This window comes from Cygnus atratus, chromosome 4, assembly GCF_013377495.2.
Source record: "Cygnus atratus isolate AKBS03 ecotype Queensland, Australia chromosome 4, CAtr_DNAZoo_HiC_assembly, whole genome shotgun sequence".
NCBI lineage: Eukaryota > Metazoa > Chordata > Aves > Anseriformes > Anatidae > Cygnus > Cygnus atratus.
The window spans coordinates 23,596,849-23,668,937 of NC_066365.1; the positions used below are offsets into that span (position 1 = coordinate 23,596,849).

Below are 72,089 nucleotides of genomic sequence, written 5' to 3' on the forward strand. Positions count from 1 at the left end.
CATATCCTATGATTTAATCAGTACAGAAGGTCAATTTCTGGCACAAAAGTGAACTTAAAAATGTAGTGCTAGCTCATAACTTTGTATTTCTGTGCTTTGTATCTCAGCCATTTCATCTTAAAATATAGTTGGTAAAATGCTATCTAGAGGGTTTTTGTTAGAGATTCTAGTTTGTCAGTCTGAAGCCAAAAGAGATGTATTTCCCACTTAATAACCCCTGTGGTTAGTATCAGAGTCCAGAGGAACTTCCAAAGGACAGTAATTGAATGGTTGGTACATTGCTGAAATAGATTCTCAAAATGACTTTGACCTGATTTGTACACTTCTTCAGTGGTTTAGAAGCACTGCAGAGCCACAGATACATTCAGTTCAGACATCACGAAGTAGGAACTAGCTCTTTACCACTACTCAACCCCATTCTTAAAATGTCTTTAAGGTTTTTTAACCATGTTTACACTGAACATTACAAGGCTGTGATACCTCAACAAGCTTTATGCGGATGAACTTAAATATGACACACAGAAGCCAGTGTAAAACCAGGGTAATATGTCAATATGCACAGACTAACAAAGGAATACATGGAAAAGCACAGACCAGCATTAGTGTGTCCAAACAAACAGCTACTACAGAGAAACTAACTTGGGTAGAGCACTCTGCATAGACATCACACATTTTTTCTTCTTGAAATCGGGGTTCACACATTGTAAATCACATCCCAAAGCTTATTATTTTGGGGTGTTCTAACCCTGAAAACACCACAGTGCCATGTATATTGGTATGCTCTCTAGTCTTAAATAATCGTAACTCAGTGAGGATCCTGTTTAAAAGTCTTGGTAAACATACTCTAATCACTTGAAATAGATGTAGATGCTGTAAGTTGCTATATTTCTAAAATAATGTTTGTATATATAATACAAGGTTCTAGTTACCTTCCTTTCACCATTGAAAACTTAAAGTATGTTCATTTAAAAATGCCAAGACAACTTTCAGAGTTGGGAGAAGCAAACACTAACTTGCTGTATTTGTCCAACATCTTTATTATTGCCATGGATCACATTTATGAAGACATCATAAAGTTACAAACAGTTGCAATAAAAAAAGCAGTTCCAACAATGTAAAGTGGTCCATTACATGTTCCATATGACAACTTTATTACTGCAGTGGACCAGTACAGCAATTACAAATAGGGAATATATTACACATAACTTGTTTTGAGACAGAACACTACAACAGGCCAAAATAATACTGAGAACATATTATTCTGTAAGACATAATAATTATTTTGTGACTACAAAGTAAGAAAGTAAGCCACTGCAATTTAGCAATCTGATTAAAAACATCGGTAACAAAAGCAGATTTGTCAATGGAGACATGAGTATTTATTGTTGTTTAGTTATCATTAATAGCTGCTCGGTTATTTTAATTAGAATCTGTATTTTTTCTCTTATATATATTAATGCTTATTAACATATTGCCAGGGAGTGCTAAGCTAGGACACACCAGTGCTATATGCGGTACAAACTTAAAATGACAATCCATACCCAAAAGAGCTTAAAGTGCAAGTAAAAGACAACACATAAAACATGGGAAAAGATTGTTGAGAAAGACATGAAAACATGAAAAGAGTATGGGAAGCAGAGATCTTAACAATCCTGCGACTTCAACATTGCACATTTTGACAGACCTCACACTGATGCTGAGTTTTAAGGAGGATTCAGAGGAGGATAACTAAGTAGCTTTGAAACTATTTACAGATAGCTCTTCTCATGCTATGCTTGAGAGAGAGAGCATAAAGGTCTTTCCTAGAAGATTTAATAGGTAGGTGATGGAGATATCCACAATAAATCTTGTCATCCCTTCCAATGTCATTTAGGGAATGAGAGAACATATGTAACATGAGATGAAGCCATGAAAAGCATCAAAAGAAAAACAGAGAAAAAAAATCTCAAAAACTGAGAACATAATGCTTCCATGAACCTACTCAAAACAAAAAACTACAGCTTAGGGTCATTTAAGAATATATTTTAATTGCAAGAAAGATGGATTCAAAATTCTAGGTGTCAAAAAAAAATCACAAGTAAGCTTATCAAACAATTATTTTTATTAAGAAAATCATTTTCATGCTCATTTTTATGTGTTTATGTTAATATTCAAATATGTAAATAAAAATAAGATAAAAATGTAAACAAATTATGAATATAACTACAATGCTTAATTAGATTTCAAAGCACACTTATGGAAAATTTGAGACAGCAAAAAGGAGCTAGGCATGCATTTTTGAACAGATGGTGCTAGGTAAGGTCACACAGATATAATTGAGGTCAGATTTTGGCCACTGTAGGAATAGACACTCTGAGTGAGAGAGGTGAATTTCCTCCTGTGTTTTTCATTAATTACTCAGTGCCATTCAATCACAGTATTGTCTGTGGTAGATCCTCTCAGTAATCCCTTGTCCATATAAGCCTTTCTCTAGAATATTCTTTCAATATTATACATTTGAAGAAAGATTCTGTTCGTGGAATTGTTGATTTGCTTTCCTACTGCAGAAACACTTAAAAGCCTACTGGTCTCACCATTTATCTTAGCTACAGGCTCTAAGATATCAGTAAGTATCAGGAGACAAACAGATTAAGGTGCTTTTTTCGGCTGATGAAAGAAGAGCGAACAGAAAAGACCAGCTAATTTTTATGAAAATACAAATGAGTTTTAAATTCAAAGACCAATTTTGAAATACTTTGTATCAGAGACAGAAGGCAAATCAAGAGCCTGGATAGATGCAGCAGAACTGACTTGTAGAGCTTGACACATACTGATTAAATCCTCCTCACCATTTTGCTGTTGATTTTACACAGGATATCTCAGAGCAAAATTTGCTTTTTGAGTCTTTTTCACACCATACATTAAAGATATATGCTATTAAATAGCATTGCACATATTAAATATATACATTAGACTATGAATTCATTATTGTATTTATTTCTAGCAAGAAATCATTCAGTTTTGAATGCCAGTTAGAAATAAAATCAACTGAGTTCCTACATTGGCCTCAAAGCATATTTATATGCTCTTTCAAGTCTTACAAAATATTCCCTCCACTGATTTGCAGCTTCAGCCTGCAAATGCATCCACCACAAGCAATACTTTTATTTGAATGACACCCATATCAGTCTTATTACTTCATAATAGTCTATTTTAGATGGTTAAAAGAAAACAATATTTGAAAAATGTTATTAATGTATCAATTTTAAGAATCAGTTTGATTATATTTTCCTTTTCACTTATTACTAGAATTACTTTCCTGAAAATCTTTTCCTCTGTTTTCTTTTAGTAACATTAAATCGGATTTTTGTTTTGGTTCCTTTCTCTTCCCTAAAAGCTTTATAAAGAAATACGTGACAGAAAGAAGAACAGTAATATCAGAAATAAATCAGCTAACAGTATTTACCTGAGTCAAGGTTTCTCTAGACTACCTGTAGTTTTACTTTGGGGAACCAGCTCAAACCAAGGCCGTATTATTACTGAACTCAAACCCAATAGTGTAAGTGTATTTTATTATATTCTGACTTCTGTAGTAAAGGATAATACATTTGTTTTGTGACTACCATTTAATTCCAATGCCTGTGGATCATTTTGGTATAACAAAAATAATATTGCTTCAGGCTTTTTAAACCAGCTTGGGCACACTTAAAGTTTACGTGTCATGCACGAGGTCCAAGTATCTTCTTACTACAAATACAAGACCAGATACATTGCTGGTAAAGTGTAAATGAGTTTGGCCTATCAGATGTTGCAAAGGACTAATGGCACTGACCTGAAAAATTAAAAAGCAGTAAAGTAGTCTATTTTATATCTACTTCTTCTGGTAGAAACAGAAACTACCTTTTTTTTTCTTCTTCTTTTTTTTTTTTTTTTTTTTTTAGCATTGCTCAGAAATAACAGCTTGCTGGTGATAAGCAACTGCCTGAATGTCATCAGCCCTTGCACACAAACCGGTGCATCCCACCAACAGCAGGTGGGCCTGCAGAGCTGAGGTCTGTCAGACCACTACGGCAACATGACTGATTTAGGGTGTCTGTAATGCAAGACTTTCTGTAAAGCTGCCCTTGTGAGTATACTTGTAGTACTCCATCCAGGTCTGGAGCCCCCAGCACAAGAAGGATGTTGAACTGGGTCCAGAGGAGTGCCACAAAGATGATCAAGGGGCTGGAGCACCTCTCCTACATAGAAAGGCTGAGAAAGCTGGCGCTGTTCAGTCTACAGAAGGTATGTCTCCAGAATGACCTCATTGCAACCTTTCAGTACTTGAAGGGGACTTATAAAAATGGAGAGCAACTCTTTGCTCAATCAGATAATGACAGGATGAGGGGGAATGGTTTTAAACTAAAAGAAGGGAGATTTAGATTAGAGGTTAGGAGGAAATTCTTCACACAGAGAGCAGTGAGGCAGTGGAACAGATTGCCCAGAGAGTTTGTGGATGCCCCATCTCTGGAGGTGTTCAAGGCCAGGCTGGATGGGGCCCTGGACAACCTGATCTAGTGGGTGGCGTCCCTGCCTATGGCAGGGGAGTTAAAAGTAGTTAATCTTTGAGGTCCCTTCCAACCCAAGCCATTCTATGATTCTATGATTATAAACTATTCCATGAACTATTTGCCACAGTAGATCCACAGAAAATTCTCTGTGCCACAAGATGCTTTTGACAAAAAGTATACAAGTTAACAAGAAGGCATGTAAAAGAGATGCATGTGGACCTCTGAGCACACACAGATATTGCATTTTATTCAAATGCTGGATGAGGAACACGCTTTATCTCAATCTCTTGAGCCCACCAGCACACCGCCCCACAGCCCGGCCGCCGCCGGGCCAGCCGCGGTCCCTTCTGGATGATACCTGCGGCTCTTCCTTGCCGCAAACACACTCCCGAGGTGCCGATGGCATACCCAGCCATTTCAGGGAACCTCCATCAAGCCGGCAGCCACCTCCCCCCACTGCGGCAGGGCGGTAGGCGCATGCACCGCCTCATCTCCCTCCTCCGTAGCGTCCCTGCAGCGCCCATGGGGCGGAGCGAAGCCATGGCGGCGGCGGCAGCGGGAGGCGACGGGGGCGGGCGGCGGGCGATGGTGACGGAGCTACTGCTCGTTGTGCTGCAGCTGGCGGGCCCGTGTGGGGCGGGCACCACCGCCGCCCTGCCTGTAGTCATCAACACCTGGGCGTTTAGGAAGGCCACAGAGACAGGTGCCCCGGCGGGGGGCAGCGCTGCGCCGGGCGGAGTAGTAGCGGCTGCTGGGTGCTTCCCCTGCTGCTCCCTCCACGCTGAGGGGCTGGCGGGGCTCCAGGGGGACTTCGGGTGCTTTAAATCAAAAAAACGCGGGGTGAGCTGTAAGCATGCGGCCATTAAGTGGCTGAGGGGCCCGGTTCCTTCCCTCTCCCGTCAGGGGTGAGAGCGATCCGGAAGGGAAGCTGTAAAATGTCACCCTCTCGGGGGGGCTCGGCCCTGGGCCTGGCGTCGCGGGGCCCGGGGGAAGGGGCAGAGTAGCGGGGCTTTGAGTGCCTCCGCCGCTGAGCCCTGAGACCCTGCCAGCGAGCGGTGTTTCGGTCAAGGTTGGGAAAAAGTGTAATAAAAAAATCAAAAAAACAGAAAGGGAGAGCAAGCTGTGGAAAAGCTAGATTAAAAACGTCGCTGATATGGTGATTTATGCACCTGTGGTGGTTAGCAATAGTGATTTGTTGTTAATGGTGTCCTTCTGAGATTTGTTCCCCCCCCCGGCCCCAAGATTTAGGTGGTTCTGAATATTATATTTTTCCGAGCTCGTTGTTGTTTTGTGATGTGTTATTAACGGTCAAAGCGGGTTTACCTATGGCAATGCTGCCAGTGTAAATTAGTTGTGGATAGTGATTTAAAAAGGCTTATAGGTTATTTTAGCATAGTTGGGTTGTAAATAACTCATTAGGAAATCTTGCTAGTGAAGTGGGTTACCTGTAGAGGCGTGTATAGGTCACAGCTGAAATACTGTCTTGAAAACTGCAAGGCCTTTGTGCTGCAGGTTTTGAAAGAACATGTTAAGACTGCTTATGGTAATAATTGTAATAGGAATTGCGTGCAGTGTTGGTGAAGATGGGGCTTCTTGAGATGGCTGAGACAGGGTAATAGTCCACCTCTGCCAAAAGGAGTGGATCTGCGTCCCTCTGCTGGGTCTGGCAGATGGCAGAGCACCAGTGCCAGCACAAGGAGGAGGAGGCAGGATTGCAGCTGTCAATGGCAGCAAGCTCAGACATCTAGGAAAATCTTGCCTCGGGTCCAACCTTGTGAAATATTTCACGTGTGTAAAGCCTTCAGGCCCGGTTTGGTTAAGTCATGTACATTTGGCACATCTGTAATGTCTCACAAAACTACACAATGAGCTAGATGGTAAGGAACAGAAGACTAAGGACTGAGCAGAATATTTCTTACGTACTTTTTTCAGTTTCTTTTTGTTCTTATGAAGTTACGGATGTAGGTTTAGATCTTTAAGATCTCTCAGTTTTAGATCTTTCTATTCTGCAGCTGGACACTTAGTACTCTTACAGGAATCTTTTGAGGGCTGCTTGTTACAACTTTTTTTTTTTTCTTTTTTCTTTTGAGAGAAAAGTTTTACTTAGCCTGCTTTACCTTCTTACGCCCACAAAAGGCTTTTAATAGACAGTGTTAAAGTACCTGTTGGTTCTGGGAGGAGGAGGTTATTTAATATATAAATGTTGTTTTCTTTGTAAGTAAATAATACTTTCCTAGTCAGGAAAAAAAAAACAAACTTAATTTCTCATGCAGAAACACTGATTAAGTATGCAAGGAAAACAGTATTTAGAAAAGTAATTCTTTACGTTCTTTTGAATATGCTCATGTTTTGACTTTATTTCACCTATAAATAACGTGGTTTTTTTTTTTTTAATCCACTTATAGTGCATCATCAATGTTCTTAAAGTGGTAATGGAGTCTGTTTTCACTGGTGACTTTTAATTATTTGTGTTGATTACAGCGTGGCGAGTATTACAGTTGGGTGGTTCTGAGCTGGATGCAGTTGAGAAAGGTTGTGGTCAGTGTGAGATTGACCAATGTGATGGGAGTGTGGGATATGGAGGAAGCCCAGATGAAAGTGGAGAAACAACACTGGACGCGATGATTATGGATGGGTAAGAAGACTGTGTGGAGAAAAGAATGATCCCTGTAATTTTTAGCATACTTTAATGTCAAATTTGTTACAGAGATCTTGTTGGCTTAAGGCTGACTATGGACAAGTTATTTGTTAATACTTGTGGAACTAGGAACCATGCTTACTTAAGTGGTGGAAGAGTAACCAAGTATGTTTATTATTGACTTTTCACGTGTAGTGCAGTAATTCAGCTCTAGATATAGCAGCTGCAGAGCACAGTATTTGTAGCATTGTAAGCTTTCCCTTTAGATGTGTTCCATAAAATATTTCATTTCTGTAGCAATTGTCTTCTGTACTTTATTTGCTATTTAAAGCTGTCTGCTTAAAAATAATTGCAAGTAGTTCATGTTAAGAGCTTATGTAGCAAGGTAATTGCTCAAAAATATCATTCTGGATAGAGTTATTGTTACTTGAGCAACATGCCCAACCTGTGCCAGGAAACAATATATGTATAACATTTTTCCCTACTAGTGTGATGGCACCTGCCTATGGCATAAACAATTAAAGCAGTACATTAAAGCAGCAGACTTTCAAACTTAGATGAGAACAGATTTTGTCTAATAAATGTTGTGCAAATATTCTTGTATTTTCTAATAAGTTCTAAATATTTCTTGTTTCCAGGAACACTATGGAAGTTGGGGCAGTTGCAGATCTCAGACGAGTCAAAAATGCAATTGGTGTAGCGCGAAAGGTCATTGAGCACACTAAGCATACATTATTAGTGGGAGAGTCAGGTAATTGTATTCTTTTTACTATTTCCAAGTCTTAGACTCTTTTGCTTTAACTAAATCTGTCATTCATTAACGGTGGTAATATGGGTGGAGGGATTCCCTGACAATCAAGTGAATCTAGTCAAATAACTCAGAAGTGTTTACTATATTATTATATGTGTATGAATTAGGTTTTATTCCATTATTTCCACATGAAAAGATAAATATAGTCTTGCGGTCTTTCCACCAATTTAACTGCAAATATAAACTTGTAATTCCAAGGCTTTGATAATAACACTGGTAACAGATCTTAAAAATTATTTGATGCAAGATACTATAGAAGCTGAAGCTGTTAAATGCAAATATTTCATTTAAAAGCATGGAGTAACTTTGTCTAAAGAATGACAGAATTAAGATGCTACAATTATGTATTACTGTTTTAGTATATATTAAGCACAATTACTGTATTTCACAGTTTTTAAAATATTAATGAAGACTTTGATGTGAAAAATCACATTGGAGCTGTTCTCGTAGGTGCCATAAAAAAGCAATAGCAAACTTGAGGAATGATTGAGCTTTTACAATGTAATCTGTTGCTGTTAGAATAATACTAATTTCAAAAGAGATGTACATTTCAGGGAGGTGTACAAGTTAGGTTAGTTGACTCACCATTAATAATTTTTGAAATGTATACTGACATAAAACCAAGTCTGGTGAGTTGCATTCAGTGCAGAATAATTACGGAGCGGGAGGGATATTTTGATTTTCATCTGCTGAGAAGTTTGCAGGTCTGTCCCCAGTAGATGAGAAAGTTTCATAATCACATTGTGTCTGACCTTTTCCCTTTTTGTCCTAGCAATATTTAGACCAATATCCAAGTGAAAAAAGTTCAGAGAGTAAAAACGAACAGCTCTGCTTCCTGGAATATAAACAAGGCTTCCAAAGTTGTGGTTGCGCATGTTTGCCAGTAATCCTTTCACAATTTTATCTCAAAAAAATCTGCTTTTTCAGAAATGGGAACATTAGTATGCTTCATTGAAGATGTCAGTTTACCTTCACTCTGAGTGCAGCGACTTTAATTGTGTCTGTTTTTAGGAAAAACACAAAAAAGCTGTCCAGAAATAATTGAAGGCTTTTCTTAATGTTTGGACTGGAGAAGCCTGTTCAGATCTGTGTTGAAGTGATGTTATTTGTCTATCAAGGATTGGTAATATAAATTGTTGAAGTATCTGAATCTAGCAACCGTATCTGTTACTAAGTGACATCAAAGGTATCTACAAATGAAAGATGAGAGAACAGTTGATCTTTTGTTTCCATATCCTTTCCCTAATTGTAACAGCTTTTTTTTTTTTTCTTAAAAAAGAATTGCAACATTGTTCCATTACCTGCCTTGGTATTTGTTTTGCTCCCTTGTTACTCCTTGTATTAATTTTCAAAACAAGAGAGCAGTCAATTTTAAAGCTGCAAGGAAGAAGTGTAATACATTTTAAGCTGCTCAGTGGATTTCTGCACATATCAGTGTTTTAGTAGCAAATATTGTGCCACTGTCTATTGCTCATATTTCATAAAAGACTAGCTTTTTAAGTAAATACAGTATCTGTTTTCATTTGAGTATTTCTTTCACACACAGCTCAGGCTACTCATGTTCCAGATTATTTGGGTCCAGTTGATTTTTTTTTTTTTCCAAAGTTGAATTTTTCTCTCTTTCAGTGCTGAAACTTATACCTGTTAACATAGCTGTAGTGAATTGAGGAAATTTGATCTTCACCATTGAAGGGAGAATTTGTTATTGCATTAATACCTCACTATAATGGTTGGTATCGTTCTCCAAAGAAATACTTCTCATTCCCAAAGAGGATGTAGAATTTCTTGAATTGTAGATAACATTACATGGATGCATTATCATAAAATATATAAAAACACGAATAAAATAATGGTTTTGTTTTCACTGTTGTTTTTAAAGCCTCCCTGTTTGCTGTACGCATGGGGTTTCCATATGAAGATTTAACTACCCCAAAATCTCTTATGATGTATTCAAAGTGGCTTAATCGAAGCTGTCAGCCAAACTACTGGAAGGTACAGTGCAATTGTTGTGGTGAAGGGGGGAGGTTTAGAAAGCCATTGATGCAATGCTGTGTCTTTTTCAGCTTATATTGAAGTTTTGCTTTGCAAGTGAGGAAGTGTTTCAATTGTTCTGCCTAATGTGCAGAACAAACGTGGTAGACTCGGGAAGAGTATGTGACTAGCTCTTGCTTCTTAAATCTTACTGTTTTTGAACATTCTGCAATAGTGTTTTGGTACGGGATTTTTTTTAGGTCTAAATTTGGGCAGAATTTCTCAGATTAAACAAAGCAGTGAGTGTATTTTTTGATGAAGTATAAATTTCTGAAATGGATTTTTACAGTAGTAATTAATGTCCTTAAATAGTTAGAGTGGCTTTAAGTAGAACTGTGAACACATAGGATTAGTTCAGTTATCCGTGTAAACTTGCCTGTTGTGGTGGGTTTGGTTTTGGTATAAGTGTTGCGGGTTTACATGTTTGTACATTGTCTCCGTTGTTTCTTGCATCTAAAATGCTGTATTGCTGAGCCACTTTAATTCAATATATATTCTCCTTTTCAGCTGGGGAAAGTATGTTGACGTATGTTGACAGCAGTGTGCTCTGGTGGCCAAGAAGGCCAACAGCATCCTGGCTTGTATAAGCAGCAGTGTGGCCAGCAGGTCTAGGGAGGTGATTGTCCCCCTGTACTCGGCTCTGGTGAGGCCGCACCTTGAGTACTGTGTTCAGTTTTGGGCCCCTCGCTACAAGAAGGACATGGAGGTGCTCGAGAGAGTCCAGAGAAGGGCAACGAAGCTGGTGTGGGGTCTGGAGAACAAGTCTTACGAGGAGTGGCTGAGGGAGCTGGGGTTGTTTAGCCTGGAGAAGAGGAGGCTCAGGGGCGACCTCATCGCTCTCTATAGGTACCTTAAAGGAGGCTGTAGAGGGGTGGGGGTTGGTCTGTTCTCCCACATGCCTGGTGACAGGACGAGGGGAAATGGGCTAAAGTTGCACCAGGGGAGGTTTAGGTTGGATATTAGAAAGAACTTCTTTACTGAAAGGGTTGTTAGGCATTGGAATGGGCTGCCCAGGGAAGTGGTTGAGTCGCCATCCCTGGAGGTCTTTAAAAGATATTTAGATGTAGTCCTTAGTGGTATGGTTTAGTGGAGGTCTTGTTAGTGTTAGGACAGAGGTTGGACTAGATGATCTTGGAGGTCTCTTCCAACCTAGACGATTCTGTGATTCTGTGATTATCTTGACTTGACATTATTAAAGCAGACTCAATTCATCCTTTTTTAAGCTTGAAAATTTTCTCCATTTTGCTGAAGAATGAACACTTCTGATCAGTCTGTTAAGCAAAAGAGAATCTTTAATTTGATGAACATAACTGTGCATTAGGAAAACCTTCTCACCATGTAATGCCAGAAGTCAATCTATGTTCTTTAAACAAAATATTTGTAGGATATTGGTATTATAATTTAAGTATTGGGCATGTGATACTTATGTAGTAGTTCATAGGTATTGAGTGTAACACTTACAGGTTTATCTGTAATGAAGCAAAACATATTATTCATCCATATAATTACAGAATGTGGTACCAGATTCTTCAAAATCATGTGGACCATATAAACGACTTGAAAAGGTTACTTGCGAAAAATGGACCATCTCACAAAGAAGCGTTCATAATCATGATACTATTGGTAACAACTTTTGGTAATTCTAAACCTATCTTTTTCTCATTCCTCTATCAAGTCATTTTGAGTTGAAAACAGTATTTGATATCAAAAACTTATTTAATAATATTTTGTTCTTGTTTATAGTAATTTCGAGATTATGTAACTTATGTGTTAGGATCAAGTGCCTAAACGTAGGAGTTTTTTCCCACTGCACTTGCTGCATGGTCACTTGCTTCATCTTTTGACCTCAGCTACTTGTTTGTTGCCTTACTACTACTCCCTCAGCTACCTTGGCACAATTGGCTGGGCAGATATAGATGCTTAGAAAACTGATCGAGGTTAAAAATAACTATTTTTATTCTGATTATAGTTAACTTAGGTCAAGTCTCCTATGTAGCTGTCAGACCAATTTAAAAGGCTTTGCCGGAGGTGGAAGAAGTGAGTAAATAGTCCTGTTGCCAAAAGCAGTGTTTGTCAAATTGTCCTTAAACTTACAAAATAAGGCTTACTTTCATTTTTGTTCTATTCTGGCTTTTGGCTAAATCAATGCATTTCTACAGGAACTGCTATTGTTAAAACAGGTTATCAGTAGTAGTCCCAAAGACTTCTAAGAGCTTACTGACTGAGGACTTTTAATTGCTAAGCTGATTAACAAGCAGACCTGTCAAAGACGGCAACTGTTAAGGGAGTAGAATGGAGACTGGAACAGTTATATGTTCATATCTTTCAAAGCTTTATACTTTGCAGTCTTGAAACTTAGACTTTTTGTTTTAAGCTGGATTTTCCTCAGCAATTCAGAACTCTCTGCCTGACAGTATTTGCAACACCAAGAGTTAACAAGTCACTTCATGGGGGAATCTTTGTTGTTTACTTCCAGTCCACCCTACTCACAACAAATCAATGTTCTCTGAAAGTCAGGCAACCTACCAAATTCTGAAGCTGGTAGGTAGCTTTGTTTACTGGTATAGTCTTTAACATGTTGTCAAAAGCTCTAAAATTGTGGAGTGTCAGGTTGAGAGGGGAGTCTGATAAATACAGTTCAGGACATGATATATCATTAAGTAGTCCTAAGCTGTTTTGTAGTAAATGTTGGCGCTTATATTTGTACTTCAAGCTCTCTCACCCCATTGTTTGCTTTCTATATGAAATGTCTCCTTGACATTTTGAGAAGAGTCTTCATTCAGGATGCGTTTATGAAGTTGTTAGGAACTGATGCCCTTCCAGTCTTCTTGTAGATGATAATGGTGGCCATAGACTCAGTGCCTCTATACTTTCCCATTTCACTGATCGGAGAACTTTTCTGTGAGAAAGAGATAGTGGCCTTGTGAAAACAGAACCAGAATTCAACTGTTAGAATTCTGCTTCTTGGCTCTCGCTTTGTACTGAAGCTGATGCCAACAACAATTTTTGCCCTCTCTTAAAGAGGTGAAGTCTCACCTCATGGAAAAGCAGTGGACCTGAAATCATGTTCGAAGTGTCAATGTAAGCTACTGTAATATGAGGCAATGACTTCCACATCAGTACAAAATTAGCAAGGAATAGGCTAGTCCACACGTTTGACTACCTGTTGTGTAATTCTGGTTTCTTTGGTAGGCTGTATTTCACTTCTGCCAAACAAACAAACTGCCAAACTCTTCATTTTCTGACTTGATTTCTACTCCCCCCTCCCCACCCCCCGCCCCAAATCAAATACTATTTATAGAATTCCCAAACTTTGTTCTGATGGTACTGGTGCACAATATGGTGACACTACATCCTGGTTCTCTACTAAGTAACCTAGGTGTATATTAAGAGGCAGTGGCTGCTTGGACAGCACTAATGTGCAGGTCTGAATGGTGTGTCAGTCACTGATTTAGATTCCTTTTGGCCTCCTGTAGTACATCCAAAAAGATTCCAAATTTGTTTTTACAAAGAACTTCTTTAAGAGTATGATTTTTCTGTTTTTCAGCATATCAGCAATTTAAATAGTCTGGATATCATGGTTCTGTTTAATGAAAACCATAGTGCCAATTTAACAATTTTGTCAGAAGTGTTTCTGAGCATGTTTCATCCCTGTTGAAAATTTTAGGTATGGTTGTAATTGGTGGGAACGGAACCGTTGCTTCTGGGACATCTACTAATGGTGGAGTCCACAAAATTCCAGGGTTAGTATCTGGTTTTACAAAAAAAAGGCTTTTTTTCTGTTTCATTTCCTATGTTAAGCTTATGTAAATGTTAAACAGTGTATCTTAGAGGGTGAGGATCACAAAATGGCCTTGGTTATTTCTGGGCTGCCATAAATCTGATACTAAGAAACTGATGTAGTTGTAGGATGATTTGGGTTTATTTGCGAGAATGGTTGCTTTTCAGCTGGCTTAATTCAATGTACAGACAGACAAAAAAAAATGGCACATTTGTGAAGTAAATTATAAGGCGAGGCACCAGAGACAAGTGAGCATTTTGGAAAGGTGCACAGTCTCCAAAGAAGTGTACATAGAATCAGAGCCCCAGGCCTATATTTTGTCGTTGATTTTTTTGTTTGTTTGTTTTTCTCTGCAGTTAGGAATCTTGTCTGTCAACTAATTCAGACAATTTCTGGATTTAGCAAGAGTTACTGAACACAATAATGTCCCCATCTGCTTACTGTTGCCCACTGGCTAAACCTTACTGCCCTAGCTATAGCCAGTATAATAACAAAGAGATGCACAATGAAGGTGGGATTAAGCCTTACATCAGTCAGGTTATCACAGACCACTTCTGATTACTGTAGAGTGACCTTTTTACCTGTTCTGTTCTTCTGTGGGTTTAGCACTAACCCAGCTGGAGGTGGTAAGGCTGACAAAGTTAGAAGTGTGCCCAAGTTGTAAAAACTTGCTGATATTGGGCCAAGAGCTATTATATTAATGCAATCTCACTGGCGTTAGTAAATAAAGTTTTCTATAGTTTTCAGTTTTCTTCCATAGAATTACTTTTTTCTTCATTGTTCACTACAGCCGTGTAGGAGACTCTCCAATACCAGGAGCAGGATCCTATGCTGATAGTACAGCTGGAGGAGCTGCAGCCACTGGGGATGGTGACATCATGATGCGCTTCTTACCCAGGTTTGTCCTTAGTGCAGACTTTGCTATCTTTCTCTAGCAAAATTGAATTCAGCAAATGAAGTAATTGATTGAAAGACGATCTGACTTCCTGGTGGTTGAAGTGGGAGAGGAAGGAATAGAAGGGAAAAGAACAGTAGCAAAATCAAGTCATCATTACAACCTGTCTTAAAAGAAGTGACTGCTTAAATACCTTAATGAGAGATCCCATTAATACTGCTAAGCTGAGAGCAAACAGACAGCAATAATGAGTATATTACCAATGTGCACGCTCTTTAACAGAAGAGTCACTGTAACAATCTTAATGTAATTGGTATCTAATTTGAAACTGAAAGAGATGTTTTAGTGCTGTCATTGGGGTTGCATAAACTGTAAAATGTCTGTTTTCATCACTGAGTCTTGACTGTCATTCTTGTAGGTCAGTCTCAAAAGAAATGCTTTATGGAAGTCTGTGCTGTACATAATGAGCACTGATGCTTGAAGGAATCTAAAGTAGTGGTCTTCACATTACTCAAGTACTTCTTCTAAAATTCTGGTAGTTATGAATGCCTGCTAGCAGATGTGTATATATAAAAGTTACAATCCTTAATGAGTGTGAAGCTATTGCAGACCAGTCCTGAAATAAAAGGCAACTGACAACTTCGTGAATTATTCTGAGGAATTGGGTACTGGCAATAGTAGTGAGTTGGGTTCCACTATGAAGTTAATTGGTAGAAACTTACATTGCTGTTTAGCAGCCTGAAGGATTTGGTTGTAATGCGTTTTGTTTGCACCAGCTGGTTCTACAAAGCAATTTAGACTAGATGGTTGATCACAGGTTACTTGTAGATCAGACATTCTTAATTCTATACTATTTAGATATTCTCAAGTGGAAAAAAAAAAGAGCATTCTCAAAAAAATAAATTGACCTGCCAGAAGTCTGGGAACTGTCAATTAAAGGGCAAAATTGCTAATGTTTTCTGACCACCTTTTTTGTAATAGTAACATCTTAGCTCAGTTTTCGGTTACTGGAGAAGATGACCCTATGAAATACAGCTTTATATTCAGATAGAAAGGTTCAAATTATCTACATATAACTGATCAGTATGAAAAATCAAGGGTATTAGGGTGTCAGAAAATGCAAGGAAAGTTCTCTTCTGAGTCACTTTGATAACATTGTAGTTAATGCTATCTGTAGATGAGTGTTAGTGTAACAAGTTGAGGTCTTTATGTATCTTTCATCAAAACAAAACATTGTTTGCTTTTAACTAAATTATGCATTGTCTTTTAATCTTTTGTTTCTGAAAGTAAACGACAACAAAAGGTTGCTTGTTTTTGTTTTTCCTTCCAAGGATATTTTGGAAATGCAAGTGATCTATCTCAAACATTGCACATGTTGTTTTTGTAATGATACTGTAATGTCATTTTGGTTCTTTTGCATTTAGAGTAAGATTTTTTTAAAAAACATCTTGCAAAATTTTTTAAAGTGGCTTAAAGTCATGATCAAAACATATGTTCATATTTATGAAACAAATTTTGTTAACTTTGAGTTTTTCTGAAACTTGTATTTTTTTCTGAAATATATATATTTTTAATGCTTACTAGAATCAATAGTAGGAGTGTAATTTTGGAGGTCAATTTCCTTAAAATATAATAAGTTAAAAAAGTACTTTGATATATGTCTTCATGAAAACTAGTAACAAATTCTAATGTCAAACTTAGTCATTCAGTGACAAAGCCAGTGACTCTCCAGCTGCTTCTTTGCTGTTGTTTAACTGATGTGTGGTTTAGCCTCTTCTGCAAATGATCAGAGTTACTCTATTGCCTTAGAATTGTTGATGACATAGGTGACATCTTGCAGTCCCTTTTAGTGCTGCTTCTAATTACATTTTAGGTAGAATTGAATAATAATTTCCAAAATGAAGTTTGGCTAAAGGTTGTGTATTGTGTTTCCATTACTCAAAGAAATCTTGATCTCAATGCAATATGTAACCTAAGTATGGCTGACTGGGTGTGGGAATGTGTCTGTTTTCATTTGTTTGCTTTTAGCTATCAAGCTGTAGAGTATATGAGGATGGGAATGGACCCAACAGTAGCCTGTCAGAAAGTTATTTCCAGAATCCAGAAGTATGCTCCAGAGTTCTTTGGTGCTGTTATATGTGCCAATACAACCGGAAGTTATGGTATGTATTTTGCTCAACAGGCCAATTTTGTTGACCCTAGCTAGCTAGGTCACAGAAATAAAACATGAAGGTCGACTTCAAAGCACCAGTCTTTAATTATTTATTCAGTACAACAGTATGGCAATTCATAATATCAAATGGTGGTTATCAGGGCAACTGTCATAGTGTGGAATTAAGATATTTTAATTTTTCCTCTGCATTTGAATGTCTTAGACTTCCACAAAATTTATGTAAACCTTTGTAAATACTTTTGTTTTTTACTACCTTTACGTGTTCTCCTGGATTGTGTATGATTAACGTGGAAGTTTTTTTTAAGTACAAATGCTTATGCTTCCCTGAGATACGGCATAAGGCAGGGAGAATGTGTCTGGTAAGTATAGCTTCAAAGCAGCTCATGATCAGTCATTGTGCCAGGCATCTCATTTGCAAACTCTCAGATCACTAGCAAATACAATTTGCTAATCAACATAGCTTATTTAGTTAGACTGCTTATTGCCGTTCTTTGATCTTTTATTTTGCATAGTTCTGTGTTTTAAGAGATTAGAGTTGGAGAAACTCATTAAGTTTATCAGGATTGAAATAGAGAGATTTTCCTAATTTATGGTACTGTTTAGAGTTATACAGTAGTCAGTAGCACTGTATTTTTACTTTAAAAATAAATGCTTTCAAGATGTCTTGGGTTAAACAGATTCTAAAATAATTACAACATGGTAGCAATAGTAACTGCATCTTTAGGTGATAAAGCGCACTAATCCTAAATGTAGCAAGTTACACTTTTTTTTTCTTTCCTTCCTAGGTGCTGCATGTAATAAAACTCCAGGATTCACTCAGTTTCACTTCATGGTTTATAGCCCTTTGCTAAGTCAGGCAGCTGAGCAAGTAGTAGATTGCATTTAATTTCTTTTGCCTTATTGACATCTAAACTTAGAGGGGGAGAGTGCTAAGGTTCTGCAGGTGTTACTTTTAAAATTTGTTTCTTTTCACTGTTCCATAATAATATGAACAAGTACAAAGATATGTTGATGTTGAAGATATTACTTCACTGTTTTTATTGTGTTCTGCTTTATTATAGCTCTGTGTAGTGCTGCTAAGCTTAATCTGTAGCTTTCTATCCTAATTACTTCGTAAATTGATTCTAAATTATTGTAAACAGGTACTTTAATCTAGGGCAAGGTTTTTGAAAATGGACTCTGCAGTGTATCAGGAAAGTGGATATAGTTGCAAAATTAGTGCTGATACTTTCACAGTTAACATAAGGGATTTGTCTTTGTTTAAAAATTGATGCCTAAGTGAAATGGATGAAAAGTGGCCTCTGTAGTGAGGCATATCAATAAGTCAGGAATGTAGTGCACATTACCTAACATCCCAACTCAATTCTTAAACTTTTGCAAGCTCAACAAACTGGGGATCTGAATACCACTAAAAGTTATCAAGTAATACTTCGGAGTAATGCCAAGTTTCACCTGCTCTTTTGGGGTAGTAGAACTTTGTCTAACAGCTCTTCTAGTCTGTCTGTTTTCTTAAGAGCTAAATAATCAAGGGGTATGGATAATAGCTGTTGAACTGGACCTTCACTTTGCCATTTAAAAGCAAGTATTTGGCAGAAATCTGTAATAAAGGGCAGGAGGGAGGAAGGACTCTGCCTCTACAAGTCTGGGTGCAAGGTGCTGCAGCTGGGTCAGGGCAATCCCAGACATAAGTACAGATTGGGAGAAGATCTCGCTGAGAGCAGCCCTGCAGAGAAGGACTTGGGGGTTCTGGTGGATGAAAAGCTCAACATGAGCCAGCAGTGCGCACTTGCAGCCCAGAAGGCCAACTGCATCCTGGGCTACATCAACAGAGGAGTGGCCAGCAGGGTGAGGAAGGTGACTGTCCCCCTCTGCTCTGTCCTGGTGAGGCCCCACCTGGAGTGCTGCATCCAGGTCTGGGGCCCCCAGCACAAGAAGGATGTGGGGCTGTTAGAGTGGATCCAGAGAAGGGTCGTAAAGTTTATCAGAGGGCTGGAGCACTCCTCCTACGAAGAAGGGCTGAGAGCTGTGGCTGTTCAGCCTGCAGAAGAGAAGGTTCTGGGGTGACGTAATTCCAGATTTTCAATATTTAAATGGGACATAAAAAATGATGGAGAGCAACTTTTTCCTGTCAGACAATGACAGGACAAAGGGGAATGGTTTAAAACTAAGAGGGAAGATTTAGATTAGAGGTTAGGAGGAAATTCTTCACTCAGAGCGCAGTGAAGCACTGGAATAGGTTGCCCAGAGAAGTTGGGGATGGCCCATCCCTGGAGGTGTTCAAGACCGTGTTGGATGAGGCGCTGGGCAACCTGATCTGGTGGGTGGCGTCACTGCCTATGGCAGGGGGTTGAAACTGGGTGATCTCTAAGGTCCCTTCCAACCCAAGCTATTCTGTGATTCTGCAAGGGAAACTTATTTTGAGAATGTATGTCTTTTTAAGATTTAGTCCTGGTTTTCTTTTCTCTTGAAAAGAAAATTACATGCAAATGCTAGCATGTAAGGAAATGGTATTGAAGAGTAGCAGAAAACATTTCAAACTCTTAATTAAGAGATTGACAAGCAAGAGAGAACTTCTGTCACAATAGCTGAGAATGCCTTTGGATGGAGTCACATCCCCACATACATCCCTGTTATTTTAGTACAAGCTTTCAAGGAGTATTATGTTTACTGTAATGGGAAGTTAGATTTCCTGTAGTGTAAAATAAATTACAAATCTTAATCACGGTGATTTGCTTGTCATGGATGTGCCGTGTGCTTGCCCTTTCCTATAGTATATTATCACTGAAAAGGTGCAGTTGCTTACTTAAAGCGTGACAGTTATCCATAGCTAACAAAGCTGCATTTGTCACTTTCCTTCTATGTCTGGAGATAACAGGCTTCATTTATTATAGTACTTCAGCATCTTGAGGATTGTTTTATAGATGTTTAATGGTCTGTCTGAACTTTTCTTAACGTGGTGGCTTGCTGATCAGTTGTCTGAATCTTTACTAAACTTGACATTGGTAGGAAAAATTAAAGAGGGGGAAAAAAGGAAAAATGTTTACACCTTGTCATAAACACTTTAATTATTCTTTGTCTACTTGAATAAAATCTTTGGGTAATAAAAGCACGCTTTACTGTATCTTATACGAGTAAGATTGTTTGGATGCTTGTGTACCGTGTCTTAGAATGATTGTTGCCTTATGTTCCAAGTTGGTCTGTGTAAGAGCTAGAAAAAAAACACACAACATTCAAATGACAATAGTAATCTTCAACGGCCTGCTGTTGAACTTCATCAACAAGGTCATTTATTTGGAGGATTCACTTTTGTTACTGGATTTTTGGCTCCTCTCTCTCCTAGCATAGTGTTTGCTGTAGGTAGGCCACACCAAGCTTTTCTCAAAGGAGCTCTTACAGTGTATATCTGAAGTGTTATGGTGTTTTCTACCTGTCATACCTACAACCCTTCTGCTATGGCTGCTGTATCTTCAGATGGATTGAATGGAACAGCATCTGTACTTGTAAATTGAGGCAGTCAAATACAAACAGATCAATAAAATTTCAGTGATTGCTACTTTGAAGATAGTGTTGTAGATTGTGAACACAGGAGGTTAAGTCCTGGCAGCTGAGTGATAATGTCTCGGACTACTGCAGTTGAATCCAGAAGGATTCATTTGCAAGTGTGCTTTGGAACATCCTTCTAGTGTGCTTATGCCACTGTATGCTAGCTAGCATATACAGCTAAAGGTTATGGCTGCACATGCTGAAAGATGAGTGCTCTATAAAAATGTATTTGAAGTCACTAAGTTAGAATTCTAACCTACTGTAGAGTCAGGTCATCTACAGCTGAGAATAAAATTATTTGTCAGGTCATCTACAGCTGAGAATAAAATTATTCGTCTCCATGAGATGTACATATTAACTCACATGGTTTAATAATGTAGGTTGTTTTTGTCATGCTGAATTTGTTCTAAATGAAGCAGTTTGTGTGAATTATTTAAATATGTTGTTAATTTGACAATATATTTAAATTATCAATGTACTGTTCTGATGTTAATGGACAATCCCTTCCAACTTGGATATTCTATGATTATTTTTTTTAAAGTTTTTAATAGTAGTGCTGTTCTCTTACACTTATTAGGTGCATGATTTTTCCTTTTTTAAGAAAGGTTTTATATATGCAAACACTTGACAAAAGTAGGCAAAAACTCTGACAGTTTCTGCTGTGGTAGCAAAAAATAAAATCTTAAATAAAAACACATGAAATCAGAGGGTTTTTTTTTTTTACACTTCTGACTTACTACAAAATACAGGAAAAAAATACACAGAATATGAGATTTGCAGGTTGGTACAGTTGAATGCATCCTCTCTGTAAAGGTTTTTGTTTTTGTTTTTTTGAATCCTGCTAAGTACCTTTGCCTCTTACTAATTTCTGTTTCTAAAATTTCTTACGGAATTATTTAATGTAGACAAATAAAGAATTTCTTAGCTATACGGTCTGGCTCGTAAATCTAACTGTGACATGTTTTTCCATGGCACTGAATTTTTCATTAATAAAAAACTCTATATGAACTCTGACAATGTTTTGTATGCCTTTATTGAAGAAAACTTGTCATTTCACTGTAGATTGCCATTGAAATGCTTCCTTTCATCTGGAACTGCCTCAATAGGGAGTTACACAGATTTTCAAAGACATCAAGGTTGGACTTTGAAATAAAAACTACAAATAATATTATATAAATTGGAGTGAATCTTTTATCCCTTCAAGGGGAAGAAACTACAGTGGTGCTGATTGCTTTTTAACTGAGAAATTTTCCTATTAGCAGTTGTTTGGCTTTTGCTACTGAATGACTGCGGTGACTGTTTAGCAACCTTGTTTATCCTCCTTTTGAAACAATAGGTGCAGGATTTCACTACAAATAACTGTAGTCTGTGGCAGGGGGGAACATCAGTGAAAAAGTTAAATTTACTCTAGCTGTAGTGTAGAAGCGATGCGTTATACAGTAAGCAATGAACTACAAATGTTCTCACTAGGGGGCCTGTTCATTCCTCCACATAAATTCCGTTAAGTTTGCAGGGAAACAACATTACTGAAATGACCACGGAGATGTGGCAGAATCTCCAGATTTTATGTATGACTTGTTGTGTTGTTATTCTTTGAGCTGCTGAGTCAAGCAGCAAACATTTATAGATGTTTGTGCATTTAACAATATTTGCTGTGTTTTTGTGTTCTTTTGTTTTCCCTAGACAGTTGGAATCAGCAGAGGTAAATACACATGCTGGTACAATACAATCTTTTGTTGTGATTAACTGATATATTTACAGTGACAGGTAGTGGTATATGAAATAAAAACGATAGCAACTTCAAAGTGTGCCAGTAGTTGAGGGTTTTTCTCTTGCTAGTGTTCTTATTCATTTATGTTTTCCTAATAGGATAGGGAAAATATCTTTGAAAGGTAAGTTTTTGATTATGCTTCTTCACAAGTAAAGTTTTGCAAAAACAGTTGTGTTGTAAATATCAGGGCTTTTTATTGTTCAGAAGTGATGATCTCTTTTGTAACACTGCTGTATACATTCCAGGCAGACTCCAAAGTACACTTCAGCTGGAATGTTATTTGTTGCTAAATTATTGAGGGAGGAGCTCTTAAAATTGAGAAGCAGTATCGCAATAGATTGCACTATCACAATACTACAGATTTCAGGTTATACTTTAGCTAGGTCATGAATACTTATTTTTCACAAGTTGATGCTTTATGGTATATGTGGTTATTTACTGAGTACAATGTGACAGGCTATTTGAAAATAAAAATGGTTGTGTTGCTAGTTTAAAACTGTTCCTGGATGCTCATCATTATGAGGAAAAATTCCAAGGCAAGTTGTAGTAGATCATCAGTGAGGATGGAGGTTCGGTTGGCAGACTGATACACAGAAAAGTGTAAAGCACCTGAAACTTTGCATAAATTAATATTTTGTTCTACATCACTCTTTCTGAGCATTAAGGAGCAACATGGAATAGTTTTCTACTTTTGTTGTGTAATCAATCTTTATGTAAGATTTTTTCTGAAGTTTTTACAGTAATAGATTAAAGCATTGTAGATTAAAAGGGTGAATGTAAAAAGTATTATAAACAGTCTAATTCATATACAGTCAAGTGTGTTTTGTTAATTTGGTTGTTACTGAAGGCTTAATTTGTATGGTATGAAGTAGAAAATATATTGGAGTAGCTGCAGTATTAATAAACTGCTTAAATTCAATCTTTTGCCATTATGAACCTGTCAACATGAGAAGTCCTATGATCTTGCTTCTTGGCAAAAATTTTGAGAACTTCAGTTGCTGTTTAGTGAAAGTGACAGCTCCACAAAATGGGACTTCAGGCTGGTGATATCACAGCTGCATGGGTTTCAGGATGTTAACAAACAGCCTTCTGTGGGGTTATCCTCCTACCTGTCCTCTGTATCTCTTTTCTGAAGATTACTGTTCCTGTACCAGGACTGGCAGACTAGAGTGCATGCACACCCTAATGTCTTCATGCCAGATCCAGCAGTCTAACTTCTCTGACCTCTCTCTGCACTTTGTGCTGACAATAGCAGATGCCTGCATCCTGTTCCGTTGGTTCTGCTGTAAGGTTTGTAACTTCAGATCAAAGTGCAGTAGCAAACAGCTCCAGGGCAATTTGACTGTAGCTGTTTGCTGGAGGAGTATGTATCAAAGCCCTCAGGTATGTACAGAATACCATCCTCATTTCTTCCTGTGCTTCTAGGCACGTAGCCACAGTGGCGGTAATAAAATCCATCAAAAGACACTGAACAGAGAATGATTAGCTAATAAAGTGCTGAAGAGAAGGTTATGTTTTTAGCTTTGTCCATCTCTGGAGTGTGGTTTCAGTTGGGTAAAGATTTTGCTGCACCTGGAGGGATGGTACTACCTGCATCCTCCAAAGTGCATTCTCTTGTCCAGTTATGCAGTTGGTTTTGGTGATTATGCAGGTCCACAAAAGGGATCAGCCTTCTGGTCTGGCTGAAAACTAACCTTTTTTTTTTTTTTTCCTTTTTTCTTTTTCTCAGGGTGTGGGTAAGCAAACTGTTTTACCAGACCACCACCCAGCTGCTAATATCAACACAAGGTAGACTGCAGGAGTACACAGCAGGGGACTGAGGAATGCAGGAAGGTACCCAGCTGGTGACAGCACATACTTAAATTGGCAAAAGCAGACTTCAAAACTTTCCTGCGGACTGAAGTAAGGTGCCTATCTCACAGTAGATTTCATACATCAGCCCTCAAGCTAGATGCCCATCCTAACCATTTCTACACAGTAAAATTCAGCAGGAGAAGTGAGAAATCAGGGGATTTGTGTTCAGGATTTCCACTACTTCTGGGAGAATATCATTAACAGGCTATTGTCATGTTTCTCATGTTCTCTTCTGTCTTGTAAATAGTTAATTCTTTAACATAAGTTTCCCATCTTCAGGATGGTAAATCGCAGTCTCCAATATTTATTTTCTGAGGGCCTTCTCTTGGTTAAAATAGGAATTTGAATTTCCCATGAGGAGGTTGTACAACTACAGATGTCATACTTCAGAGCAGCTGAGGTTACTACAGTGCTTTTGTGAAAATGAGAGCACCATGAATTCTTGACTGACTAATTGAAAGTCACTGTGAGATGTGCTTTGTGTTAAGCTACTGTGTTTTGGGTTGACTGCTGTATTGGTCTCTCAGGATTCTGTCACAGGGATGTCTGGTTAGTGAATCACAAAGAGGTTTAGGCAGGAGGCAAGTGCCAATGTGCTTAGCTGAGCTAAGATACAATCTCCAATTGTGCTCAGCAATAGATTTACAACTCTAACTTAATTTGAAAAATCAAGTCTCTCAGAGTTAAGAAATTTGATCTTGCATAAAGTCGTACAACAACAATGTAATGTGTCACTGTAAGTACGAATGTCAGATAAATATTCCAACTGTAGTTTCTACTTGCCATTGATGTACCTTTGATCAGTCTTAAATATTTATAGTATGTCAATCAATGTCCTACTTAAGCATTATGCTCTACTTTGTAGCTATGATTTTTCCAGACTTAACATGTGCAAGAACTTCAAATGCACACTAGAAGTTGAGGCAATGTGGTCAAATATTAGACAATCTTACATAAGTGGCAGTGAGTAAAGAAATCACTGAACAATACAAAACCACAAAAGCCTTTAGTCTCAGTATGCAAAGATTTGAATGCTCCATCCTTTGAAAAAGAAAAGTTGTCCTTTCTTTGGTAGGTTCAAAAGGGATTTAAGCACCTGGGTGCAACACTTCAAGCTCTATGAGGATGTCAGTACTTCATCTCAGGTGCTGCTTTCTAACTTTGTAGGCCTCTGACATCTGTATGTGTTTCTCTTGCTGGAGTGCATAAACCAAGTAACTCCTAGTCCTAGGAATTCATTAGGCCCTCAAGCTCTGTTCATTCTCTTACCCTTTTGACCTGAGGGCCGGATCCAACAGTTGTTCTAAGAGCATTCAAGTATAATAAATGCTGCTCAGCATATGGCTAGAGTGAGTTTGTTGCACTTGCTTGTTCTAATCATAATGCCGTTGTATGTGAAACATGAAAATCTATCTTCAAGTAGTAACTTGCCTGATTCTTTGGCCTCAGTGCTCTACAATAACATTTTCCTCCTTATTCTTGTATAAAAAGCAGCAATTCATTTATACAAGGTGGAACAGTTTCAGCAAGAAACTTGAAGTGCTGAGGAAGATCTCAGATGAAGATCTGCTTCTCTGGAAAGGCAGAAGTAAGATTTCATGAAGATATACATCTTGGAATATACGTCCATTCCTATGCCAGTAATAGGCAGTACATGGTACCAAGCTTTTGGCAAGCTTTCTTTGAATATCAGCTGAGCTCAGAAAATAGGCTCAGTTCCTGAGCAGTTCACCAACACCAGGATATTAAAGGCAACTTTTTGGTGAGTAAAGAACATAGATTTCTAACATCAAGAATCTTTTTATCACTGGGATTCCTTAAGTTTCCATCTATTAAATTTCCCAAGTGTCTGTTTCCAAGGATGTTATAAAGACTTGTGAAGCACCACTGAATGATCAAGTAGGTGTTCCTTGCTCATAACTATGAAATGCAATTGAGTAGACACTACTCTCAAAGCATATGTGAGACTGACTGTCACACTAGGCAGAACTGTTACCTCTATGCAGTCATGCAGTTTTAGGGCTGCTATCACCTGTTGTGTGGAGAACACCACAAATCTCATCCTTTTACACTGTTGACAAATGTGAATGCTTTTAATGAAGTTCTGCTAATGCTAGCAGCCTATTCATGGGAGAACAATTTAACCCCATTGTAATCTGAATAGTTAATCTTTCGTAGATCCAAGAATGTTTAGGGTACCTCAGAGGGTTACTGGGACCTGCATTCAGAGCTACCAGGTAGCTTATATCTTTCTCAGGTAAGCTTCAGTGTAAGCTGCCTGTAAAATCAGTGTCACAGCCTGAAGAGAAAAGTACAGTGTGATTTTTAAGGTGGCAGTCTGTAATTGCTGTGTATGCTAATCGTATGGCATAGCACATGAGATGTGTTTCATGATAGTTTCTTTGTAACTGTAAGAAGAGCTGGATTCATTAATTCTTACTACAGGGGATAAGTGGGAGCTGTTTTATTCAGACTGCAAAAGAAAATATATATATTTTTAATCTTGATAGTCTTAGGCATTATTTTAGGAGCCTTCAAAAATTCTGGAAAAAGTGTATTTTTTGCCTCTTATCAGTTCAAAAAGAAACTGTTATATATATATATACATATATATATATATATATATATATATATATATATTGAATTGTTCCTGTGCCAGAGAAGATAATTAGGAGCGGTTGGCAGGCCCGTAAAGAAATTATCATAAAACAGTTATGGCAAAAAATAGTTGTGAATGGGCATAAAGGACATTTGCAGGTCATTCCCATTTATCTCACAGTCTACTTCCAGTGCACAAGGTTTTTAGTATTTGCAACAGCTAGGAAACAGTATTTTCAGACAGTATTCTCTAACTTAGGCACTCTCAATAAAGAAAGCTAAAGTAATAAAGCAAGATAAAATTTCCTGTTAAGAACAGCTGCTTTTAAAAAATAAAAATAAAAAATCTGCAGGTCTTGTGGGTTTTGAGTAGAAGAGTGAGAACAAATCTGATATTTAATGCTGAATTTTCTGCACATTGAACATCAAATAGACTATAATGGTAGTCTATTTATTTGGACTGTAAATGTGGAATGAGGCAGAAAGAATGTAGATTCCTCAATCCTCAATGTATTTTTCTGAAAAGGAAATGGATGGAGAGCGAATGGGAACCCCAGAGAGAGTTTCCAAGAAATTCTAAGTACAGTTGATTTTAAATACTTCAGGAGTAAGTTGGATGTAACTTTCACTTTCAAAGTTGATGTAGGCATGCTCTTTTGACACTTAACAGCTAGCATGAATGGGCTGTGCATCAATCATCAGTCATGAGCAGGTGTGTGGTCTGCTGCAGGTTGGTAGCTGAGCCTGCAGTACTGCCATAGGAGCGGAAGCTGAGAGACTGGGGTGTGTGTTTTGTTTGCTGCCCAGTATCATTCTTGTTCCTAGGAAACAATGCCAACCTCAGTGAATTTTTCATCAGTAATTTCTTCAATCAAGCAGCCTAAGCAATCTGTAAATATAGATTGAAGATAATCACCTAAGCTATCATTAAAAGATTCATCTCAATCAGCAGAGCCTGCTAGCTGATTGTCACCTGAAGCCTTGCAATTAACATGACTAGTATTTTTGACAGAATGGCTGAGTGTGGCTTGATTAATGGTGCTATCTCAGGAATTGCCTTTTCCAGTATTTATCACCATCAGAGCTGTCACTCCTGCATACTGCATTATTTTGAAGAGACTTTACAATAGATACAGGTGAAAAGAAATATATAAGACGGGCTTTAGCTGGCCTCTGGAGATTTAAGTAACAATTCAAGTGTTTGAATTTCTTCATGCGCTTCATATATTGATTATAATAATAAATCAAAAATAAAGTTAATCCCCCTTGTGCAATCAGAGGCTTTAAACTGAATTTGAAATAAATTTACATTAGGTAAAACCCCAAACTACATTGTGTAGAACAATGAGGAAAAAAAACAGTTATTCATTTTGAGTTGCAGTGGTACCTAATATGTTACATTTGAACTAGCATCACATAGAGCTGGGATTTGCTAAATAAAGTTTTGAGTTTACAGTTAGTAATCTAACTGCTCCTTTTCAATGTCTCCTTTTGTGTCTGCACTACGGTTTCAGGGATTTTTGTTTTATTTTTTCCCCTGCCTGAATTCCACCTTCTGTTTCATCCCATAATTACTTAGAGTTGTGTAAATGCTAATATATTATCCCAATGCTGTGTTTGTGTCATTTATAATTACTGTCCTAGTTTATTAAAACAAGTAATAATTAACAAAATATAAATAGCTGTAGTATTTGTATACCTGAATGGTTTTGTGGCAAGAGTATACGATTTTTTTATGCTTATGGTTCTTTCTGCTTTGCTGTGTAGGAACATGCAAAAAATTAGTAGACATAAAACTGCTTAAGCTGTTTAAAAGAGCATAATAGATCTACCTGGTTTCTGCAGAAGGGTAGGCTGGATGGTCACTGTAATTCCTTCTAGGTCTAAAGACCTGTGAATATATTCCTTTAAGGGGAATTGGATTTTGTTAAAAATGCAATATATAGAAATGGATTTTGTTGTTGTTTGCAGGGAAAAATTACTATTCCTCCAAACTGACTGTGTTCCTGGATCCTATGGTTGCAATATGGGCATGGCTTCTACCCAAGTTGTGGCCTAGTGCAGGATGTATATGTAGTTTTCTTCAAAAATCTGCATTTGCTCTGCATAAAATACAAACTGATGGAATACAAATGAGTTCTTACCTTAAGGTGAGGCTCAAGCTGCTGTGGTAAGGTCCACTTTGAGTATTTTTGGAGGTGACTAGAGTCAGACAGGAGCATAGATCTGTCAGCAAAATTTATGTAAAGGCCAATTTTTAATCCAGTGAAGTGTGGAGTTGGATTTACCTCATAAACTGAGGTTAAACCTAGTTTAATCTGAGCTCAATATAAAGTATGGCATATTTCCAGCCTTTTCTAAATGGATTTTGTATGTATGTTTTGAATATTTAAGTGAAAATTGGACATAATAAACAACCGTTCAAAAATTAAAGGAGTAAAAAGAAATACATGCAGGATGTTAACATAGTAGATGCTGAATTTAGGCTGTCATCAGCAAACATCAATACAAATGTAGCTGACAGCAAATAAAATCGCATAGTGCTTTTATAGGAAAGAGTTTAATGGTTTTAAATCTAGCAATGGGATTCTCTTTAGAGAGAAAGAGAGCCTGCAGTTGCTGTGAAGTCCATGAAAGACTCTGTGAAACCTTTTGATTCCATGTGAAAGATACTTAGCCACTAATGATGAACATTCATACTCATATTCAGCAGATAAAAGGATGGCATCTTCCACTTCTTTGAATATTCCCTTCCCCCACCAAGCTAAACCACTTATTTGTTTTCCATTCCAGAAAAATAAGTGAGAACCAGCACTGCATTTGCCAGAGTAAGGTGGATGCAGAAATAAATCTGTACATGAATAATAGTAAAGCTCTGTAGTTACAACTGTGACGTAGTCATGTCTCAAAATTTGAGTGCATGTTTTGGGTGTAAACTTTCTTCTTAGTGAATTAGTAAGATAAGGCCTTTGGTCCAGCCTTCAGTCTATTTGCTGAATTCATATTACCATCAAATGGTAGTTGTGCATGAACAGATTAAGAAAAATGCATGCCTTTAACAAATAGCTGGTAATAAAAGTAGTTTAAATAAGGATATAAAGGACTGAAAATGGGCATAATATCTCTTGATTCTAACCAGAATGTCACAATTGGAAAATAAATATTACTTTGAAAGTGAAAGACCTACTCTTCCTAAATTTAAACAGTAATAGTAACTAACGTGCTACCATAAAGCAGAAACTGGGTATGACATTAGCGCTTTCTAGGTTTAAAATTTTTACTTCACATCTTGCGTGACCTTGATGTGATCCTTTAAAAACTGTTTTACATAGCATCTCAGCTGTGTTCAAAAAGCTTTATGAGGATGGCATTGTTGTATACAAAACCAGAAAAAGTGTTTTCTGCACAGGGTTAAACACTGGTTTCAGTTACAAGTCATGCTATCACACTTTGTAATGCTAATGTCTAAGAAAGCTCTCTAAAAACTGTAAGAGTATTTAGAAGCTAGCTTTACTAGAAGACTTCTTTTCACTGTAGAGTGTTTCACTATAGAGGTCTTTTCACTAAACCCTTCTTTTTCAGAATGCATCAAGCCAAAGAATCTTATGTGAGCCAGTCGGTCCTGATGGAGCCACTTGTAACAGAGCCCATTTCCTGGCTGTGTACAGATACAGGAGGTTAAAGTAACAACACTCTCAGAACCCCAAGGCATCTAAGAATGACATTTTAAAACCATTTATAGTGAATTTCATGAGGAAAGAAATAATAAAAAAACATTTAGGATAGACAGTTCCTTCTAACTAAGGTTTTGTTATTTTTTTTCCCTTCACAGCTTCTCGTATGCAACACAAGCCATTAAAATGAGTAAGCAATATAAGAATCTGAAATAACTGTGTTCCATCATTTGCACTGTAATAGATAAATCGGAGGTGAGGGGGACACCCCACATATTTGTAAACTACTAGGACAAACAGCAAAATCAAGACTTTTATCTTGAGCAAACACAAAGAGATCCTTTCAAGACCTGCTTACTGGTTTGACCCCTTGGTTGCAGATCCTGTATAGGAGGTTGAGGGGGTGTCTATTCTGATATAAGTTTTCTTATTTATAGGAGAGATATGAGATTATAATTAAATAATTTGTAGTCTTCATGTTGTTTAATGAAAAGCATGTTAGCATTATCTATGTAAAAGAACAGTTAAGCTCCCATTGACACTAGTATACCCTACCTTCATGAGGTTTAGGGAAGACATAGTCCAAAAATTGTTTGTATATTAATTTCTAAATTTAAAATTTTAAATGTTTATATAATAAACATAAAGGTAAAGATACTCAGTGCAATCCAAATATTGACAACCTTACACAGGTCTGGATCTTTCACTCTTCTATTTACTCTGTAAACAAAACTTTCATTATGCACTTAATAGCCCTGTCTTTCTGTATGGCTCCTGCCTTATTTCCTGTTTAAACTTCTTAAGTTTATTTTTTTAAGTTTCAGAATTCTTCTCAAACATTTTGCACTTTATCTGCTAGATTATGTCTCAAGGTCTTTTTCTGAGCTAAATATCCATTTTGTGAGACTACTCTTTGGCCAGAAGTGGTATCATCAATCAGAGAGAATGCAGAAAGTCAGTTATTTTAAATAAAATTCAAGTTGAAATTTTTACTGTTTTAATAACGTAGATTATTTCTCATACATTTAAATTATTCAAATGTCAGGACAAATGACTTGTTAAGTAGATGAGCCAATGATCAGGACAAAATATTTTGTTTTAAACACTTTTCCTTAGTTTAGTCCTTAGTTTAATCAGGACAAACTATCATTTCATTAAAGGATTCAGATTTTACATCTTTAAAGGGTAAATGCAATTTATATATCACTGCTCCATTGTCCAAGTTAAATTTTCATATTGCTTATGCGTTCATTTATTTTCACATATATTCTAGAAATATAATAACATAGAAAAGTAACTGCATTAGCTAATAAAAGTAGTTAATCCTTTAAAGCTTGTATGTGCTATATGTAAACAGTTACTCATTCACTTCTTGTCTGGCTGGTAAGATAACAGTCGGGCTTTAAGGGTTTTTGTTTTTGTTTTTAATCTTTGAAGTGTCAAAGTCAGAAAAAGCCGTTTTAAATCTCTGTTTCAGTGAGATCTTAACATTTGTTAAAGGCAACTGATCAAAAAGGGTTGTATTTCGTTTTGATTTTTCATGTTTAGCTGAACAACTAAAGACATCCAAATGCATGTAAAAATTACCAGACATTATCATAGTAATGATTTGTACAAATGAGCAACTGGTTAGATAACAATTTTAAAGATTTAGATGTATAAGCTAAGCTAATAGTGACATACCATTGTAAAAACAAGTATCATATAAAAAGACAGCAATAATTCAGTCTTCACCATGTGAAGTAGCTTGTTTTGTTCTCAGGTAGAGTTCTGTACCCCACTTTAAATAACAGGCTTCATGAAAGACATGCAAATAATGCATCAAACAACACAAGGATTATACTTTCTACTGTCTGATTAGAAAGATTACCTTCACATAAGATTTAAGATTTGAAATGTGTAACAGGCTACCTAAGAGGGGAAGAAGAAAGCTGCCTCGGAATTTGTTGGCTAAGACACAAATTAACTGGTTTCACTTGCAGCGTGGCACTGAAGATTTAAATTGGACTGAAGTTCCACAACTTTCTTAAGAAAACTGAATACTCTTTAAGGTGCTTCTAAGTCAGTACCTTCTTCCCTTATGCTCTCCTTCCCCCTCCCCAAAAAAAGGAAAAAAAGCAATCAGTTGTCAAATTATGCAATGAATTCTGAAGTATTTACATAGACTGGTGGACCATTTACAAGAAATTTTTAGATTTGTTCCATCTCAGACTACTTTCCAGAAAATGACAACTGTTTTTCAAAGGAAACAATAATGGATGAGGCTATAGCTATATCTTCATTATAGTTTTATTTTCCTTGCTATCTACAGCCACGCTCCAAAGAACTGAAGAATTGTTTCCACTTTATTTCACAATTTAGTATATTGTTTACTGTTCCCCTTACTTCATCAAGGAGTGGTAAGATAAGCAACTGTAAAATGAGTTTTAATCACCTAAGGGATATGGCTTTATTACACATTTTATATGGATTAGGGAAAAAAAAAATAATAGTAGCCAGAATCAAATGTTATGGCAAAATGTGTAAGTAAGAAATCTGTGGAGTCATATTACTAATTGTGGGGCAGTTTTTGTCTGTTTTCCACATCCAACAAGGTCAAATTCAACTACAGTAAAATTTGAAGTATACAGTCAGTTGCTGTTTCATTTTGAGCTCTGAGGAAGTGAAGCATGAAACTGTATTAAAGTAGTAAATTTTATTGACTTATTAAATACACGTTTACATTTATAAAAAAGTTACCAATTTAAAATATGAATTTATTTTAAGTTACCCATTCCATACACTTGAAAGTTCGCAGTGCTGACAATGAAGCGACATTTATATGAAAGAATAGAACAGTTCAATTATTTGACTGGAAATATAACACAGTATATCACAATATATTGCAAGATATTTATTCCAAAATAGTATGTAACATACAAGCAGTGTTTAATTTTATTTAAATTTTAAAATTAACTGTTTACAACTGCTCTTTCCCAATCTGTTTTTTTTTTTAAACTGTTACATTCTGTTATGGGAGCTGTTTTTAGTAATTAACCCATGAACAAGGAAAACCAAACAAAACTAACAACAAAACAGAAATGGTTAGGAAAGCTGTACACACTTAAGACATCCTGAGGAACTGGTAACTAAAACATCAGCATTAAGGAATAACCTGCATACCTGACTCATTTTTTGCCCACTGGAAAAAGCTGCACTGTTTTTCCTTCCCAAAAGGGCAAACAAAAAAGTTCTTTCCATTATTGGGACCAATCTTCAGCACTGTCTTCATAACACAGCGCTTGCCATGGTTACAAAGGGGAAAATGCAGGTCTGCCCACTGCAAAAAGAAACAGTTTTTAGACACAGTTATAGTGTATGGAATGGCTGTGAGTTTTGTATTTTAAAATTAGCAATGGAGATAGATCTACAGGGGAGGCCTTAGCAAAAACTCCTGGTACTTAATATGGTTTGATCTCTTCTGTGATCAGTGACTTTAGTTTTTTTGTGTTTTTTTTTTCAACATTAAGTGTAACTGCATGCATTTTAACTGCTGTTAAATATTGTAACAAGCTTTCTAAGTTTACTTGATGTTAATGCAGAGTTTTCTTCAAATTAAGGCATGATAGTCATTACTGCCTTGAATTCATCTGTTATCTACCTGTTGGCAGGTCTCTTGTGAGACCCCATGTGGAGTACTGCATTCAGCTCTGGGGCCCCCAGCACAAGGACATGGAAGTATTAGAACAAGTCCAGAGGAGGAACACGAGGATGATCAAGGGGCTGGAGCACCTCTCCTATGAAGACAGGCTGAGGGAGTTGGTGTTGTTCAGCCTGGAGAAGAGAAGGCTTGGGGGAGACTTAATAGCATCCTTCCAGTACCTAAAGGGGGCCTACAGAAAAGCTGGGGAAGGGACTCCTTGTCAGGGAGTATAGTGACAGGACAAGGGGCAATGGCTTTAAACCAAAAGAGGGTAGTTTTAATTTAGATATAAGGAGAACATTCTTTACTTTGAGGGTAGTGAGGCACTGGAAAAAGTTGCCCAGAGAAGCTGTGGATGCCCCATCCCTGGAAGTGTTCAAGGCCAGGCTGGATGGGGCTTTGAGCAACCTGCTCTAATGGGAGGCATCTCTGCCCATGGCAGGGGGGTCAGAACTGGGTGATCTTTAAGGTCCCTTCCAACCCAAACGGTTCTATGATTCTACCATCCAGTTACACACATTCACAGCAAGGAGCTGTGGCTACCACTTGAAGCTATGACTGTGCAATGGTGGAAACAGTTGTCCAGACAGAATATAGCATGTGTATCTATAGAGGCTTTCAAGATTTTGGCTAGACAGAGACATGGCTGATGTCCAGATCTAGAGTTTGCATCAGTCTTACTTCAAGCAAGATACTGAACTAAATGAGTTTTACAAGTACCACCATTTCTACTATGAATCTGTCTCACATCACATTGAAGCAGATTAAGAATATTTGCACAAACAGGTACCTCCACAGCTGTAAGAGGAGTAATTGAAATAAAACTATGATTATGCTCTTAGTTTCAATTCAGTGTGCAGAACTATTTACAACGACCTCAGGCTTTCAATGGATCATATCTGTTCGCAAGTATTAGGTTGAGCTGGCTGCATGAACAAGTGTTTGAATTAAGCAAAAAACAGTGAGCAAGCTTACTTAATAGAATACAGGTCCTGAAGTCTTATACTTACTTGAAAATAGTCACACCGAGTTTCCATGGGTAGAGGACAGGTGTAAAACTGCCTGCCTTTGTTTTCTCCATCCTTTCTCACAACTCTGAGGCTGCAGAGGCGGCTGTGTTTACTGCAATGAGGATGGCCCATCCTTATCATACAATTATTATCTGTTGTATTAACTTGAGGTTTGCTGTAATGACAGATTACAATATAACTTGTGAATAATGCAGAATTTTCCTACCCTCTTTACTAAAAAGTTACTTCAGTGCTCCAAATCATATTCTGACAGGAAGTAATCCAGCTGAGGAGGTGCAATATTGTTCTCTGAATGGGATCAAGTTTCTTCCTCCATCACGATTGAGATAGAGATTATCTGAATGCAATATACAAGGCTTTATTTAAAAATGGTAACATGAAAAAGAAGATTATACTCCATAAATGTGTCTAATATATTTATGGAGCAGAAAAACAGTGATGAAATCACAGGGAAAACAAACAACTAATTAATTCTTTTCATTCTTGTTAAGCTTCAACTTAGAAATTGTATGTTCGCTATGTCTGGAAGACTACAGTCCTGTGAACATCAAAGTTTTTGTCTAATACCTCATTAAAACATGGATCCCCACCCCTTAAAAAACCATTCTCCAGTATAATTTTTTTTTTTTAATGTTTAAGTTGGTGACTGGTAGGAACTAGTTAGCACCTGTTATTGTGATTGATGATGTCTAATTTCTTCTTTGCACTCCCTCTTATTCTCATTTATCCCACCTACATCCTCTCTAGTCCTCTACTGAGGCAGCAAGGAGAACATATATTCATACACCCTGACTTTGCTAGCTAGCAGGATCCTGTTTCAAAACTGGTGCCTCAACAATGCAAGAAATAACTTCTGTATTTCAGAACAGACACATGACCAATAATTTTGTAGCATAACATGAATATCTTTCACATTCACCCTGCATTATTTACAACCACAAGTGACATCTACCTTTTACTCCCATTGCAGCTGTGTATGTCTGCCCAAGTTTTCCTTGACAATCCTAATGGGTTCCCTAGTTAAGAGAAATGTGAGAATGTGCCTGAATAGGGCTGTGTAGCTAAAATTTTGGGATGGGTGAAGCGTTGAAGTAATTATATATATAGGATGGGGAGGAACATTAAAAAAAGAGATGGGAGGTTCATCAAGCTACCTTGAACAGAAGCTTGTATCATGGAAAAACGTTGAAAATTGCTAGCTGACAAATAGCTTTAGTTAGAATATATCATTCACTTACTTTCCTTATGGTATGACAATTCACACATTTTAAATGAGATAGCAAATTCATCTTCAGTGCCTCTAACTTAACTTTTAGATAGCTTACACATTTTAGTAGTCTTCCTTTCCATCACAGACCCGTTTCATTTTAGGTTGCAATTAACAAACATACTGGGTATAATTGTTTTTGCAAATAATGAAAGCAAAAAGATTCTTGTCTTTAGACAGGGGAAACAAGTTAACAATCAAGATGGAAAGGATAATCAGCTGTCTAATAAAGTACTTTAGAAAGGGACATCAGTTTACATATTTGTCATCTTTCACAAGGACTTCAAGACCTCTCCAAGCAAACAGCAACTACAGTGCTAAGGCAAGCAGCGACTGCACAACTCCTTGGGTAGAACTGTACTAGTTTACCTATTAGAGCTAAACTATTTTGTTCCATGGGAATATCTGAACTATGAACTCAGTAATTAACAGCAGTACTGGCCAGATGCCAAAACCAGGACTTCAACAACAGCCTAGGTCTTTCAGTGCTTTTGAAATCATAGTAGTTTTAGTTACTCACGAGTAAGTTACCTCTGGCAGAAATCCAAAGACCACAGTGTGTGAACCTTACAACACAATGTTCCATTCATCTTCAGGGATAGAGATAGTTTATGGGATTATAAAAAGACTTGTTCACATTTTAGAATACCTACCCGCTTGCTACGTCATATTGGTGAACAGAAGGTACATGATGAGTTTTCTGCTTTTTCTTTATGGGTTTCAGAGAGAATGGTTCCTGATAGGAAGGTGAAGCCACAGCAGTTACATTTGTTGAGCTGTGTTTGTCCATGCTTCTTCCTGACTGGTAGACATTATTGTGGATCTGATCACAATTGCTTTTTGGACCAGCACACTCAGAGCATCCATCAGATATTTGGTTATCATTTTTCAAAACTACTTTGTTACCAAGATCTGTTAAGACAAGAGTTGTAGTTCCAAATGCAGCTCTCCTATTGATCTTTATTTCTGTGCTTCGTTTTCCAAATTCATTACAAGGGTACTTCATGAGGTTTATGTTAAAGGCTGTAGAATCTCCAGCGTTCTGTGTCTTTAGGACTAGAGAAAAATAAGTTACTAGTTATAAGCCATCTGTGTAGAATAATAAATTGTATTTATTACCTGTACTTATAACTCATATGGGGAATGAAAGAGTAAATTTACTATGCCATCTTGAAAGATCTCAAAACCTGTCATAGATTAGCTGTAGAACCAAATTTCTTTCAATACAAAAGCTCATTTACTTTTGGAGTCATGTACAACATACGCTTCAAGATAACATTACTATTGTCTGAATAGGATCAGAAGTGAAGAGTAATCTGTACATGAAAGCTATGAGACAATTAACTATACAAAGTGGAATTTAGCACAGAAACTGCAATTAAAATATTTAGATTTTTCAAAATAAACCCTTATAATTCCAGTGGGAGATTGCAGAGTATGGTAGCTCTAACATCAATACATCATCCCTTTTTAAGTGTTGTTTTACAATTGACATAAAAGGAATATTAATTTGTTTGGTTTTCTACTGCTTTCACAGTTCCTATCCTTTCCAAACACAATGCAGATTCAAACTTCTTGATCCCTCATTGTAAGAGGCTTCAGAAGCAAGAAGTTCAGACATATATTTTGCATTTGTTTCCTGACCTGAACAGTAAGTTTCTTCATTGAATCAGAAGCCTGCACCATGGGCAATCATCATCAAACAAACTAGGATTAATATATTACTGTAATCTTTCCTCAAAATGGGTGAAAAGAAAAACATGGAGTTCCTGTGTGGAATCTTTTTTAGGTAACTGTGAAGCCACAGTGTTCAAGAATAGACTACTTTCTTTTCTACCGTCTCCAGGGAGCATCTCTGTACGTCTTCCCTCCATCCATGCAAACGAGGGAATTAACCAGAAGAAAAATGGGTAGATAAGGTATACACGGTGGCACACTCTCTAGTACCAAAGGCATTCTCATTCAGAAACAAAGTAATAATCCCTAGAATTTACTGTGAATACTACCTGTCCCCAGATGTTTTTTATTTTGCCGCTGCTGCACACAATGAAACATATTGGTTTCAGTGAATCAGACTGTTTAAGAAAGGAGTTTGGCCTTGTACTTAGAAAAGGATCAAAGAAATTGAGATGTAATGGTAAATAGTTATCTTTGTCAACAGAATGAATTATTTTGGCTGGACAGCCAACAGCAAACTTTACATATGACAAATTCTGTCCTCAAATTCAGGCATTTCTACTGACAATAACTAATTTTAGAAACAACAGAAAAGCCAAAAAAATCAAAGGTAGAGAAATCTCAACGTCTGAAAAGAGAGGTAAGAAAAACTATGTTAAAAAGTCTCAAATACCACTCCTGCAATGCAAAAATAAGTTACTAAATAAATAATAAAAAAGGAATTGTTGTAACTGTATTACACTAAATCCAACGGATCTTCAAAATTCAGACCTACTTGCAGTAATAGCACATACTTGAAGTGAAAGAATACAGAGCTCCTCTTCAGACAGAAAACAGGTGGAAAGTCTGTCCGTTACCCCTCTTATCCCTTCTTAGCACCTAAATTCCCATATAGAAATCTGGACAGAAGTTGGCATGTTACTCATTCCATCCTCATGTCCCTTTCTAGGTCTCATTCACAGCTGCTTCTGCTCACCCACAGGTCTAGAGAGTAGCACTAAAGCTCCAGGGTATAAACAATAAATGCAGTTAAGTCCAGAATCATCTTTATTCTGTACTCAGAGGAAAAAAAAATAGCCCCTGAGAACCCAAACATTCCTTTGGAAAGGGTACCAACATATATAGTCCCCTACTGTTTTTGTTCTCATGGAAGAATGATAATTACTTTTCTGCCCCCTGATGATTTCTCTGTCAGACATCTACTGCCAACTTCTAATGATTTTAATAAGAGTTTAAAGCGTGGTATTTTGTCTCACTCCTTGCCCCAGCAATAACAAAGGATTACCCTGGAGGCTTGTCTATAGAATCGCCACCTGCATACAAAGCTGGAAGGCAAGACGCTTTCAGGGTTGAAGACAAGACAGTTTCCATGATTTTCTGTGTAAGATTTTCACCAAATCTGACTTTAAGTTAGCTCAAGTTACATAAATACAATTCACACCAAGGCACTTCTACTGTTCTGTAGTTCGAAAATCTGCACCAAACCCACAACCCTCCTTTCTCCCCACTCCCCAGTACAGGCTCTAGACAACCTTTCAATACCTTCAGGCCTTGAAGTCAAACAGGCATCACAAACTTCAGCAGAAGGCTTGTTTATTAGGGTACAGCACATACACGTCCACTCTTCTTCACATTTCTGAGCTACGTGTTCATTAGAACATGACCCCCTGCCATATGCCCAGCCAATTAGGCTATTTCTAGCTGGCAGTTTGCTGTGAAACAGAAGAATGATGTTAGTCCTTTGTGACGTTTCCTCTACAAATTACCTTACACCACTATGCGCAGGAAAGCATGGGGCTAGAGAATGAGTAGTACAGTGTTATACCTGCCTATCATAGCTTGGACAGCATGTCATGATAAGTGTTTGATTTTTTCTTTACCTAAAGGGCAAATCTTTCCAATGCTGTAGAAGTAATACAAATAAAAATATTCAATCTGATACGGACAGAAGGTTAGTAATGAACTGATACACTACAGCACAATGTCCAGCCTCTCTCAAATTCCTTACCATTTTCAAGTAGGGCAGCAAGAATTTGGCAAAAAAGGACAACTGTTTCAGTACACTCCCACCATCCCTTGTACAGAATGCTTACTAACAAATACGTTACTGAATGAGAACTGTTCAGAAGCTGAACTACAGACAGCCACACTATCTAACAAACATTTTGGCTCTTGCTTAAATGGCACCCGTTAGGGCACTTTGTTATTGTTAACAGTCAACAAAATTGAAAACCTTAAAAGTTAGAAAGTCTTTCTTTTGTGACACCATTTTGTGATTTACTTTTTTAAACACTTAGGAGCCTGTTCAAATTTAAGAATTTTCTGTCTTTTTTGTGCTCTTTTCTTCTCATCAGAGTTCACAAACATCCTTGCTTTAATTGATGAGCTAAAGTTGTACTGCAAATACTTCTATAAACTTGATCTGTAGTTATTTTCCTGTAAATTTCCTGTAAACCCCTCTGTTGGTACATTTATTTAGAGTCATAGTTACTCTTTCACAGTCACTGCATGCTACCAAGGACTAATTTTGTCATACTATTCAAACATTGTTAGCATGTTAAATATAACATGAGCTTATCAGTTCAGTAACATTTATGTGAATTGTGACATTCCTTGGTCTTACCATTTATTCTGTAATCATCACTTTCCTTAACAGGCCAGATTTCTATGGTATGTTTTGCTCAACAGTATAGATATCTGCTATCTAACACAGTTCTTCCACAACAGGAAAGATATGGAGGCTAATAAGAACTGTTAACATACCAGAGATACTATGCTGTCGAGTTAGAATAGACACAGTACCATTCAGCAAAATACTGGGGGGCTAGATAACAAAACAGCTGAACTGGAAGTATTAAAACTGGATGTTTTTACATAATTAAATCATTTCTACTACTCAGCTATCAAAAATGCATCACCAGACTGAATATATTCAGTATGTCTTTTTTTGCAGTATAATTCTCATTCCTCCTTTTTGGGTTTGATGAAATATAGGAAAACAGTGTATTTTAAATATTCAAGGTACATTTGAATTTGATGAAGTAGCTTATAATGGGTGCTTTCTTCATTTTTCTCAGTTGAGCAAAATCATAAAGCTACTGGACTTGACCCAGGAACAACTGAGTTAAATTCTACTGTTTATGAACTGTAGCAAGTCAGTTTGATCTCAGGGCCTCCTTTTAGCCTTCAAAGGTGAAAAGCTTGAAATGACAGATAAGCCACCTGAAAGCTAAATGTACTTTTATGTGGTAATAGTTACTGCATAATAGAAAACAGAGCAGTAGAACAGTGATCTGACCATTAGGATGAGGACAGCATTAGAAACATCTTTCATTTTGCAGCTACCATTACCACATCTATGATTGAAGTACACCATGGTTTGTTTGTTTTCAGAAAACCCCTACTTGTTCTAATACGGAGAGAAAAAGATATTTTTTCCCCTGCATCATTTTCTAGTTATCTGAGTCAATGGAACATTGCCACCTTCCTACCATTCTGCAAAAAGATTTCTCATTAAAACTTTCAGAAAAGACAGCAGATTGGGGTTATCAGCATGTGAAATATTTATCTTCCAAGCTGGAATTTTGAATGTTTGATCTGTACTGAGAGATGATTTTTAAGCTCTAAGCAAAATCCCATCAACCATCTGAATCTTGAAAGAAGACAGAGTGGGGGTGGCAGAGAGAGTTTTGTGTGTTCTGTAAATCTTATCTAAATATATACATATACACACACACACACACACACACTAATGAAGACAGTTTTTAAACTGAAGTAGTGCCTCTCATCAGAGATCAGTGCCTCTCATCAGAGATCAGGCAAGATTCTGAGGCCTCAGATGAACATTTTCAAGAACAACTTAGGTGTGGAAGAGTCTTCAATCAAGGTGCTTTTGAAACTTTTACCTTTTGCCCCTCCGTGACATCAAATACATTTTGTGCTTTTCTAAAATAAAAGGAAGAAGGCTGCTGCTAGCACAATTTGTGTGGAATTGAAAGTCTCTGTGGCAAACCTGTAGTAAAAGCTTTCCAAAACTGATAAGGAGGAAGAAAAGTCCTAAGCTCTACAGTATTTGCTGCACTCTGAATTTACTTTTTTAGTTTTCCTCAGTGTAACTCTACAGCCAGAAAAAAAACTGCATTGATGCACAGTTGTCTAGATATTCCTGGACTGAAGAGGCCTTCCTATGAAAAGGAAGGGACACAAAAATTCCTACCTTCCTTAAGCCATTCAACTCTTTTATGTGTAAATATCCAAGCCTATTATAACAGCAACAACAGGGGGCAATTTCTCCAGAAGCAGTGAGTAATTCTGAGTACTCTGAGTTGTTTTTATGATCTCCATATTTGATTAGAGCACCAGCTAGTTCATAAGAGAAGGGGCTTTTGAAAGAAGTATTCTAATCAAGGATTTAACCATTTAAAAATAACAGTGGCCAAAACATTTTTCTTTCATAAACACAAGTGAATTTAGATATAAAATGGACATTGGTTTGCATGCATCCATTTTATTTGCTATCCACTGTTACCATAACAGCACTTTGAGGCATCAATGCTTAAGTGTTATAAAGTTACCTCATACCTAACATTGACAAGCTGGGGATCAGCCTTTTGACATCGAGAGCAGAAGTAAGTCATCCTGTTGTTCTCTCCTAAACTACACACAGTGATTTTCCCATTGCACTGACTGCAACTTCGGCACCTGTATACTTTGTAGTGTTTGTAGAGTGGAGATCCAGTTTTGCGGCACTGAAAATGGAACATTTAAAACCCAAGTTACAGACCCAACATAAATTATGTCAGCCTTTCTACAGTTCATCTGAAACTAAAATAATAATAAAAAAGCACCTATGTAAACCAATCGCTTAATGACTGAACAAAAATATTGAAGGCAAGCTCATAACAGCGATTGCCTGTATCTCATCTTTTATGGAAATAATTGACATTAAATCTGGCATAACAGGATCTGGAATTTTCCACATGTTGGAATAATAGACAGAAAAAAAAAATCACAAAACATATAGTAGCATGGCATAGGCAGTTATATGCTAGGGTTCCCTTGAATTCAGATGGATCAGCTAAATCTGATTCAGCATCAGTCTTCTTTGACCAGGCACCTGCGGGAGTGTTTTTGGAGAGCTCATGAGCTCCAATCAATGCAGCACAGAAAAACAAAAACAAAAGAAACAAAAATATCCCTACCACAGAGCCAACTCAGTCCTGTTGATACTACAATCTAGATTTTGGGAAGGCAGATTGACCTGAAGAACTGTGCAACGCAGAAGTATTCCAGAGATTCTGTAGGAATCGGCTTGAGCCCAGTAAAGGTGCCCAGCTTCATCTTGGCGCTGGTCACACTGGTGACCAAAACCGCTGGTGAAAAGCTGCTTGGCACTATGGCAAGCGCCTCTGGGTCTGGCAGAAAGTCATATTAAAGTCAGTATAGTACAAGACCAAAGGGCAATGACCTAATGAGCTCCCAGAGGGCTGACGAGCAGGCACATTTTTAGGAGACAATTCATGTGGAGTAAGCATAGACATATTCCTGCTAAAACTGGCAGAAAAACAAACAACAACAAAAAAAAACAGCAGCCCAGCAGAGCTGCAGCCGGCTCTGCAGAGCCACATGAGTTTCTGCACCACAACTGCACATTCTCAAGCACAGCTCAAACACAACCACAGCTGGACTAACACCAGCCCAGCTCTGGCAGGGTTCAGTATCTCTCCCTCCATAAGACAAAGACTCTTGGAGTTTCCTCAAAATACAGGTGTCTGAGCACAGCATATTTGCTTCTGCTGTACCCATATTGATCAGCCTCAGTGAACGAGAACTGCTTCTGCTTTTGACTATGCAATCCAGTAATTCAATCAGAAGGAATTACGGATGTATGGCATGAATATTCACAAGCAGTTTGCTTTTTTGTAGATTTCTCCTTAACATTTACGTTAGTTTCTTATTAGTAGTTTCATCCCATTTGTTATTTGAAAAATAGACATAAGCAACAGCTTATTACAAAAACAAGATCCCAAGATCTTTTTACCTGTAAGGTGTTAACACTACATATAATAACATGGTATGATTACTACAACAATTACAGTATAAGAACATTATACAAAAAATGATCAAGCACTACTATTCTTAACCTGTTTTCATTATGCTTTTATCTTGAAGAGGCTTTGGGGGATTATCTCATCCTTTAAAAGCACTTGACTGGTGAATAGTAGTAGGTACAGGTTATGAAATTATAAGATAGGTAAACTGAGCTACAAGAAGTTCAAATTGTTTGTTTATTGTCAGTCTAAAATCCTGTGACACATTCAAGTCTTCTAGTATTATAAGTAGATGCCAACCTGTTTGCTTATCTCTTTACCAGTCAAGAATGGAAAATGAAAAGATTTCCCCTAGCCAACAGACTAAACACTACTCTTCAGTGTGTTGGGGTAAAGCAGAAATTTAGGTAGGCTATTAAACAAACTACATTTTTAACCTCTGTGAAAGACTGTATTAGATGTTAAGATGTTAAGTGCTTTCCTCGTAGCCTACCAAAAAAACAAGTTTCTGTCAACACTAGCTCCTTGCCTTTCATGAAAAATATGAGAAACAATCATTACACAGTTGTTGTTCATTTCTCTGCATGCAGCTTAAAGAAAAAAAAAAAGAAACAAAAAGAAACAAAAAAAAATACATGCAAGAATTAGGTCTACTTCTCTCTTTCTCTTTTGGAAAGATAAAGAGCAACCAGAAATTATAGGGTTTACAGGGGAAGAAATGAAATCCTGTTGAAGAGTTATGGCAGTAGGGAAAACCTTGAGTTTATTTCACTTCAGCAGCCAAAAAGGTTGCTTCAGTTAGAATTCACAACCTATTTACTCAAATTGATATACTTTCAAGTTTCATAAAAGCTGCATAAACTGAATTATCTTCATACTTCCCTGGGATGACCTCTAGCTCCCAGTTTGAAGAGTGACCTTATCTCACCTTATAAGCATATGCTTAACCTGCATGAATTCTGACACGCTCAGAGTGACGTTACAGCCCATGTAAAGCAAAACTGTGCTGAACTGGCCCTCTGGCAACACGTATGTCTTCTTGCTGCAACTGGGCCAACATTCTGCACATTCTTACAGTCTAGAGACTCTACCTTTCATCATTTGACAATCTGCAATTAAAAGAACATTTAAAACAAGACTCCTATTCACTGAAACACTTGTTTTGTTGCATCTTTTTACAGTTTCCACTAGAGGATCAAATACAGTTGACATGCTGGAGTCAAGTTTTGGAGGTTTCTCAGGAATGGGTGTCCATACCTTATAAAAAAGCAGAGTAAAGTCACGTGTCATTTTCACCAAGTGATGTATCTGCTCATCTGTCAGTTGGCAAACCTGTAAATAAGACAGGCATGATTTTCACAATATTGTTAAGCGACAACAGTAGAAAGATGTATAACACCGGGCACTCCAAACACCTTCAGTTGATGTGGAATTGCATTGCATCCTATTATGATGAGTTCTTTGACTTCACATTTTATATATACATAATTTATGTAATTTGCATATATATATATTTTTAAAAAATCAGTAAAATATTAGTCACATTCTACACTATATAAACTCATTCTGTGAATAGCAAACAATGTACTTTGCCTCAACCATGCAAAACATTGACTAAAAATTTCAGTGGTTGATCTTTTATTGACCTAATAGTTCCTGATCACAGGAATCATATGGAGTTAAACACTCTTAATTACCTTTTAATTTCCCTGTGGATTTTATGAAACCTGCCTATCATCAGAAACTCTTCCTTGTGAGAGATCTTCAGGAAGAACGCTGGAGACAGAGGCATCACAGTTAAAGAGATGTATCAACCATATTTCTGTTATGAACTCCAATTTTAAGTCATATTTTAATTTCCTGTGCCATCTCAAATTGCAGATACATACTAATGCACTTTGATTAGTATCTAGGGATGAATTAAGCACTGAAACAGTTTGTCCAGAGGGGCTTTGAAATGTCACCCGATGCATTTTTATTTTTAAACTCTTCTGGATAAGACCCTAAGCAATCTGATTTACCTCAAAAGTTGGTCATGCTTTAAGACAGACACTGGACTAGATAACATTCCAGATGTTATTAAAAACGGGTTGGAAACAAGATACGCTAGAGAAACTTAATTAACAGATGCCTCCGTAGTTTCAGTAGAACTTGCATTCATATTCCACAGAAACCAAGCATCAATAAGGTTAAGGAGGACAGTTCCATGGTTCATTTCTTGTTTTAATTAATACGTTCAACAACAAAAGTGAGATTCCCATCCTGTTATTCTTACTTTGACTATTGGGTACACAAGTAAGCTGCAGCTCCTATTGACATAAAATTTTAATTCAGATGAATCAAATGTAGAATCTATGCAATTTTTGAGTAACATCTTGATTTGAGAAATCAAGACCCAAGACTCATTTTTATAGGAATACTTGAATATCAGAACTTATAAACAGCTGAGAATGCACCAATGAGCCTCCTCAGACCTAGATGAATATCCACTCACTTCAGATGGATAGTCATCATGTCCATGGATGTCATCATACAGCTCTAGGAAAGAATAAAATCCAGACTGATCCTATGAAGAACTTTCAGAAATATTACATATAACAAAACTCTCACTATTTTCACCTGCTTTCCTTTACATTCTATATAATCTCAGTCTGTTTTGCTAACATCAGACTTGTTTTCAACATGCATGTTTGAGGATTTTTACCAAAAAAGTATGGTAAACAATGGCAGAAAAGCACTCTATGCCAGCTAGCAGGAAAGTAAGTGGAGGAGACAAACAACTATACCACATACTATTTTGGGTAGTAACCGAGCAAAGTAAACCTGAGCATTCTTCACTTTATTTATGGGCTGTCAATTGAAAGGCAGCACAACATGATGCCAGACAAGGTCAGGATTTGAAAGTTAAATGAACTCCCCAGAAAAGAAGTTTCAAGCTGTAGGACTGAAGGCATGGCCTCAACAAGTATGTCCAACTTAGGAGACAGGAGCAACTGCAACAGGTTCGAAGGAAAGACATGACAAGTATCTCCAGTTATAATGATAAAACTGGAATTTCAGTGCCTTGGAATAACTTAAGAAATGATAGGTGAGAAAACAAAGGAAGATGACAAAACATTATATAAATGTGTATTTACATTCCTAATACTTGGGTGTCATTAAGAACAATCTTGGTACAGTCCACCTACTTTAACAGCTGGATGAAGACCACTGTCAAATAGTGCTTCATTTTTTATGATATTTCCCACTCCAGGTAATACTGTTTGATCCAGTAACACATCACACAACATGCGGGTTTTCTGCTGCTTAATCTCACTTTCTGCTCTTAAGAAGCTAAACTTTGGAGAGCAGACATCCAAGCTCTCCATCATTCTCACTTTCTGCTCACTCTCTGCTGCATTTCTGGAAGAGAAAAATAAACTTTTATATATTTTTATATATATATATATATATATATATATTCATTTATTTTAGTTGTATGCTAACATATCAGTACAGTTTTTAAAACAACATATGAAAGTATAATAGAATAGTATACACAGATAACACAAAATGTGAAAATACCAGTCACAGGAAGAGGCACAGAAATGATATTAACCCCTCCCTCACAAAGCAGCTCAATGATACATGCACAGAACTTGCAAGCGATATACAAGAAATCATTCCTATTTTCTTCATATTAGCTCAGAAACTAGTTGTAAGGTCCTTGCTTTAAAACTACTTCCAACATTGGAATCATGTGTTTGGACATCAACCATAATGAACTGTATGGCTACATGGGTTCAATAGTTTCAACATGACAATTGAAGATATAATTCCTTAAACCCTGATTTTATCAGGTTAAGTACAATCAAACTGAAGAACAAACAGTGGCAAAGGCTTATAAGTTTCATAATATTAAATTTACATATATATATATAATTCAATATATAATTATATATTATATTTATATAATTATAATATATAATTCAAGTTATATATATATATATATATATATATATATATATATATATTACTTGAATTTACATGTCCCTTTTCACCCAGGAGTCTAAATGCTTTAAAAATCAAGCTTGCTATGTTATTTTTAGTAGCAGCAGAAAGTACGTGCTGATGGACAAATGCATCTACATCATGTTAATTAGTAAAACTATATCAACTTACTTTCAAGAAGAAAAAAATAAAACACAACCCTTGGGCCATAAAAGTTTGAAACCAGTAATTGTCACAGGTCCTTATTCTTACTAAGAAAGTTAGACTTAAGTGGAAATTGAAGGAGTGATGGGGTTCAGCATTCAGATAAGAGGACTGAATTAAATCCAAGTTTCATTCTCAGTCTCAAGACTACCTAATGAGGCCACGGTATTGAACTACTTTAACTGTATGTAAACTCTGGTACAAAACCAACAAATTTAGATTTCCATAAAAATAAACATGGTGTGTTTAGAATGTTTTAATTTATTTCTGTGTATCTGTGACAGCATTCATCCAAACACTTAACATTGTGTGATTTTTCTACTACATTCTTAAAAGAATGTTATACATTTAAACCAAGCTGTGCGGGTTTTTTTGTTTGTTTGTTTGTTAAATTAGTTAGTTTTCACTTTACCTATATTCTGTTGTCACCCCAAGAAAACAAATAGTATCTTCAGTAAGCTGTATCTCCAAAACTGGTAATGCACCATTTCTGTCTTTGCTTCCATCAGGATTAATGCGCATGGAACCATTCATACCAAAGTGAATCCTTGGAAAGAAAGAGAGCTCTTATGGGTATTTAATCTTAAAAATGTTTCCAAGCATTAGACTAGTCTATTTATTTATTTAATTTATGAACTATTCTGACCTAACAAAGTCAGTAAGCATGTACATAAATTCTGGTCATTAAGAGTAACATGGCAACAAATTGCTTGTTTGCATAGTGTTCAGTCTCCAGAGAAGAACTGTCCCATCCCTAAATTAGAAACACTCCAAAACATAGCAGTTTTCAAGTGGTCTTCATAATTCATTATGCAAAAATCAAAAGTGATTGTTAACACACTTTTCTGATGTATTGCACTTAGCATTTTTTTTCCATCCAACATGCTAGCTTTCCATAGGTTCTTAAGTCCTCAGGGAAACTGAAAGAAATAAGACTGCTTCAGACAATATACTGCTAAATCATGCAGAAGTCATCCGGTGTGAAAGCAAAGATTTCAGTCCTTTCTCTGCCAACACTACATTATATCGAAGCTACTTCCAATAATGCCATAAACAATGCAATTAACATCTGCCATATGCTGTTTTCTGATTTTTTCTTTTAATTTTAATTTTTTTAACCTACAACCAAGGCAAAGACTGCAGGTCAATTAAAAATTAATAAGCAAACTGAAAAATGCACAGATGGCAAAGGAGTGGAACAGACACTTTCAAGGATTTCTTTTACAGATCACTAATGCTTTAAGAAGTCTTACATTTTATAATATTTTCTGCTGGGAACTAGTATACTTGAGCAAAGGACAAGTTTGACTGTAATCCCATAAATTTCATTTATTACAAATTTACCTGGTACATTCACGTCCTGTCTCTACTTCTTAGATTAGACGCTGTATATCATAAAAGGTGCAATATTTTGTAGCTACAAAGAAGATTTAACAGATGAAACTACTCACATGACAAAACAAACTGAACATCAGAGCATATGTCCTTTTAATGTCTCCTTGTCACACATCAGGAAGGATGGGCATTTTAAGTTCTTACAGTCAGGTTAAGGAAATATTTTAGTAAGCATAGTCTAAAGCCAATTCTTTATGTAACATCCTCATAGTATCTATTCATTAATTTCCTTTAGTTTTCAAAAACCTGTGTCCAGAGCTCTCTTCTTGGAAATCAGTTAATATACATATTTCAGCTGGTTTTGTTTGTTAGCCACTTCCCGTTCTGAAGTGCCATGAACAGTACTTCACAAGATTAACTAGTCAAAAAAAGATTAAACCAAACTCTTGCATCCTGCTACCAAATGGGAATAAACTAAAATTTACAGAAAGTTCCTTTTAAAAAAACAGCATTCACCTTAATAGCTGGTGGTTCCATTAACCAAACTTTGCTTAAAAGAAATGTTAAAAAGTCAGTACTGTTAGCTGCTATAGTGACCTGTCAGTTCATGACCAGAAAAATAATTCATGATCATTGCTACACATTTACATTAAGAAATTTACAAGATTTTACTCTGTGTTTCATTATCTTTGATATGCTGAAATCGGGCAAAAGAATTACTAATAGGAAAAAACACTAGTTAAACTTAAGATCTATCATTAAATGACAGCTAGTAGCAAAAAAAACCCTGTTGTTTTAAAGTAAAAAGGTAAGTTTTTAGAATTAGTGTTACACAATATCATAAGGCTTAAACCATTTTTTCCCTAAAAAGAGTTAAATAGCAACACAGTCAATATATTACAAGGAAATGTAAGAAGAACACTGACAATTCACATTATCACATTCTATGTGCCAAGACGTAATTCCCAGTCAAGAGAGTGGATGTCTTTCCTTTCAGGGATTTGTGGTCAGTAATTATGATCCCTTTCCTAAGAACATTTTCATTTGTTTTCAGTTATACAAAAATATAGATACATTATCAATTTTCAGAAGCTTTTCCAAATCAGTTATGACTCCAAATATATGTTAATAGCACACTACAGAAACTAAGCCCAGTACAAACTCTCTCACATAATTTTCATTTCCTTAGCAAACCTTGCAATCCATGCAGGCCTCTCCAGCACAACTCACTAGTATCACAATTTTTTTTTAGCTTTGATTTATTTCTTTTTTAAGTGACTTTCAAGGCAAAGTTAGAAAAAAAAAATCTACTTTTTCCTAAAAACTTGACATGACTTTCTTCAGAGATTTGATGACCTTGTTTAAATGGGCATCAAAAAGTAGAAATACTGATTTCTCCTCAGTCATTATTTGTACTCCTAAATAGTTGCCCACTGTGGATTGCAAGCATCCTGGACTTCCCTCATTGACTAATTGCTACCCATTAACGTGGCAATAACTCAGAAGCAGCCTCATCTGCAAGTCAGGCAAGCAGTAGCCAAACTGTATAAAACAATTTCATGACCAAGTTACCTTCTTCCACCAGACAGCCATTCCCCACTTGAGAAAACCCAACAGCACAATATGAGTTAATTACCTTTCATGGCCCCACCTTTCACAAGATATGCTACCTAGGTTTGTCTGACAAACGTTTCAGCATCACCTACCACGTTTTCACAGGAAATCTCGGCAGATGAGAAAAACTGGTTTTATTATGTTGAGAAACTGTACAGACACACAATCTGCGTCGCGGTAACCCCCATGACAATAGTGTCCTATATTTGAGTTTACTTTAATGAAGAATACATCCTCTGAAGGCCTATTCCTTACTTCCTCTCCCAGAACAATCCTGACAGACAATCTTAGATGCAATTTCTGAAGCCTTCCTCTAACTCCCCTCAACTACTTGGTTTCAGATGCTCAACATACATTTTTAAAACAACAGAACAAACATCTTAACTACCAGATAACAGGCAATTTCTGTCTCCCATGTAGAGGACACCTTTCCTGTACATAACTTTTACAACATTTCCAATCAAATAATCAATGCAACTAAAAAGATTTCTTAATACAATTCTAGAGTTAATTTAAATGATGAATTGATGAAACTTAAATTTATTATCAAAAGAGAATCAAAGGATATGCCCCTGCTCATGGCAGGGGGGTTGGAATTAGATGATGTTTAAGGTCCCTTCCAACCCCAACCATTTTATGATTCTGTTTTTTCACAAAGTATGGTATATTACTGCATTGACAAGGAAGCTTAATAATTATTTAATAACTTTGAGGGCTAGAAGATCATATTTTCCATACTAGAACTTAGCCACTTTTTCTTTCTCTTTGAAGATAACTTATGCAAAATGCTTGCTTACATTTCTTAGAGTAATAGCCTTTTTTCCCCCTTATACTGTAATTCAGTTTGTACAATAAAAAACACTTTTTGATAATTTACTCCTTTGCTTATGCAATTAATTTGTAATACATGTAATACAGTCATAAGCACTGGTAAGTGCTTATAAGACTAGAAACTTGCTGTTCCACAAGAAAAGGGTGACGCTATGCTAGTGATTCATGTCAACTGTCATCTTTAGTACAATCATCTCTAATCTTACTTTAAGTTACAATTTAAAAAACAAATACCACCCCTGAAACCCAGACCAGCCTTTTTTGTAGTATCTTTTTGTTAACAGAAAGTTTGAGGCATTTTAGGTATTTTATTAAAACGTCTGTTCACATATTAAACCTCTTTTCTAAACTACATTACTGGAAGTTGACCAGGGAAAGACCACTGGTATATATCTCTCAAACAAAAATATTGGGGATGTTTTGTTTCTCTGCATTAACATTTAGCTAGGTGATGCCCAGGTCAATTCCCAGGAGATATCCCAACCTTTTGCACTGAACTTTCAGGCATCTTTGGTAAATCCCTATATTTCCCCTTTCATTACATCCTACCCCCCATGCCTCCCAACACTGTTTTAATTAAAAACTAGGAAATATAAACATCTTAAAATTGCAGTAAGAAGCCATGTATACAACAACAGCAGTTTCTTAAATCGTGAGGACCTATGTATAATATCCTCAAGAATTAACTTTGAGTGAAGAGTCTTCTGATATACTGTGGTAACTACTATGCCAACCTTTTTATTAAGAGATTAAAGACTCCTATATAAACAGCTATGGAGTTTGGGCTACTTTCATGGTTTGTAGACTTCTCTTTTGTTCCTAGAGACTTTTCACAGGATCGCATATCAGATTTGGGGCTTCTGGTTTTGTTCTATGGTATACAACTTTTATCACTTTTTTCTTTCATTGCACTTTTTTAGCATTAGTTGCTAAAGCATTTAGTATTAATTACTATTAAAGCCACGTGTTTACTTTGCTTATATACATGCAAGTCCCTAAGTTGCATTCCTCTAACACTAAAAGAAATAGGCATATAGCACTATACCTGATTAACAGCAGCCCCCTGCCACCAAAGGTTTGTCTACACATCATCCCTGGTAACTTCTAATGTCACTGCCTTTATCCAGTGTGCAATCACTGTAAAACTGTTGTACCAGCAGCCAAGCATTTTCAATTCCATCTCTCTTCTATAACAGCAGTGTCACTAGCAAAGCATTATATCACAGAATTTTAAGGTGATTTAAGGTTGATACTACTTATCAGTTTTAAATGAAGAAAAGTCATGACTCAGCACTTTTGTTCAAGAACAGTCACTAGGTGACAATGACTACATTGAATGCAGAAAAGACTGTTTTCTTATTTAAAGATTTAGAAAAAATAGAATTACGTTTCCTAATTGAAACAAAGCATTTCAAGGAACAGTTGTCCTTTTCAGATACCTCTACATGCAATCTTAGACTAAGAATAAAGCAGTAAATTATCTGAAACATTTGGGCCCCTCGCTACAAGAAGGACATGGAGGTGCTCGAGAGAGTCCAGAGAAGGGCAACGAAGCTGGTGAGGGGTCTGGAGAACAAGTCTTACGAGGAGCGGCTGAGGGAGCTGGGATTGTTCAGTCTGGAGAAGAGGAGGCTCAGGGGAGACCTCATCGCTCTCTACAGGTACCTTAAAGGAGGCTGTAGCGAGATGGGTGTTGGTCTATTCTCCCACGTGCCTGGTGACAGGACGAGGGGAAATGGGCTAAAGTTGCGCCAGGGAAGGTTTAGGTTGGATATTAGGAAAAACTTCTTTACCGAAAGGGTTGTTAGGCATTGGAATGGGCTGCCCAGGGAAGTGGTTGAGTCACCATCCCTGGAGGTCTTTAAACAACACTAATAACACTAACTTCCAAATATCTGGAACTGACAATAGCATGAACAATAACAACAACAAAAAACATGAAAACGAACAGTTCAAATACATAGAAAACATTTTTCTTGCCTCTTACCTCAAAGCTTTCTGATCAAAATACATAAAAAGTTCCTTTCCCAATGTTTCCACACCCCTGTAAACATGTCCAGTTAGGAAATTATGAACAGAGGCTCTCTCCTCACTCACGGCAGTCTGAAAATGAGTACATATGCATAAAGATTAAAACAGAATTTATAATACTTTGATACCAGCATCAGTATGCATTCAGCAAGTAGCTATATGAACTAGTTTTCCAATTTAGACAACATCAACCTTTTTCTCCTTAACCATGTCTATCAAAACCAATGAGAGTGTCTACCAAGGAAGCATACAGTCACTATTACTAAGGCTGTAACTTAGCTCGTTCTTTTCTTTTTTTAAAATTTTTTTTTTTTTAATTAAATTAAATTAATACCTTTTCCTTCGAGTCATGAATTCAAAAATAGAGTTTCCAGCTGATATAAACTAATGGGTATAATTTGAACATTAAACAATTGTCAGTGCCAACTTTCTGCCATTTGCAAGGCTCCATCCTTCTCCAAATACCTCTTGCCAGAATTTCTAGCCATGCTACTTATATGCTTTCAGAGTTTCACATTGCATATTACAGAATAACCTCCACTGAGCCCACAGAGATGCTTCTCTCTTCCTAACAGCTGAAAGTCTAATCTCAGATGATGAACAACAAGCAGGACACTACTAGAAGAGAAGATGACAATTGTGTGATTGAAGCAATGATCTTTTCTTGCATAGCACATGAAGCTTCATTACAATTATAATAAGAGACCTCTACAGGTTATCTGGTCCAAATCACCTGCCCAAAGCAGGACTGACTTGGATCAGGCAGTCCTGGGCCTGGTTCAGTCAACTTCTGAGCATCTCTGGGGATGGGGTTTCTCCTCTCTCCGGGCTCTTGTTCCAGGGCTTGGCTACTGTCATGGTAGAAAAGTTTTCGTAACATCTAATCAGGATTTCTCCTGTTGTAGCCTGTATCGGTTGCCTCTCATCCTATCATCCACTTCCGACAATGGCCTAGCTCTGCCTCCACACCTTCCTTTACAAACAGCCAAAGAGAGCAATAAAGACCCAGTTCCATCAGCCTCTCCTAACGCATCACGTTTCAGTCTGCTAGGCCTATCTCTAGTACGTTACCATTTTTTTGTACTGGGGAGTTGAAAACTGGACACAGTAATCCAGATGCATCTTCAGAGGTGCTGAGCAGAGAGAGGTACAGAATCACCCTTCTCAGCTGCCTGGCTACACTGTTAACACAGTCCAGCGGTAGCTGGCCCTCTTCCCTTCCCCAGAAGGGCACAGTAGTAACCCCACTGAGCCATTTTCCACCTGAGCAGCACCCATGCCCCTGCCATTGCACAGCATTATTCTGCTTCAGGTGGAGGAGTTTGCAAGTCCTGCAAATGCTGAACTTCACAAGTTTCTGCCAGCCCATTTTTCTCAATGTGTCAGGGTCCCTCTGAGTAGCAGCTCGAGGTCTCTGAAAGATCCCTTTCAGCCCCCGATGAAACCTGCAAACAGTATACCCATGGTCATTGCAGCCCTAACTGCAAGGGACAGATGCAAGTATCAAAGCTTCAGTAACAATGCTTAATTGCAGCATAAGCATATATGAAAGCAACTCCAGCAAATCAGCAAGGCTTGAACTGATTAGTGAAATTTCAAAGCTACTTTCAAAATAATCCCCCACTTTGTTATTACCCTGAAATTATATTCAGAGGGTTTTTCAGTTATTAAGTGATTGAGGAAAAAATAAAAGTATTTTTTGCATAACACCAGTGTCATTTACTTTGCCCGTTATAAAAATAAGAAAGCAAAAATTTCCTTCTTGCATAAACTGTTCACTCCTTCCAATAAAAGTAATACAGGAAGTCTGTATGCAACAAGGTTTCTTTTGGATTTAAGCACTCAGGTTTGTTTCAACTAAACCAGAGTAAGAAGTGACAGGAATGGAAAACAAACCTGATTTTCAAAATATTCTAAGTTAAATTCATGCCACTTCATTATCAGGCAAGCCCTCATGCTCATTGTAGTGTGGATGCTCTTAAATACTACAGTCCTCAGCAGTGGTCTAGTCTTAGGCTACGGTTAACAGCTGCTTTTGAGATCTGAAATGCACAAGAGCTTTGTGATGGTCATTTGCTGATGAATAAAGTCAACCCTGAGCTGACTTCTGCTGTACTAAGTTATAAACAATGAAAGCCACTAAATTTTCCTATGAAAGTGTAAGAGTAACTCCCTAATTTTAAAAAGCTTAGTCCTGAGGGATACGAAGCTATCAGGCCCAATCTGTTGATGGCATATCTTAAACAGATGTATCTTGAACCACATTCTTTCTTACGTTCCTTTAATTATTATTTTATTCAGCCTTAATCCTTAATAAATTTTTTTACACCGCAAAGGGTGTTGGAGGGGCAGTCCCTAACTTTTTGTCTGGGGATATCTAGTACACTTACCTAGGACTTGAGTGACACAATTTCACTCAGCTGAGAAAATAAATAAATAAATAAATGAAAACCAAAACACCTGACCGCCTCCATAATCAAAACCAGACACAGGATTGTCACAGCTCGCTAGCTAGACCTGCTCATTGATATGAGCTTGCTACCAGAAAGTCTCACAAAGCCCCAGCAGAGTTTTATACTGTTGCATTAGTTTATGCTGCCAGCAAAAAAGATAAAAAACAGTGGAGAAATTACACAGCCTGTACTGAAAGCAGATACCACAGCCTTTATTTATTTGAATAGCTGGTCTAATTAATATGATGCTAAAAACCCAAATGGTTATTGACATGCAAGTAAATCCCTTAACACCACACACACAGCCGTTCAACCTCTGCACACCCCGCTCCTGAGCTTGACCGCGGCCTCCCAGAGGACTCCCAAACCCAAACCCAAACCCAAACCCAAACCCGGCCCTCACCGCCCCGGCTGGCGCAGCGCCGCCCCGCGCCCCGCGCACGGCCTGGCCGCGGCGCACGCGGGCCCGCAGCCGCTGTGCGAACAGGGCGAGGCACGGGCCCTCCACCATGGCCGCCGAACGCCCCGCTGCCGCCGCCTCTTCCCTTCGAATCTCCCGCTCAGCTCGGGGGCGGTGCTGCTGGGCTGGGCCGGGCCGTTACCATCGAGCGGTCCCGGCCCCTCGGCGAGAGTAAAAGAGATAGTCCCTGTTATCACGACCCCAGATGGGAGCAAAACGCCCTAAGAACGTTAAACGAAAGGCTTTGTGTCGTGAGAGCCTTCAGAGAAAACACGGTATCTCTTATTTGTTTTGCTCTTAAGCGTGAACTTGTAGTGGCTTTGAATACCCAGTTAGTTGTCACAGGCTTCCTTTTATTCTCTGCCACTGCCCTGCAAGTACATCTTACCGTAAGACTCAGTGCACAATTGGAAGTTAATTTCGGCCCTAAGAGAGTCAATATTTAATAGGATTTGCAGCCAGCCCGTGTCTGTTTACACATAGAAATTGTTCTTTTCTCTGCTGCGTTTGCAAGAAATCGTAAGCATGAATGTAATAAACTCCACAAGCTTTAGGAAATTCTGCAGGGACTTGTGCCAGAAGGTAGGCTGTTAGGTGCCACCCCCTAACATCCTCCTCATGAGGCACACTCACATTTGTTTTTCAGTGACTATGATTTCTTATATAAACAGTCCACATCCAATTTGTTATAAAGGCACAGGCTTTGAATAAAATGTGTCTAATTCCTAAGAGGATAAGGTTTTTTTGTTTGTTTGTTTTTCTTCTCCCCTGGAAGGATGTGACTAAATGAGGTTAAAGTTACTATGTTCACTGAAATAAAAGTATGATTTCAGATGTGCTAGTAAAGTTAGAAAATGCTACTATATGTAATCCCGTTCCATGCCCTTGAGTCCTGCCTTACTGTTCTTCCAAGGCAGCTAGAAATCACTAACTCTGGTTTCTGTAGTCACATTTAAGCACCTTAAAAATATACTAACAGTTCCTGTTATTTGGTTATCAAATATAATATGTTTTGTGATAAGGGAGTTTATAACTGGATATTTTTCAGAGGATGGCTGGTGCAACATGTTAGGTTAGGTTTTCAATTCCACATCTAATTTTGCAGGTGCATCTGCAGTTCTGACACTAACCATTTAATAAGGTTCTCTATCCCTTTTTCCACTCACGTACACAAGAGAATTTTAACTAGAGATTCTACAGTAACTCAACTATTGCATGCACTTTAATTCACAAAAGGTTGAACTCAAGTTTTGTACAAAATGTTGGTGAGCCTTATGTTAAAGTGTTTGGTGATGGTTGATAAACATTTGGGAGTTTCTTTACTTTAAGAAAAGCATTTAAGAATGCATTTGAAACAAAGAGGAGCAGTAACAGCACAGGAGGAGATACCAGTCTGACAGTTTCATGGTTTCAGACAAATGCTAAATGCTGAGCATTGGTTTTGTCCCACAGTGTGAAGTGCAAGTACCTCAATAACAGCAGCTGAAAGAGCAACAGTAATTGAAGAAAATTATTGCTGACACAGTTTTTTTTAAAATGATGTAGTAGTGCAGTCAAGAGAGAAATACATAAACGCTTCTGTTTTACAAAGTTCTAGGCAGAATAATCTTAGCTGCCTTTATAACAGTAGTTCCTTGAGACAGGAAATCTCAATTGCTGCCATTCAGTTTCAGCTTTGCAGTTCCAAGATATTCAGACTATGGGGAACGTATTTTGTCAAGTTTTAAAAGGAGGCTGATGGATTGCATACAAAATAAAAGCTTTTGTTTAATTTATGTCAGGGTTCTTTGCTAGAATATAACATTTTTTGGCAGGTAATTTCATCAACAGTTGTTTACACTTTATTTTGACTTTGAAAAATCCAATGGCCATGAGAAATAATATCTCCAACAAGAAATTGAATGTGCAAATTTCAAGAACAAACAAGCATATAAATCCCATGAGAGTATAAGTTTAATATTTGACCATTTTATACTTCCTGTCTGCTGTTCCATCAATGAAATCATGAAATCATTCTATTGTACTATGATAATAGATGTAGCAAATAACAGCAAGTCACCTGCGGTGAAAGGTAAAATCTATTTTTGCAACAGAAATTGAGTAAATCTACATACGCTCATAAATTTATCCCCTGTTATTATAGTTGTGTGCACAGCTGCCTCTTTAAGTTTCCCAGGGGCATTCTCGGGTGACATTTCTTGATTTGTTTGTGCATTTGCAATATTTACATTCAGATGTTAGCATATAGTAGAACAGTGTGCTCACAACCGGACACTCATATTGTTACTGACATAGTTGGCACAGTACTGCAGTTATGATCTCATTAGACAATCAAATCAAAAGTATGTTTATTTTTAAAATTTCAGGTTTCCCAGAATTATGAAAAGCATACACATCCTTTTTATTTGTTTGTTTCCATTTTCTAGAACTCGCACAAAAGCCCTGATTCCATGCCTTGTTGTACCAGTTCATGGCTCAGGACATTCGACATAAAACCAATGTGGTCAATTTGCAAGAGTAGAGCTACCAACATCTAATTGCTCAAACTCTTTGTTTTACGTGCATTTTCTCCCTTGGATTAATGTGTTGTCCTTAGAACACTAAACACTAGCACACAGTTTAAATACATTTGTTAAGTTTGCAATTAACAGAGCTTTGAAAAAAAAAAAAGAAAAAAAAAAAGATGTTGGCAAGAAATATTATCATGTGGCAAAACCAGACTAACTTAACTGAAATGTCATGTTAAGCCACATACTAATGTTCAATTTCTCTGAATGGAATACACAAGACAACAGAAATATGCAGAAGACAAGTGCACCCTGCTCTTCTAAATCCAACAGATCCAACAGTCAGAAGAACCATGTCAGCACTGAGATTCTCATTAAGGCACAGTTTTTTAATTCTGGCTGGTTGAAGTATACAATGAACTACAAAGACATTCCCTTTATGGTAACAAAATCTTGGATAAGAATTAATAAGCAGCAGATGACTGATCTGTTTCATGGTTGCCTAGAGAGTTAATGCAAACAGTTAAGTACACTGAAAGTTACTGATCATGTAATCCTAATGAAATTCTTCCTAAACCTTGTAAAAACATTCCCAAATCCTTCTAAATTAAGTTTTTTAATACAATTAATCCAAATAATTGTGCTGTTAAGGGAATGAGTTCTGGTTATGGATTCCTGGCCTGCCAGAAAATTTTGAAAGTCACACAGTGTTGATAAAGAGGCATAATTAAATTATTTTTTGTTAGTTATCTCAAAATAAATAATGCCTTGATTGGTGGGATCCTTTTGTTTTTGTAAAGTCCTTACTTTCCATTATAGAAAATATGTTATCGTAACTTAGTTTTTTAAAGCTCCAGTTCTTGTAAACTAAAAGAGGAACTTTGGAAATTGCAGTAAAAATATCAAAATAACATGATTAACTAAGTTGTGAGTGAGAGTTTTAGCATGGGAGTTTTCTGCATTATTGCAGTCACAATAAAATGCTACTTACAGCTTATGTACTATTCTCACTGAACATGGAGTATGTGTTGAAAATACTTTTGATTAATGGATTGGAAGTAAGAGAGACAGTTGATTCTTAACAGTACCATCCTAATTTACACCAGTTGAAAGTTGGACACAGAACCATCTTCTTAGTGTACCAATTCATATACTAAACAAGAAAGTCAATTTCTTATTTATAAGTTTAATAACTTCACTTCAGGCACTTGGCACTTCAGGTAGCCAAAACAGGACATGAGTTGGACAGATAGAGGATGCAAATTATGTGTACAGTTGTCTATGTAAAAAAATATATATTGATATTGTCACAACAGTACAAGGATTTTCTTGACAATGAGCTTACTAGAGCATTATGAATAAATGACTGTTGCAAGTCACTTAGTAAAAATATCTTCTCTCTGCATCAATTCTTGATTTCCCTAGAGATAAACAAAAAATAATCCTTGAAAATCTTGGCTAGTTTGACGCATTAGTTTTCAGCAAAGTAATTTTGTTATTTTTAGCCAGGAATAGAAAATTAGCTCGGTATTGATTTCAAACACCAAAAATCATTCATATTTCCTCAGACACCTTTGTACTGTATGAAACTTTTATTTTTTGCTGGGGGAAAAAAAAAAAAAAAGGGAAAGAAAAAGCCGAACTAATCTAACTTAAAACCGAATTTTTCTTCTGTGTAGACCAAAGGGTTACAACCACAAGAAAGGCTTAGACTAACAAGGAGAGAGGCAAGCTATTCACTCTGCCTAAAATTCAGTAGTCACAGAGGTCCATCGACTATGGACTATGGTCCATTTGATCAATGGCAAAAGGTAGGCACCTCACCAGACGGTGATTGAGAGCAGAGGCCTCATAGCATCTTTCTCTCTATTAGCCACACAGGGAATAATGCCCTGGGAATAAGTTCCTGCTATTGTACACCCTGCTGCGTTACTTTAAGCAGTCACCTATTTTCCTTATGCAGTGTAAGAAGAGCTGTGTCTAAGAATATGATTCACATGTTTGCTGAGCTGGGAACTGTCTGGAAGTGCCACGAAGTTGGCTAGGTGCCTATGAGCCCTCTGGGTTCATAGCAGTGAACCATTCCCTTTAGTTAGATACCTAAGCATAGCAAAATTAAAAAACAAACAAACAAAAAACAGATCGTGGCAGCTTTATCTAAGCTGTTGCAGCAATCTGTTGATACTTGGATAACTTATTGGCACATCCTTCCCTGGGAATTAGAGAAAAAATGTTCCTAGAGTTTCAAACTCCTGAGAAAGTATGCAGGAAATAAGATATACAATGTTCTGCAGCTAACTTCGTCTCTCTTGTCAAAGTGCTTTTATTTTGCATAACATACTTAGTCTTTAACCAGAGCAATGACAGGAACCAAGGTCATTTAGATTAGCCTGGCATTATCAAGCCTAATTTTCAGCATCTGACTGCGAACGTAGCAGCCTCAGACTTCATATTTTGTAATATAACTGTCTCTGGAAGGATATTCTCATCTTAGGCTGTGATCTTACTGTTAACTCTAACAGGAGCTTATGAGAGTATGAATATAATTTTGTCATGTTGGGAGTGAATCTGAGTCTTAATGATGTAGTTATTATGTTATTAAGTATTCAGTATTCATCTACATCTTTATATATATATATATTTATTGAAGGGAAATATTTTACTACTAAAGAGATTCCTCTTTCTTTCTCAATCGAAGTGCCTAGTAACCCAGTGATAGTGGCAGTTCCTTTGGTGGCAGGAGACCAACGATCCATATGCTGCTCCACTTCAGATTGAGTGCTTTGAACCTAGGTATACCGTTTCTTGTGCAAGTATTTTAAGCCAGCAGGAGAGCTGCAGAGCCCACAATAATTCTTGTTACATTTCTGTTCAAGAGTTGGCCTGGTAAACATAAGAAACTACATCTCTTGGAGCAGACTCCAAAAGTAAGACATGTAGAGATTACCTAGTCAATTCCATCCACACATGATATATAAAGAAACTGGTATCTTCAAGTCTTGATGCTTGAGCATGTCCTAAGGGAGAAAATTGGCCACAGCAGAAACATAACATAGCTTCCCAGGAACACAGGTATCTATCTGCAGGGTTAGGTTTCATCAAAGTTGAATGCAGGAAGGCCTGGTTTTGGACACGTTATGTCTAGGTATCAGACCTCAGAGATCAAACTATTACAGACTAAGTATTATATTTTTTTTTGGAGGACAAGAAAGATCAGAAAATATATGGATTCCTTCAGAAATGTTCTGTGTAGTACATATGAGTTATGACATTTCAAAGTTCTATAACCATACCAAGCAATGTCCAGTTTCTTTCCTAAATGTTTCTTTGCCCAAAGGGGCAAAACACCTTTTACAGCTATTAAATGACAGAAATATTGGAGAAGAATTGAGTAAGACACATCCTAAATTCACAAATTAAATGTTTAGAAATTCCAAAGCATGAAAAAAAATATTTTATATGTTTGTTTGAAAATGAAATATCTCATTCCATTCCTTATTAAATCCTCTGCTTGCTTTAAGGTAGCCAGGTCCACCAGCATAAGTGCCTCTGCCCATTCACAATAGCGTAATCTAATCTATAGTCATAGTTTAACTTCATTTGGAGAAATGTTTGGAGAAGTTTGACAGCACTGTGGAATTGCCTCAGGGTGTAAGCAGATCTTACTGAAGCTGGATATTCATGGAATAAGTACAGACAACTTACCGAGCAGTTTAAGAACAGCACTGTAGCTACTGCATCTTGAGACACAGTTCAGTGCCAGGAGTTGTTTGTTTGTTTGTTTTGTTAATGTATATTGTCTCCTCCCAAATGAAGTAAAATTTACTTGTTTGTCTGGAGGAGAAAAGAGAATATTTAAAACTCGCAGTAGTTTATTCAAAGGGTAAAACCTTGAAGATATTTTAGAAAGTGTCCAGCAATAGCCCTAGGCTATCTACATGCTAAAACAGACAAAAAGGAGAAAATTGGTACCTGGAGAGAGGCAGAAACATCCTTTACAGCCTTCCTGCATTGTATTTATACATACAGTACTCTGAGGTGTATTCTTTTACTGTGGGTTACTTTTAAGAGTAACACCTCAAAGAAAGATGAGGTAGAAGAAAGTGATCATGGGTTGAAGAACTTGCCATCTTTACTTCAGGTTTAGATGTTGTACTTTAATGCTATCCTGAAAAACATTAGAATAATATTTGTTTAAAAACTTAGATATTATTATAAAGTCCGTGAAGCTCTAATAACAGAACTAAGTGAGATTTGCAGTGCAAAGTGCAATGAGGGCCATAGCAAAAACTGACCTAGCACATGCACCTTGGTTTTACTTCTCTGTTACACAAACAGTATAATTCCTTGTACCTTGCTGCAAGCCTTTATCAGCTGCCTATCTACATGCAGCACTCCATTTTAATTAGCCTCAAGATTCAAGGCTTAGAAGGAATAGCAGGGGTCTCTAATTATCTTCACAAACTAGTGATCTGCCCAGAAAATGAGGAATGAATAAGCATTAAGCAGTCAGAAGCCAGTATTCAATCACAGAGAGAGGCAGGAAGAGTGGAAGATAAAGAAGTGTAATTTTCACTGACTTTTCAGGGCCTTCAAAATTACTAACAAGATATCCTTCTTTAACAAAACACGCCAATTGTAGATATAGAGATTTTTTTGTTGTTGTTGTTTGTTTTTAATCCTTATAAATAGTGTTGGACTAGATTCTCTAGGACAATTTCTTTTTCTTATACCTGTGCAGTATTTTGGATATTTTTGTTTTAACTCTATTTGTTTAAGCATCAGTAGCATTTCTTGAAGGACTCTTGTGCGAACGTTTTCCAAGTGTTATTACTAATTTTTCAGTTCAAATTCAGGGGGAAAAAGACCACACTGTTCTTTCCTTCCTTCAAAAAAAAAAAAAATTATATATATATAATTTTATATTATATATATATATATATATTATATATATATAAAACACACATATATATTTATATTAAATATTTATATTTAATATATTTATATTTATATTTTATTATATTATTATTTATTTTATTATATTATATATTATATTATATATATTATATATTATATATATTATATAATATATATATTATTATATTATATATAATATATATAATTATATATAATATATATTATATATATTATATTATATATATATTATATAATATATATATTATATATAGTATAATATATATTATATTATATTTATTATATATATTAATATATATTATATATTATTATTTATTTTATTATAGTATATATTTAATATATATTTATATTTATATTAAATATATATATATATATAATATAAAATATATATAAAAATATATAATTATATTAATTATATATATATGACATTGGGATTAAAATCATTGCTATTCACAAACTGTCCTCACCAGGAAAAAAAAAAAAAAAAAAAGAAAAAGGCTGAAAAGGCTGAGGATTATCTTTTTAGCAACTTTTGAATCAAAGCTGCCTTACTGATATGAAGCTAAAAAGGCTTTGCAGTTCTTTATATAATTAAAAGCAACTGTTATTATGGAAATTTCTCAGAACAGCTGTTGCATTGGAAGAAAGGTTTTACTCTTCTCTATCAATAATCCTTTTAAATCTCTGGCATGATGCATAGCTTCTCAAACAATGCCTATAAATAAAACAAAACTGGATGCCTTCCATACATATATTTATTTATTACCTTTACTTGCACCCCTGTCAGCGATTAGGTAAGAATACAATAACAGAACTCACAGTGGCACATGAAAGTAATGTGAATGTCCTTTCCTGGGAACTTTATTTCTACTTTCATTTTCTAAAATACTTACTTCATTGTGTCCAAAAGCGGTGTCAGGCTTCATGACGAAGCCATCCATACAAGCCATGGCCCCAAAAGCTCACAGTCACTACTTTATTCTTGAACTATTCTTGTCAAGGGTAACAGGAGAGGATAGACCTTACTAAGTCTGGTAAAAGCTAGGGATGGTTTTGAAATAGGACAAAAAGCTTTAGCTCTATATGATTTTCTGTCTTTCCATGTGGAAAGCAAAAAAAGGTTTTTGCTTCTGTCTGGAAAGCAGCCTATCAGCACCATAGCTGAGGTTTTCATTTTGTTCCAGGCTCTGGAAAGGGGAGAAGGACCAGCCAAGAGTTCTGTGTCCCCCACCCCAGAGGGGTAAGATGTGGTAGGATGCAGAAGGAAAGAAAACAAACATCACTCAAACACCAGATGGCTTGCTGGGTGTTCAGAGAGTATGGGTGGGGTGAGTTTTTGCTCTGTATTTTGTAGACTCGAGGAAACTCGGAAACAGACACGTGGAGCCTGATGCAGAAGCCTCTTCTTTCAAAGTCAGGCCAGCAGCTGGGAGGAGCAGCTCTGCAGGACGGGATCCTCAGCAGGGCTGTTGGTCACGTAGAAAATGAGTCAGCAGTGCACCCTTGTGGCCATGGCAGCTAACTGCATCCACTGCTGCCTTGGGAGGGATACAGGCAGCCAGCAGGTCGAGCAAAACGGTTATTTCTCTTTTCGGTGGCACACGTGAAACCGTATCTGGCTCCATCAGTTTGTTCAGGGGGCTGGAACACATGGTGAACTGTGTCTGAGAGAGAAAGGTTTGCTTAGCAGAAGGGACGCGTAAGGCTTTCTACGCTTCTCCAATTGCTGTCTTTGCCTCCTTAACGAAAGGGGAAGTTATTAAGGATACTCTTAAGTATCCTTATCCTTAAGTATAAGGCTCTCCTGAGAGGTACACAGCAAAAGGAGAAGAGGCCATGCAGCACACACAGCAAGGGAACTTTTGACTGAATATAAGAAAAACAGAAATTCAGAAAGAAGATCCAAGCACAGAAGCAACTTTTCCAGGGTATATACAAAATATCCATCATTAGAGAATATTCCTGGGGAACCAGATCTCACTTTGAATTTGGCATTGCTTTGGGCAGGAGATTGTACTAGCTGAATACTAGAGGTCTCTTCTAATCTGTGCATTTCTATGAGTCTGAGATCCATACTGCTTATCAGACAGATTGCTCTAGCTGTTTCTGAATTTTATGTGAGATACTTCTTGTTACTTAGCTGAATTTCAAACTCTGCTTTGTACATGCTGCAGCTCCTCCCTTCCCCCTTCCCCCCTCCCCCTTTTTTTGTATTGAAATGCTATTTTTAAGAAGTGTTGGCAGAGGACTATTAATAAAGAGTTGCTGTTTTAACTGCTATGGTAGTAAGAGGTGGGCTTCTGTGCAATAAAGTTCCTCATGATTTGTGGAGAGAATGTTGTTCTAGCAGCAAGGCAGCTTGGCATTGTGTAACCTAATAGAAGCTGATAGGGAAGACATTTGACAGAAGTACTGGAAATTTCAAAAACAACAAAACCAAAACCCTGCTTTTGGATATATATATGTTGTTTTCCTCAATTTAAGGGTTGGCAATACTGCAATATTAGAAATGGTATATTCTTTTTGCTTTTGGATATTTTGAACTCTCTTTACTGTATTTCAACCTTTGTTTTGAGTTCCCTCATGCAGGCTTCATAAATGGTTAGAATTTTTTATTAGTAGTGTGGCCCATCACAGGCTAAGGAGGATTGTTGAGAAAGTAGTAGTGAACTGTGCCTGTTCTAGTAGCATGACTGCAAGTCAGATCTAAGGAAAAGAGAAACTACATAAAACAGTGAATAACAGGGTCAGCACTGTAAAAGGCTTTTGACACTTGAATAACTAGGAAAAGATTAGCGTTTGTTACTAAATAGAATCTGGTGAGAAAAAAAAATACAGAACTACATAAAATAAACCGAAGAAGGCCTATAGCTGTACTTCAGAAGCACACTGGATGAGGATTCATGACATTTGTATCTACAAACAACATAATATCTGAATCATGAAAGTACATAGTAAGAAGTTGCCCCAAAAATAACATGCTGTAGTAGTTCTGGGGTTGAGCAGATTCTCTCTTGAAAATACTCTTTTTGTAATTGTGGGAAGGTTCCACTGTGGCTCACAAGAGATTTTATAGAATATTTACATAAATAGACTAAATATCTTATTTTATACTTTTTTTTTTTTTTCCCCAGATATTGCTTTGTCCATCTGGAGGCTGATTTACCAGAAAGGAAAACTACACCGACAAGCTATGACAGAAGATTATAGGAAAAGTTGCAAACCACTAATGAAAAAAAGTCAATTATACCATATAGGTAAGAACAACATTACCTGTGTCATTAACTGAGGAGGGGGGGAGATCTTGAGAATCCTCCATCTGTAGAAGTCTCTGTCCAAAGTAATTCAGCTACTGCTGAATAGGTCTTGCCCTTAAAGATGTAGAGGATGCTGACTTCTCATACATCACTTTCAGTCTAATATGCTGGTTTGGGAGCACTTTAAGAAAAATAGCTTGCTCTCTTCTAGAAGTTGAAATTTTTGAGTCTTTTTAACTCAGAGTTTGCATCTCAGGTAATTCAGCAGTGCATCTTTTCAGAAAGTAGGGGTCTGGTTCTGTGTATTTTCATCCAGACCATTTATAGTGAGCTGATTGCTTGACTGTCTCAGGTGTCAGGAACCAAAAGGTTTAGAGATCTTCTTTTAAACCTTGTCAACACTCTTCATTTTCTGACTTGCAACAAGAAGCAAATAAAGTCAGTGAAGTTTTTTAGTAATTGGTGTAATGTGCTCCCTGTGGTTAACACAGTGAAGCAGGTGGGCAGCCTCCTTTTACATCAGCTATATCTTCCAAACACTATCCTCCAAACAAAAGGTATGATGAATTATGTTGTGTGGAGAGGTGTCTGCCAAGGCACCATGGGATTAGTGTTAGGCCTGGTCTTATTTAACATCTTCATTAATGATCTGGAAGGGGGAGTAAGCAGGCCATTAATTAAACTGGCAGATATTACACAAAAATAATTCTAAGGTCCTAGCTGGACTAGAAGAAAAGGCAGACTAAAAGCAAAGACTGGTATGAAGAAAGTAAGATGAATATGGGGAAAAACAGTTTTTCTTTGCCGGCAGCCACATCTGAACCATTTTGCAGATTGTGACTGTGTGTCCATTTGTATCACCAGTACCTTTAAACACTGCTTTTCAAGTAAACACTCATCACCTTGAGAGAAGTAACCAGTTGCACAAGATAGGGTTTCCTTGTTTTTAGCAGGGATAAGAGGATAAGGTATGAGAAGCTGTATGTTTTGTTTTCTTGCTTCATCACCAAACTTGTTTGATTATAAGATTTGCTAGAGTTCATGTTTCTTTGAAGGGAATTAATTCCGCTTTAATTCCTTCCTGAATTAATGTTGTATCAACAATTCCATGAAATGCATTCCATATCAGTCTGTCCATGCTGCAATCACCCCTATTGTTTAATTTCCCTTTTAAATTTTATTTTTAAAAGGAAAACAAAACTTATTTGCTTTGCTATGTGTCAATTTTTATACAAGACCATGTAAGGTACACAAAAGAGTAGTTATGATCAGCAGCTCTAAAAATCAGGTACATAAAATCAAACAATACAAAACAAATCTGCTTGATTTTTCAGAATTTGTGAATGTAGTTTGTGTATAATAATGTGTATAAGCTGTATATATAGAGGGTGTGTTCCCTGCTTGTGTGCCTGTGCCCACATCACAATAATGTGGGCTGTATGCTTTTCCCTTGGACAAGTCAGTTTTTATAAATCAGGAGTAAATGTGCACAGCAAAGATTAAGTTTGAAATAAGTATTGTATCTGTAGGACACAATATTGCAGTTCTTGTGGTGCTTGGAAGTCTACTGTAGTTCCACTTACAAGCACAGGAAGCAGGCTCGTGATACAGCAGCGCTCTCAGGAGGAAGCTGGCAATATAGCAGAATCTGAATAAGTCAAGAAACAGAAAAGTATTACTAGAAGTGCATCTGTCAAACGAGGGGATGCAGGAGAAAATGAGGAGCTGACAGGTTGGACAGAAAGAGAAATAGCATAATATGAAGTGAGTTAATGATGCCAGCAATTTTTAGCAGTTGAGAAGGTAAGGGCTGCAAAGGCAAGGTGGTATTCCATGATTTATGTGCAAGAAGTAGGCAAGGTGATATTTTTGAAGTGTATGTTTTAAGCTGCTAAGCTGAGTTCAGATGTTCAATTTCAGTGTTGTTCAGGATGAACACTATAATTACAAAAAAACATGTTGTTGGACTTACCCAGTTATTCAGTGACTCGCTATCTCTTGTGATCCAGTCCAAATGGGATGACTTGCTATTTAGAAGTATTTATTGAGAATCAAAGGGTTGTTTTTCTTATGTCAGTTATATGCCAAAAAAGATTCATAAATTTCAATAGCAGTTACTTCTAACTTAACGTATTAAAACTGAAAAAGATTAACTCAGTTACAGATAGTTATTATAAAGATACGTGTTTTTTTTAAGAGAAGACCTTTGTCCTGGCCCAAGAAATTGAAATATAGGGGAAAACTTAAATTGAGCTGTAGTATTTTCTTTATGAAAATCAGTGAAAATAGAAGGGATACTTTTGACAAAACTTTTTGACAAAAAACTACAATATAACTCTCAAAATCTCTTAATAGTCTGAAAAACCAAGGGATTTGTTACATTTCAATGGCAAGAATTTATTTTCAGTGTTTGCTGCTGTTTCAAGGTGTTTTTTTTTTTTTTTTTTTTTTTTTAAGTGGATGTACTTCATTGCTGTTATATGTGCAATGTATATTTTGTGAGCTTAGCAACTATTGTTAGGAAGAAATGTATGTTATAGGTACGGTTATTAGTATGATCCTAGATTTGAAGATTCCTAAAAATAAATTAAAAAATGTAAAATTAGTAGATGCTGGATATTGTGTTAAAGCAATGTTCATTTGACCGTCCATATTTCCAGGCTTACTGAGTATCTCAAACTGTTATTATTTTTTTGCTCTGATGGGGCTACTTGCAGTCATAGGTATAAGCCGCTGATGCTCTCACTTTTGGTGATGACTTCTTATTCTAGGATGAGCTCAATATCTCTTCTGGAAAGACACCTCAATAATGTTTAATGACAAAACTTGAAGAAAAGAAAAAAAAAGTTATCTAGGAGTAGTACTCAGTGCATCGCAGGTTGGAGGGCATCTGAAAATAATGAATAACAGCTGTCAAAGGAAGCTTGTTGAAGTAAGTTTGCAGTAAATAGTAATAAATCATCTTAGAACACAGCAGTAGAAAATTTCAGTATGTCAGTTGTCAGGTCAGCTTGTAGTATGGTAGTCACTGGTCAGTGTGAGGATAGTAGCTTATAAAATGGTAAAGAAAATAGGATGTGCATTCATCAGTGTATGACTGATGTGCTGACACAATCCTAATTGTGTCATGAACACAAGAATGCTGTAATACAACTTCACCATAATGGACTCAAGGCCTTAAATATATTTTACCAGCTGCTGTGTGGAAGGAAAATCTATTGCAAGAATTTGTTTTTTATGGGACTACTGAAGAGGTGTTGATCATTGAATCAAATCATGAATTCTCAAGATCATCATAATCAGAGAAGACAAAGTATCTTTTTGATGTAGGAAACATCTGTTAAGGAATTTCTCCTGAGTCTCATCAGTAGTTGGCGAATGGCATTGCCTTAGCAATGTTTTCATTATTGCCATCTCTAAAAAACAGCATAATATGTTTTATACTACTGGTCTTTTCTGTATTCTCAGTGCAAACTAATAACAAGTATTTTAATTTCAACTTCTTGTTAGAAGTTGAAACAATGTATAAGATAAAATAACATAGTGCTTTTCCATAGCATATTCCTATACTGTGAGCTACACATGTAGTTCTGTTTTAAGAATAAGACCTAGTTACTTTGGAAATGCAGAAGTAGCTATGTCCTGTACTGTGTTGGTCTATCAGTAGTTGTACCATTATATGTATTCCCTTTACTTTATACTAAACATAGAAAAGACAAGTTTCATAGCGAGCATCTATTTAGAACCTGATAATCACATCTTCACTAATCTTAGAGGATGGAGCTACAAAAGTAGCTAGCCTTTCATACGAATTACTATCCTAAGCCAAATTAATGGTCTATTTATCTGTTATTTTAAAGTTACTGACAATGGCCAACATCAAATACTGAAGTAAAGTTGAAACAGATTCTGCAATGGGGGCATCCTTTAAAATAAATAAATAAATAAAATCAAGGAAATGATTTTCAGTTAGACTAAGGCTGAAATTACCTTTTAACATTGCCTGACACCTCTTTACAAGTATCAATGCTAGAAAATTCCTGCCTTTAATATATGGGATTTATTTATTTATTTTGATGATTGTGAATTTGACGTCACTTTACCTTTAGGTCATTTTAAAGTACTACTACAGTACTACTACATTTTGAAGTTTTCTACTACAGTTTTCTATACACACCTCATGGGCAAAGGAGATGCTTTACAGTAAAGCCTGTAAGGCATATTCTCTTGTCCAGTGGTGCCTGGGCTGTGCCAATCTGCTGCATGAGGGCTGGGCATATGCATATATGCTCTTAACCTTCTTCATAAGGAACTACGTATTTTCATAAAACAAAAGGAAGAAGTTCATATGGAAATGTTGATGGACAAAATATTTAATCACTATGATACCGTTTCCTCCAATTTAAGCAATGTTTGAAGAAAATACTATTTTGGTATTAGAACAGTTGTGTATTACAGATCATGCAC

At 36.9% G+C, this 72,089-nt stretch overlaps 2 protein-coding genes across 2 annotated transcripts; one reads left to right on the forward strand and one right to left on the reverse strand.

Annotated features, from left to right (window-relative positions):
* Nucleotides 1–4,990: 4,990 nt before the first annotated feature.
* On the forward strand, nt 4,991–21,412 carry AGA (aspartylglucosaminidase). Its single transcript, XM_035557937.2, has 9 exons — nt 4,991–5,232; nt 7,011–7,164; nt 7,806–7,918; nt 9,858–9,970; nt 11,521–11,632; nt 13,677–13,752; nt 14,581–14,688; nt 16,714–16,847; nt 17,644–21,412. The coding sequence occupies exons 1-9, from the start codon at nt 5,007–5,009 to the stop codon at nt 17,742–17,744; spliced, it is 1,137 nt and encodes a 378-aa protein (XP_035413830.1). The 5' UTR covers nt 4,991–5,006; the 3' UTR covers nt 17,745–21,412.
* An 11,563-nt stretch (nt 21,413–32,975) lies between these two features.
* On the reverse strand, nt 32,976–57,011 carry NEIL3 (nei like DNA glycosylase 3). The gene is made up of 10 exons (XM_035557898.2): nt 56,867–57,011; nt 53,967–54,082; nt 48,612–48,746; nt 47,194–47,407; nt 45,263–45,337; nt 42,537–42,703; nt 39,498–39,667; nt 36,932–37,334; nt 34,991–35,165; nt 32,976–33,617 (listed from the first exon to the last, which is right to left on the reverse strand). The coding sequence occupies exons 1-10, from the start codon at nt 56,972–56,974 to the stop codon at nt 33,441–33,443; spliced, it is 1,740 nt and encodes a 579-aa protein (XP_035413791.1). The 5' UTR covers nt 56,975–57,011; the 3' UTR covers nt 32,976–33,440.
* Nucleotides 57,012–72,089: the final 15,078 nt, after the last annotated feature.

Coding starts and splice junctions, on each gene's coding strand:
- AGA (XM_035557937.2), top strand. CDS start 5,007: ATGCACCGCCTCATCTCCCTCCTCCGTAGCGTCCCTGCAGCGCCCATG. Junction 11,633..13,676: donor TCATAATCATGATACTATTG/GTAACAACTTTT, acceptor TGAAAATTTTAG/GTATGGTTGTAATTGGTGGG. Junction 13,753..14,580: donor GGAGTCCACAAAATTCCAGG/GTTAGTATCTGG, acceptor TGTTCACTACAG/CCGTGTAGGAGACTCTCCAA.
- NEIL3 (XM_035557898.2), bottom strand. CDS start 56,974: ATGGTGGAGGGCCCGTGCCTCGCCCTGTTCGCACAGCGGCTGCGGGCC. Junction 54,083..56,866: donor GCGCTGCGCCAGCCGGGGCG/GTGAGGGCCGGG, acceptor ACTCATTTTCAG/ACTGCCGTGAGTGAGGAGAG. Junction 39,668..42,536: donor CCCCAGCTTGTCAATGTTAG/GTATGAGGTAAC, acceptor TCTGTTTCACAG/CAAACTGCCAGCTAGAAATA.